The 72,089-nt window shown below is 36.8% G+C and overlaps 5 protein-coding genes across 5 annotated transcripts; 1 reads left to right on the top strand and 4 right to left on the bottom strand.

Moving 5' to 3' along the window:
* Positions 1-1,439: 1,439 nt before the first annotated feature.
* Positions 1,440-1,877, bottom strand: LOC149393173 (uncharacterized). The gene is given in 1 exon segment (XM_089617812.1): positions 1,440-1,877. A coding segment is annotated over 1 exon segment (417 nt). The 5' UTR covers positions 1,857-1,877.
* Positions 1,878-26,821: 24,944 nt separating this feature from the next.
* On the bottom strand, positions 26,822-29,632 carry LOC149393172 (acireductone dioxygenase 2). The gene is made up of 7 exons (XM_089617503.1): positions 29,500-29,632; positions 28,719-28,830; positions 28,540-28,634; positions 28,138-28,252; positions 27,923-28,047; positions 27,228-27,298; positions 26,822-27,138 (listed from the first exon to the last, which is right to left on the bottom strand). The coding sequence occupies exons 1-7, from the start codon at positions 29,515-29,517 to the stop codon at positions 27,075-27,077; spliced, it is 600 nt and encodes a 199-aa protein (XP_089473629.1). The 5' UTR covers positions 29,518-29,632; the 3' UTR covers positions 26,822-27,074.
* Positions 29,633-40,901: 11,269 nt separating this feature from the next.
* Positions 40,902-42,682, bottom strand: LOC149393171 (acireductone dioxygenase 4-like). The gene is made up of 5 exons (XM_089616804.1): positions 42,565-42,682; positions 42,403-42,490; positions 42,191-42,285; positions 41,230-41,469; positions 40,902-41,140 (listed from the first exon to the last, which is right to left on the bottom strand). Exons 1-5 carry the CDS (start codon positions 42,574-42,576, stop codon positions 41,009-41,011), a joined length of 567 nt encoding a protein of 188 aa, XP_089472930.1. The 5' UTR covers positions 42,577-42,682; the 3' UTR covers positions 40,902-41,008.
* A 1,013-nt stretch (positions 42,683-43,695) lies between these two features.
* Positions 43,696-47,964, bottom strand: LOC149393170 (protein TIFY 4B-like). Its single transcript, XM_089616803.1, has 9 exons — positions 47,617-47,964; positions 47,330-47,493; positions 46,964-47,127; positions 46,425-46,515; positions 46,187-46,334; positions 46,053-46,097; positions 45,317-45,374; positions 45,027-45,214; positions 43,696-44,296 (listed from the first exon to the last, which is right to left on the bottom strand). Exons 1-9 carry the CDS (start codon positions 47,735-47,737, stop codon positions 44,280-44,282), a joined length of 996 nt encoding a protein of 331 aa, XP_089472929.1. The 5' UTR covers positions 47,738-47,964; the 3' UTR covers positions 43,696-44,279.
* A 10,638-nt stretch (positions 47,965-58,602) lies between these two features.
* LOC149393169 (uncharacterized) lies at positions 58,603-60,577 on the top strand. The gene is made up of 3 exons (XM_089617927.1): positions 58,603-58,952; positions 59,207-60,290; positions 60,377-60,577. Exons 1-3 carry the CDS (start codon positions 58,603-58,605, stop codon positions 60,575-60,577), a joined length of 1,635 nt encoding a protein of 544 aa, XP_089474053.1.
* Positions 60,578-72,089: the final 11,512 nt, after the last annotated feature.

Below are 72,089 nucleotides of genomic sequence, written 5' to 3'. Positions count from 1 at the left end.
GGAATAATAAAATAGAATCATATTATTTTAAGAATCGGAAGAGCAAAGCCATATGATAGGCAATATTTAGCATGGCCACACAATTTGATCAATGTAACATGTTCAATAGAGCTTCAAGAATCCTTATAAAAGATTAATCACATTTCCACATTTTTAACATAATCCTATAATGTATATATATATATATTATAATTACATAACTTGCTACTAAAAGATATTACAAAATTGTAACTCTAATTTAACAAAGAAAAATTAACTCTGAAAATACGAAAATTTACAAATTTATCACTGCTTAAAATTATCAATTTACCACTGTTTAATCGTGAAATAGAATATAGAGCAAAAGAAAAGGACACGTGAACACAAGAGCACCACGACTTAAAGGATTTCAGGGCTGATAATCATGTAGAACTAATGGAAGGTGCGTGAAGAAGACAATAAAAAAAAGGGACATTGACAAGTGAGAACAATACGAACGAACATGCCATTATTTTAATCAAAATTTCATTAAAAATTAATTTTCTGATTTAGGGGTTCTCTTTTATAAATAAAAAATTCTTTAGATGAGTGTAGAAGAACACCAAAAACACCCGACAACATACAGTTTTCAAAAAGCAGTTCTAATGGGGTCGAAAAGATGGCATGGGGTCCGAATCAAACTTTGAAATAAAACTTTATTATTATTATTATTATTATTATTATTAATTATTTATTTCTTAGGATTTTTATATAATTTCCTATCAATGTTGCTTTCAATGCAAATTATTGCTATAAGGATCCATAAATGCCATTATGTGACTTCCAACACTTTGACCCACTAACAAACGGAAGAACACTCGGGAAGCTGGGTAAACTGTTGGAATATATTTTAATATGAAATATCGATATTGCAAGTAGTTGGTCTTGCGTCTCTTTTATATTAATTTTATTTAGCAAAACCGGCTAAGATGATCCATTCAAAGTACTTAATATTATGTATCTGTATCAATTGGCTAAGATGTGATCCTAAAGGTCGGAAAGAAAAACTTATATTCTGATTAATTTATGGATTTTTAAGTGTAACTTATAAAGTAGGATTATTTCCGGACTTATGCGTTATATCACTTTTAAAGATATTATATTAAATATCTGATGTTTGTGAGTTGCTGCACTTATATACCTATAGTCTAAAAATCATGGGATAAATTCTTAATGTTGATTTTCCGTATCTCCGTCACTACAAAACTGTTAACTTTGGATGTCAATGTCACATGTCAACATCTGGTAATTTTGATAATTAAAAAATAAATAATTAATTTTATTTATTAAAAAAATTAAACTCGAGCGAGCTAAAACCAGTAATATATAGCAATAAGAGTGTTCATTGAAATAGCTAAAACCAGGGAAATACAAAAATCACAACAAGAAAGACGATGAAATCTCAAGCGAGCTCGAGAATCTTAACCGGGCCCAACTTTAGGGATTTCATAGTGCTCGCTCATTTTGGCGAGATACTGGTTGAAGTCCTGAATCTTGTTGCAGTGCGATTTGTTAGCCATTTTCTTCAACTTTTGGCTGTCGATTATCTCTCTCTGTTCAATGTACCATTTCTCTGCCGTTGTGAGATGGTGATCGTATGAAGACCCTTTCTCTTTGTCCCCTAATTTGTTTCCCTTCTCATCCTCGCCATTTATTTATGCCTATATACTTCCTCCAAGTGAGACAAGTTCATCTTCTGAGATCAAGGATTTCTGATCTTGAAGAAGCTTTTTTTGTTTTTTTTTCTTTTTCTTCTTCAATCCACTTCCAGGTTTCACATCCAACACCTTGCCTTTAAGCTTCAACTTCCCACCAACAACATTTTCATATGAAGACATTTTTTTCAGACAAACTCAGAGATCTCCAAAGAAGTAGATTTAAAAAATAATATAAATTAATTATCTATTTTTTAATTATCAAAATTAGCAGATGTTGACACGTATCATTGACATCCAAAGTTAACAGTTTGGTAGTGTCGAAGATACAATAAATCAACATTAAGTATTTATCCGGCGACTTTTAAATAATAGGTATATAAGTGCAAAAATCCACAAACATCAGGTATTTATACCACCATTTTCTCTTTATTTTATCAAGATTGATCATTCAAAACTTGAAGAGAGAGAGAGAGATAGAGAGAGAGAGAGAATAATCGATTAAAAATAATAAAAACTGAAGAAAAAAAATTATCTTCAATCTCCTTACCCAAAAAAAAAAAAAAAATTGAAAAAGAAAGAGGCACCAAAATCTAAAGCAAATTTTTTTTCAAAAAATTAGCAAAATAGCCAACTTAAACATTTGAAATTGCTATATGACCAACGTTTCGTAAATCTTAGGTAAATAGCCACAGTATGACGTGACCCAATCAGAAGATTTTATACTTTCCATGTTTGTCCCTCCTTTTTATTTCTGAATGTTCGTTTAAAATTTAAAATAAAAATCGTTTACTTTCAAACTTTTAAACAAGATTTTGGTTATTTAATTTATTAATTAAATCCCTATTTTTTTGCAACTGAATTTTCCTTGTATAATCAGTTGTAAATAGTTGTAAATAATAGTGTATTCAGCTGTAAATATTTGTAAATAAAAGTGTAATCATTTGTAAAATAAGAGTAACCGCAATAAATATTATAATCGGCAGTTTTTTCTTTTAAATTAAATTTTAATTTCGGCAACTTTGTTTGATTATCAATTTATTTTTTTCGGTAGTAAATGAGATTAATATTTTAGGCAGTTCAGTTTTAATTTGAATTATACGTCAATCTAAAGAATAAATCCCTATTGATTCACATTTAGTTATGGGATTACGTGGATTTAGTCTTTAATAGTATATGATATTTGATTGAATATTGGTATATTACGTATATGCAGTTTATCCATTCAAATCTTTTTATTTAGTCAGTTTAGTTTCAAAATTGAATAATTCGGTCAATTTCAAGAATAAATTCCTATTGGTTAGCATTTAATTATGAAATTACGTGAATTTATAGTACAAAATGTTATAGATTGACACAGCTTTTCAAAAGTTGGTATTATGTTTTTTTTTTCAAAAGTTGTAGTTTTAAAGTAAATAACTCTAAATGAGTGTTAATTATTTGAATCTTTTGAGTATTTAAAATATATTGATTGTTTTCATTGCAAAATAAACAAATATTTACACTATTATGTACAACTATTTACATAAACTTACTACTATTTACAGACGACACAAAACTCTCTAAAGAGACATAATGTGCCTATTCCGAGAAGACCGTAACTAATCTCCACTGTTCGCTCAATGGACGCGTGCCTCTCCTCAATGAGCTTATGCCGGGAATACCGTAACTGACCTCGACCTATCGGATCTCGCAGTCCTCGCCTTCCATCTCGGCCTCGTCAGACCCCGCAATCCTCCGCCTCAGCCGCCTTGGTTTCGTCGGATCCCGCAGTCTTCGCCTCAATCATATGTCGAGAAGACAGCAACCGGCCTCTTCAGATCCTGCACTCTTCATCCTCCACCTCAGCCCTCGGCCTCGTCGGATCCTGTATTCTTCGCTGCCATCAACAAGGGGTACAACATTAACACAAACAGATTTCACATGCATTCAAATTTTTTTGACAAGTTCTACACAATTTTTTTTATTACCTGTGCTTTTTTTTTCTCGACGACCATATAACTTCGTCGTCTTTAAGATTCTCGTCGGCGGTGAGTAATCTTTGTCTTCTTGTTCTTTCACTTTTTTTAAAAATGTAACGAAGTCGAGTGAGATAATTGCGTATGGTAATTGATTTAGTCAGTTTTATTTCCTCAATTTGCCCGATATTTACTGTTCGATTTGGTAGTTTTTTTAATTTAAAATTAAAACAAATTATGTTTAGGCAGAATATGTACGTAGGTGTTTTTATCAATTGATGTTTGTAAATAAAATGAAGTGGTTATTTACTTAAGATTTACGAAACGTTGACTACTTAACAATGTCAAACGTTTAAGTTGATTATATACTTAATGGACCTTTTTTTTCCTTCTGATTTTCTATGTTGTTATATTTCCTTGTCATAGTATTTTTCATGTCAGTCTTGTTTCCTTTCTCTAAGATGAAATCATTAATTTTTATTTGGATGGAGAAATGACCATTTCTCATTTAGACGAAAGGTTGGATGTCAACTCGGTTGATGTGAAATGAGATAAAGGTTCATGTATCTAAACTATGTATGCCACAAAATCATCTCATATTCATTTAATATGTAGTAAATGTAAAAATTTATCTTATTTCCTCCGGTTAAGTTTAGAATTGTACAAAAATTTTATTAAAATAAAGGTAAAACACTTATTGATATAAGTGAATAACATCTTATATAAAACACGGACTTAAGTCTAAACAAATCTAACGTTAAGTACAAGTGTTTTTTTATCTTGTGCATACTTCCGACAAAAAGAATAATATAAAACACATCAAAATTCAAACACTCATATGGCTCTTTGAAAAACTCACAAAGGTTGATGAAGAGATCCAAACAATCACAGAATTCAATGATCATGAAGAGTATGATTTTTGAGCCTATATAGACGAAAATCTAACTAGAAGCCCAAACGGAGATAATGGAAGACGGCTAATCTGTCCTTGTTAAGCCGTTTTTTGGATTTAACACTTGTGGACACATGGCGTGGGCGGACTTTTCCACGTCCCTTGTTTCCGTGAGACGGTGGGTGTGGTGGTGGTTGTTCTTCGTTCAACTTCACGCCAGTAGTCAGCTTGCTCTTCTCTCAACTCTGCACCGAGAGTGAGTTTGTTATTCTCTTTCTCTCAACTCTGTGTCAAGACTGAGTTTGCTCTTCTCTCAACTCTACACCAAAGTGAGTTTGCTCTTCTCTCGACTCTGCTTTGGGAGTGAGCTTGCCGTCGTGGTCTCCTAAGAATTTAGAAAACGTGGACAAGAGGAACGCAGAGAGATTCCCCTCAGAGCGTGCTACGACGCTCAACATTAGTCTTGGTGACATTTATGTGAGTGGAGATGGCCTTGATTCTCTTGATTTTAGTGTGATTGAGATAATTTAGTTGAGTAGAAAAATGAACGTAGTTTTTCCTAGAGAGAGAGATAGAGAGACTTACCTTCAAACGGGTGAAGGCGTAGGCTATTTATAGTGTTGTGGTGTTGGAGTTGGTTTTAGGGTTATTGTTGTGGGTCTCGCCGAAATAAACCCAAAGAAGCCTTTGGTGTATGGCGTGAGCGTGACAAGTTTGATTTTCATGCATGGAGCCTTTGGTTTTGGCGAGAGAATTCACCATAGGGCCAGGACCTTAGCTGATTGGCAAATGGCTTTGTCCGAGAGCGGGAATTCTATAGTGGGTTTTGGCGGATGGTCTGGACAAGTGGGCAAGTTGGGCTTTTTTTTGGGTGTGTGGCCTTTATGCCCAGTAGGAAGCTTTTTATCGGGCGGGAAGCCCTTAAGGCCTTCGTGAGCTTCCCTTAGCGGAAAGCTATCAGGGCGCGACAACCGGTATGGGCGGGAAGCTCAACTAGGCTTCGCAAGAGACTTGGGCGGGAGACCTGACTGCTCAAGAAGACCACTTGGGCACAAGCTTCCGAGGCGGGGACTGGGCTTCTGGAGACTAACCTGGGCGGGAAGCTAGTGACGTCATATGACGGGAAGAGGTCTCTTGGGCGAGTCAAGTGTGGAATTCCTCGACGAGGGCGTTCGCGGATGGCTGGAGAGTTTTAGGCCTTTCGCGGGATTTCTCTAGGAGTTCAAAGAGTGGACCTTGGCTGAATCAACAGCGTTTTTGCTTAGGGGCTAATATATCATTTTATTAACAATCCCCCAGTCTAGTGGGTGACGTGTCAGGCGCTACACTAAAAAAAAAATTTAAGGAGAGGTGTTGTCGATTTCCCTATTTTCCTTTTGTTAGTTGTGCCTCCTCATTAGTTTGGCGAAATTGGCGTGGCTTTCATTCCCCCCCCCCCCCCCCTTTTGTCTCTTTCCTCTTCAATTTTCCCACCTATTCCATTGAGGGCCTTCGTTGAGCGACCACGTAATGGGCCACCTTCGCCCGACATGGTTGGCCTCAAAATCTCACGTGATAATACCCTCGCATTTGACCTCACAAAGTGCAGGCTTTTGAGATGTGTTTAACTCTAAAGCTGGTGCTATTTTTTTATACCTGGGACTTCGGGATTATCTCACGCAAGATCTCCATTCGTCTTCGTCGGCGGGAATGAGCAATGCATCGGATATGGGTTCTTTGGTCGGGGGTTCGGGTTCGTCGACGGTGAGGGGCTCCTCTCAAGTGGCAGCGGGCTGGAAGCGAGTCTTTCCTCCGTGAATCGAGGTTGCGTTGTGGCGTTTGGGGTTCTGGGCGAGGATCCAGGTCTGGCTCACCCGATTTTTGGAGAGGGGGATTTGAGTTCTCGGATCGGCAGAAGGCCTCGTTGCACATTCGAAACGATGGAACTCTTGCTCCAGGTGAAGACCTTTGTGACGTGGAGGCTTCTGATCTGCGCAGGAAGGCCTCGTCTTAGGGCGAGGACCCGACGAGAGGGTTTCAACTCGGAAGAGCATAGTCAAGAACATTGTTTTGAGACATGGTCCCGATGCAGCTGGGGAAATCTCCGCGAGCAAGGGAAATCACCTCGGTAGAGGGCTCTCAAGCGAAAATCATCGATCTGTAGAGTCCTTCCCGGGCAATAGGAGTTCGTTACGTGGCAACCTTCCCGTGGGGGAGACAATGCCAAAACTTGGCGAGAAGACCAGTCTTCGCGGGGAGCTCTTGGTTGAGAACTGTGCGTTACTAGGGGAGGACTCACTTTCCGCCGTTGTTGATTTGGAAGGGAAGAATTCTTTGCCGCTTTTGTGAAGGCTCAGTGTGGCGTGGAGGTTTCATTCGATGAGAAGGGTTTGGGCGATAATTTCAATCTTCCAGGCGATGAGAACTCTTTATCAACACTCGGTTAGAAGGCGGGAACAAGCATAAGCTCTTCTCTGGGAGATAACCTTTCAATGAGCAAGAAGATCCGCGTAGTAGGAAAGGATCCATTCGTCGAGATCAACTCTAGCGGGAAGGTAACCAATCCAGGCAGAAAGTGTTAAGAATATTGTTCACTTAAGATAATAAAATAAACATGAATGGTTACTGAATTTGATAAAAGTTTACTTTATTTTATTAGCATTTATGATAAGTGGGTTGTTTTCTAAAGAGAATCAATAACAACTATCATCCATAGCCTCCGTATTAAACTGAATTACATGTTGGGCATCTAAGTTCGGTCAGTAAGCTAAGACATGTTCGATGATCGATACATGTCTAGATAGTTGTATCCAAAATCATATATGTGGAATACATGTGATGGTTGACCACTTGGTGGGAGCATTCTATTCTTTTGGTAAGTATACGGCCTGGACAGACTTTGGTTGTTGATGTTGTTGTCAATGGTGCCCACAAGAAGAGCTGTAGTCTTTACTTTTGTACATTTGATGTAATAAAGTCTCACGAACACTATTTCTTGTAATTTCTTATTTATTAATAAAAGTTGAAACGTTCATTCTATCTTCCTTGTCTGTTTGAAGTTTTATGATAAAACCTTAGTCTTTAGTCCATAAACAAACTTAACAACTTACGAAGAGACAAATGTAGATTTGCATGAACAAACTCTTCGTAGTTTTCTTAAAACGATATATTCGCAATCTAAGGGTCAAAGGACTATTGACCTCAGTACGATTGTTAGGAGAATTTATGATGTCTGGTTATGGGACATTGAGAATTGGAGACTCTACAGTTCTTCTAGGTATCTTTCGAAGGTGCTGAACTGACCAGTGCACTTCTAGAGACAAGATAAGAACAAACCATTTAACCTCTTATGTCTCGAAGTCACTACGTATGAATTGCATCATGCTTACCTTAATCCTAAAATGAGACATGCCATTTCACAGCTTACGTATTTTCATTTGAGAAAGTCAGAGTTCGGACTCACTATATGATTCTGAACAGGACCTATTGGTTAAGTACTAAGTTGTGAAGATGTCATGAGTAACTTTGTGAAGTTCTCATAGATATGGAATTCATGTACAAGATTGCTGAAATGCAATATATATAACCTCATGCTTTGTTCCTTGGAATGTGAATAAATGAATTGGCTAGTGTCCAAATTGAGTCTTGACTCTTTTGGATGAAATAATGTGACTTGTTAGCTCCTCGCCAATACATTGTTTCTAACTTATTCACAAGCGACAAATGAGTTGAGGAAATAACAGTTAGAAAGGTAAAATGGTAATTTTGTGAATTCCGACTAGCTGATGATATTCATGAAGGGTAAACATAGATAATATTCAGTGGATCCACTCATTATAATTAGGTTGAATTCTTGAGTAGAAAATAAATTCATTTGAATCGAGAGATTTTCAGTGTCAACTCTTTAATGGAGTCAGTTGACATTAAGCTAAACTTGGAAAAGGTTTGTGAACATTTGAGTCCAAGTATTTAGCTCAAGCTTTGTTCATTTGGATCCATGAGGTCACTGTCACTAATCATATCGAGTAGGAATAGTTAAACTAGAAGCTAACTCAAAACAAGAACGAGACAAGTTTTACGAAAATTGTCAAAAGGGTATTTTTTGTCTTTTTGGACATAGCATGAAATGAATGTCAATAAATTTTTTGACATGGTCATATGATGACCTAAATCACTCGGCCGTGATGTGTTCATTGGGCCTTGTGGATTAATTTCATTTCAAAGAATTTTACTTGAAAATTCTTAATGGGCTTTTCTTATGTTGTCATAAACAAGTGAAGAAAATCTAGAAATGCCTTCTAGAAGGTCTTCTTGGCCGCCTAACCCAAAGGAGTAAAAGGGAGATTATTTTGTGCATAAATGTATCAAGATACTTGCCAAAAGAAAAAGAGGAAACAAATTTCCTCTATGAGGAAGGTGGGATTTCGGCCAAGGCTAAAGGGGAAGCAAAAGAGGAAACAAATCCAAGGTTTCTAGAAGCCTTATTTGGCCGTGTGACTCATGTGGAGAAGGATGGAATATTTGCTCATGTATATGTGATATTCTATAGAAGAGGAAACTACCTTATTGAAGGTGAAACCTCTCCTATAAATAGAGCCCTCATTCTTCACATTTCATCATTCCAAAGTTTTAGAGATTGAGAGCTTCTCTCTCTAGAACCTCTTGGTCGACCTCCTCTCTTTCTCTCTCTAGTTCTTTTCGTTTTTGTTTTGGCACCTAGGTCCACATTTGACCTAGTATTTTAGCTCTTCGACTCTAGGACTTGTTCTTGAGTCGTCGTGTTTAAAAGTGCCCACACACTAATTCCTTTCTTTCTCGAGTGATTTATGTGATAGAAACTTTCATGGTTGCTCGAGTTGCCGAGGAAAGAAGAGAGACGTGCTGCGAGGGGAGACAAACGTTGCAACCTTCCAAAAGCTTCTCAACATTCAAGTTTATAAAATACTACTACAAATATAGTTTTCCGATACAGATGACTTTTGGATGCGACTTTTCGCACCTAAAAGTCGCACCCAAAAAGACTTTCGGGTGCGAAAAGTTGGACCCAAAACTCAAACAAGCACTGGAAAATTTTCGCGAATTTTTTTAAAGTTGGGTGCGACTTGTCGCACCCAAAAGTCCGTTAAAATTAAAACTTTTGGGTGCGACTAAGTCGCACCCAATACTTTATCCAAACTATTAGGTGCGACTTAGTCGCACCCAAATGTCCTAAATATTTCCGCGGCCAAATTTTCCCCATATTTTTACAAATGTCATTGGGTACGACTTTGTCGCACCCAAAAGTCCGTGCACAGGTCATTGGGTGCGAATTTGTCGCACCCAAAAGATTCATTGGGTGCGACAAATTCTAGGTCAGGATATAAAAGAAATTTTCTATGCGATTTTCATTCATATAAACCGAGCCTCTCTCTATCTCTCTCTCATATTCCGACCCTCTCTCCGAGTTCTCTCCTACCACCACACCCAGTCCACCGTCTCTCTCCGACCACCACCGACGGGTAACCCTCCCGGCCTCTGCTCCCGCGGTGAGCGACCACCACCGACATGTCCTTCTTCTTCGTCCGAGCTAGCTCTCTGCGCTCGGGCCCGCTTCATCTCTCCCCTCTCTGCGCTCGGGACCCGCTTCATCTCCGCCATCGGCCTCCTCGTGTTCGGCTTCGGCTTCGGCTCGGGCTCGGCGATTTCAAAACTGTAGTTTTTTTTTTTCCTTTTTCTGTTGGTTTTTTTTAGTCTGTAGGTTGATTTCGAAACTCGGTGTGTATGTGTTTTTTTTTCTTTTTGTTTCAGTGGGTTTGGCTATACCCAGGCAGTGACGCCCACGAACTCTCGTGGAACTCTCGGGCTCCGTCCCAGCACCTCCGTGCCCTCATGCCTCTCGCAGCCTCGCCGTGCTCAAGCCCCGCCTACAGGTTAGCCTCTCGCAGCCCTTTTAATTATGTGTTTTTAATTACTTTAGATTAATTGTAATTAGTATAACTAGTCTAGTAGTTAATTAGTTCAGTAATTAAATAGTTTAGTTTTATATGTATATGTGTATTAATAATGTAGTTAGTTTGATAATTGTAAATCTTAAATATGATATAATTATTAAAATTGGTAAATATGATATAATAAGTAAAATTGATAAAATTGTTAATTATGTAACTGAAATTAATTTGATATAATTATAAAAATTGTTAATTATATAATTGAAATTAATTTGATATATTAGTAAAATTGGTAAAATTGTTAATGTAATTGAAATTAATTTGATATAATTATTAAAATTGTTAATCATGTAATTGAAATTAATTTGATATAATTAGTAAATTTGGTAAAATGTTTTATGTAGTTGAAATTAATTTAGTTAGTAATTTTTAAAGTTAATATAATATAATTTAAGTTATTTGTTCAATTGTAAATCATGAAATTGAATTTAGTTGAGTTATTGTATAATTTAGTTTTAGTTTACATATTTTTTATAAATGAGTTGATATTATTGAATTTTTGTTGTAATCGAGCCACGGAGGTTCGATTTAGGGTTTAGTTGATTATTATGATAGTTTTGGATGATTTGTATATGCTTTTTAAATGAGTTTGCAGGTTTTTGGTTTGTTAGAATTATAGGGGAAATTCTGCCGAAATTTTGGTAAAGTTTCCAACCAATTATTCTCAAAACCCTATTTTTTTCAATTCAACTTCAGATAACATAAAATTCATAATTTCACCTTTATAGTTTTTCGTCCCTTAGCAATAACTCTTAAGCCGCACTATTCGGCATCAGCGCCAACATAAGTAATCGATTTCAGTCGTCTTCGTCCCTTAGCAACAACTCTTAATAATTGTTAATTTTCTCTTTCGTTTAGCGAAATCAATGTCCAATCCAAGTAGAGATTGGATCACCGAGAACAATCGGTTGTCCTTGCAGTATAAAATCGGAGTTAATGAATTTATCCGAGCTGCAAGAAGATTTCCGAACGATAATGGCGAATATCGATGTCCATGCAAGCCTTGCAACAACGTGAGATGGCACGACATTGGGGTTGTAAGGCATCATCTGCTAAACAAATGGCTTACCCCAGGCTACACAGAATGGTATCATCATGGCGAGGTCGTGCGTTCCGTCTGTCATCTTGAAGAAGTCCCCATCGGAGAAACAGCCCAGAGAGGAGTATGAGGAATACATGTTGCTGTGGAGGATATAAGAGATCACGAGGATTTCGACGGTGTTATCGAGCCGGCTCCGAGCGAGGTGCGTGCGGATGAGCAAGTGGAAGACTTGTTCGCCGAGTTGGAAGCGGAATTGTACCCTGGATGCAAGGAGTTTTCGTCTTTGTCATTCTTGGTTCAGTTGATGCACCTTAAAGTCACGAACCATTGGACGAACAAGTCGTTCACAGAACTGCTGCAGCTCTTGAGGAAGTCTCATCCAGCCGGTAATCGAATACCGGAGAAGCACTACGAGGCAAAAGCAAAGCTGAAGCGTTTCGGCATGGGATACAAGATGATCGACGCGTGCATTAATGACTGTATCCTATTCTGAAAACATCTCGCGAACGTCGACGTGTGCCCGATATGTAACGAGAGTAGATGGAAGCCAACTGGTAAGAAGATACCACAAAAGATATTGCGATATTTTCCCTTGAAAGATCGATTGAAGCGACTTGTACACATCTCGACACACGGCACTTCAGATGCAGTGGCACGAAAGAGATCGCGTCAGGGAAGCTGGCGTTCTACGACATCCTGCGGATGGTACAGCGTGGAAGAATTTGGACGAGAGATACCCAGGCTTTGCTGCAGAGCCTCGGAACGTGCGGCTTGGGCTAGCTGCGAATGAATTCAACCCGTTTGGGGATATGAACTTATCGTACAGCATGGGGCCTGTAGTACTTACGGCGTACAACTTGCCGCCTTGGTTGTGCATGAAGAAAGAGTACCTGATTCTTACGCTTCTGATCCCGGGGCCTCATTCACCAGGAAAAGATATGGATGTTTTCTTGTAGCCTGTTGTTGAAGAGCTGAAAGAACTGTGGGAGAATGGAGTCCGCGTTCGTGATGGAGCCAAAGATGAAGTGTTTCGGTTGCGTGCCGCGTTACTCTGTACGATAAACGATTTTCCGGCTAGATCGTATTTATCGGGATGGAGCGGCCAAGGGTATCTCGCTTGCCCTACGTGCAACTTTGACACGCCGTCCGTAAAAGTCAGAAACAAGATCGTTTACTACCACCATCGTCGATTCTTGAAAAGGCATCACCGATTGAGGAAAAGCAACGATCACTACAAAGATAAGCACGAGAAACGAAATAAACCCGAGAATTTGACTTTGCAAGACATACTCGCTCAGTTGGCTGGTGTTTCTTGCACGACTACTAGCAAACACGCTGCCTCTGTAGGCAAAAAACGAAAGCGAGCTGAGTGCGAACTGAATTGGACCAAGAAAATCATCTTTTACGAGTTGCCGTACTGGTCTGAGTCGCAGTTGAAAAACAACATGGACGTGATGCACGTAGAGAAGAACGTGTGCGAGAATCTTCTCGGGACGATGCTCAGCTTGGAAAAGAAGAACTATGACACCGAGAAGGCGAGGCTTGATTTGATGGACTTGGGCATCAAGACCACTTTGCACTTGGAACCAAATGGGGGTGGGTATTACAAACCGCGAGTGTCGTACGTTTTGACCCTTGAGCAGAGACAGCGATTCACAGAGTTCTTAAAATCTGTCAAATTTCCCGATGGTCTCGCTGGGAATTTAAAAAAATGTGACAACTGATGGGAAGCTCACAGGTTTGAAGTCGCATGATTGCCACGTGATCTTGCAAAGATTGTTGGCTGTTGGTATTCGCCCTTTTGTGCCACAGCCAATACATGATACGATCACTTAGCTTTGTAACTTTTTCAAGTTGATAAGTTCGAGAACATTAAGAGCCGAAGATCTTGAAAGAGCGCAAGAGTCTATCGTCGAGATCTTATGTAAGCTTGAGATGATATTTCCACCCGCTTTTTTCACGGTCATGGTTCACGTGGCGATTCATCTACCAGAGGAAGCGTTGCACGGCGGCCCGATGCATATGCGGTGGATGTACCCTTTTGAGAGATACCTTGGGACGTTAAAACATTTTGTCAAAAATAGAGCTAGACCAGAAGGCTCTATTGCAGAAGCTTATGTTGTAGAAGAAGCTCTAACGTTCGTTGCAAGGTATCTTGAAGATAAGAAAGTAGTTGATGAAGTTCAAGTGCGAGAGCTCTCCGTTTTTCGATCCGAGATGTGTGTGCCTTATGGGATGATGAACGCGATAGTATTAGACGATGAGCAAAGAGAAAAAGCGGAGTGGTACATCTATACCAACTGTCCTGAAGCGGATCCGTATTTGGTGTAAGTAATCGATCCACATGCTTCTCTAAGTTATTTCATTGTTATATTTTTTTAAGCAATGTTTTAAACAACAACGAGCATTTGGATTTCCTGAACGAATCTGGAGTTCGCGATATTGAAGCGGAGCATAGAAAGGGATTCAAAGATTGGTTTGCGAACAAAGTAATAACACAATATTGTAGTTTTTTTATAAACACACAAGTGCTAACCAATGCTTTGTTTCGTAATAACCAGATTTTTGAAATGAAAGCTAGTGGCTCTAACGTGTCTGACGAGATCTACTCGCTTTCTATCGGTTCCCTTCAAGTCGCTTATCAATATCCCAACTGCTTTGTTAACGGCGTGAAGTTCATTACTCATCATCGCGATAATCAACGAGTCACTCAAAATAGCGGTGTATGTGTTCCTGTGGATGATTTCACTTACTACGGTCGGATGGAAGATGTCATGGTGCTGAATTATAGGTACGACTGTCGTGTTGTATTATTCAAATGTATATGGTACGGTGACAAGCACGATTCTCGGTGACTAGTGCACAACGATAAGACTATTGGAGAAACGAGTGCTTTTACCGCGAAACAGTGGTTTACAGAGGAGCCGTACATACTCGCGATTCAGGCGAAACAAGTCTTTTATATCAAAGATCTTGTTTTAGGTGGTAACTGGGAAATCGTTCAGGAATGCAATCATCAAGGGATTTGGGACGTTCCTGAATTTGACCTCACCACCTCAGCCTCGATTCCGTTGACAATAGAATTGTCAAACATCGATCGTCTGAATCATCGACACAAAATCGAAGATGCTGAGCTAGTAAATATCATTAGCGATGGTGAGGAAGACGATGATGATCATGAGGAACGCATCGTTTTTTAGGGAGAAGATGTTGATGTTGATGTTGATATAGGCAGTGATGACGATGAATGAGTATTATCTATGTAACCACGGTTTTCCTCCGCCATATGTGAGGTCTTTTAATAAAAAAAAATCTGTGGTGTCACCCACGTTTTTGTATGATGTTGTTCCCTTTTGTTTTGTGACGTATGTTGTTCACAAATGTTGTTTTATTTTATACGATGTCAATTTACAAATGTTGTTTTCATTTTATAGGATGTCGACCGCTACAAGTTCTGGTGGAGATTCGCCACAGAGACCGGGTTCTCAAAGTCCACCACAGGAACCTGATTCCCAAGGTCCTAAGAAATCAAGGGGGCCAACAACCGGCTCGACGTCGGCGCGAGCAGCACATGGTGTACCTGGTGCGTAGGTGGTCAAGTGGGACCCAATAAACCAAACCTTCTATAAAGATATAAGGAAAGAAAATAAAAAGATTGGACTATTTAACAACTGCCTCGGTGCTTTGGTGAAAGCATATATCCCGCCTACGACTCGTGATTGGAGTGAAGTGACGCCCCAGACGTTGGCTGCTATTTTGAGCGCACTTCATTCTGAGTTCAGATTTGTGTACACGGATCCTGATACCGGCGATGATCTGCCTGCGGATTACTTTCAGAATACGATTGATCAGGCTATCATTCGGAATGCCAAGATCAGGCAACGCAACCAGAAGTCCAAGCTATCAGAGAAGTTCAGATTGGAGTTTTGCAGGAGCAAAGAAAACGCTAAGGCGGAAACACCACCAGGATATAAGAAAGAGGATTTGGAGGCGGTGGTAGACGAGTTCGCAACTGACGATTGGAAGGTACGTAATGTATGATTGTAATAAATCACAATATGTTTATCAGATTGAATAATGACACAATTAATTATTTGCAGAAAAAGTCTAATCGCAACAAGGAGAATTCGAAGAAGAAGAAGATGAGGTCGACTCAAGGATCTCTTTCTTTCTTGGCTTATCGTCATTTGAACGTAAGTTATTCTAATTTTGAAGAGTAAGGATGATGGGACTTTGGGCTCCCCGTTAGAGACGTGGGAGCAAAAGCACCATAATAGAAAATGTGAATGGACGACAGATTGGGCGAGACGAGCACATGTAAGTCATATGTGATAATTACGATTATGTTACTTACATAATAATTAATTTTTGATAATTTTTTTATGTGTAAAGGCGCGGATAGTTACTCTAGTGGCGGATCTTCGGCGACAAGCAGAAGAGCAAGGCGTAGTATTTAACCAGGACGACGCAGAGGAGCACGCGATGCTAGACATTCTTGGGAACCGTCAACATTGGTGTGTTGGAATAGGTCCAGCAGTCCCGAGATCATCTTGGGCTATTGCTCAAGCTCAGGACAAAAGCTCGTCGTCAGGTTCGTCATCGCGGCGCATTCGAGATCAAGTGGTTGGCGAGCTCCAGGCTCAGTTAGCGGCACAACAAGTCGCTATGGAGGAGATGAGGCGACCCTCGCAACAGCAGATGGAGGAGATGCAGCAACAAATGTGTTGGAATTGATCTAGGATTTAAGAAAAAGTTTAACGCTTCGGTAAGCGGCGGAATTTTAAAAATTTTCTTTTAACTAGTAAAACGTTTTTAGTAACCTAGACAAAGAGCAAGCACATGTAAATAAAAACTATTGTAAGCATAAAAGATTACTAACCTTTTAGAAGCTTGAACGTTGAGAAGCTTTTGGAAAGTTGCAACGTTCGTCTCCCTCGCAGCACGTCTCTCTTTCTTTCCTCGCCAACTAGAGCAACCACGAAAGTTTCTATCACATGAATCACTCGAGAAAAAAGGAATTAGTGAGTGGGCACTTTAAACACGACGACTCAAGAACAAGTCTTAGAGTCGAAGAGCTAAAACACTAGGTTAAATGTGGACCTAGGTGCCAAAACAAAAACGAAATTGACTAGAGAGAGAGAGATAGGAGTCGGCGGCCACAATGTCTAGAGAGAGAGTCTCTCAATCTCTAACTTATGTGGGATGATTCAAATGAGAAGAATAAGGCCCCTATTTATAGGAGAGGTTTTACCTTCAATAAGGTAGTTTCCTCTTCTATAGAATATCACATATTCATGAGGAAATATTCCTTATTTTCTTTTCTCATTTGGGCGTGTGAGTCTTGGCTTCTAGAACCAAATTTGTTTCCTATTTTGCATTCTTTGGCCGCCCATGTCATTTCCTCCTAGAGGAAATTTGTTTCCTCTTTTTCTTTTGGCAAGTATCTTCATACATTAATGCACAAAATAAACTCTCTTTCACACTAAAGGCTGCACGAAATTTAGTCTCCCATTTCCTTGGGTTGGACGGCCAAAAGGCTTCTAGAAAGCCTTTCTAGATTTTAATTTACTTGTTCATGATAACATAAGAAAAACACATTACGGAATTTTCAAGTAAAATTCTATAAAATGAAATTAATTCACAAGGCCCAATGATCGTATCATGGCCGAGTGTTATTAGTCATCATATGACCATGTCAAAAAAATTTATTGACATTCATTTCATGCCATGTTTAAAAAGACAAAATTACCCTTTTGACAATTTTCGTAAAACTTGTCTCGTTCTTTTTTTGACTTAGCTTCTAGTTTAACTATTCCTACTCGATGTGATTTGTGACAGTGACCTCATGGATCCAAATGAACAAAGCTTGAGCTAAACACTTGGACTCAAAAGTTCACAAACTTTTTCCAAGTTTAGCTTAATGTCAACTGACTCCACTAAAGAGTTGACACTAAAAATCTCTCGGTTCAAATGAATTTATTTTCTACTCAAGAATTCAACCAAATTATGATGAGCGGATCCACTGAATATTATCTATGTTTACCCTTCATGAATATCATCAGCTAGTCGGGATTTACCAAATTATCATTTTACCCTTCTAGCTGTTATTTCCTCAACTCATTTGTCGCTTGTGAATAAGTCATAAACAATGTATTGATGAGGAGCTAACAAGTCACATTGTTTCATCCAAAAGAGTCAAGACTCAATTTGGACACTGGCCAGTTCATTTATTCACACTCCAAGGAAGAAAGCCTGAGGTGATATACATTGCATTTCAGCAATCTTGTACATGAATTCCATATCTATGAGAACTTCACAAAGTTACTCATGACATCTTCACAATTTAGTACTTCACCAATAGGTCCTGTTCGAAATCACATAGTGAGTCCGAACTCTGACTTTCTCAAATGAGAATACGTAAGCTGTGAAATGGCATGTCTCATTTCAGGATTAAGGTAAGCACGATGCAATTCATACGTAGTGACTTCGAGACATAAGAGGTTAAATAGTTTGTTCTTATTTTGTCTCTAGAAGTGCACTGGTCAATTCAGTACCTTCGGAAGGTACCTAGAAGAACTATAGAGTCTTCAACTCTCAATGCCCCATAACCAGACATCATAGATTCTCCTAACAATCGTACTGAGGTCAATAGTCCTTTGACCCTTAGATTGCGAATATATCGTTTTAAGCAAACTACGAAGAGTTTGTTCATGCAAATCTACATTTGTCTCTTCGTAAGTTGTTAAGTTTGTTTATGGACTAAAGACTGATGTTTTATCATAAAGCTTCAAACAGACAAGGAAGAATGAATGAACGTTTTAACTTTTTATTAATGAATAAGCGATTACAAGCAAGAGTCTTCGTGAGACTTTATTTCATCAAATGTACAAAATAAAGACTACAACTCTTCTTGTGGGCACCATTGACAACAAAATGTTCGTGTTCACGTAGCAGTTTTCACCCTTGTCTCAGATGTCACCCGGCACGATGCCGCAGACGCCTCAGATGTCGCCCGGCATGTTGCCACGGATGCCTCAGACGACGCCGTCGCCTCAAATGCACCCGTCGCCTCAGATGCACCCTATGCATAAGACAACGCCGCCATCAGTTTCAATGGCAGATGCTCAGACGACGCTGCCAGCTTCAGTAGAGTTCAAGCGAGAGCGTACGAGCGGCAGTGTACGATGAGGTAGCAGCAGTTCCGGAGGAAGATTTGGCGGAAGAGGGAGTAAAACATTCAAGGAGTGGTTTACAAACCGAAGAAAGGGAAAGGGAAAGGGAAAAGATAAAGAAAAAGATTGAACATTTTTTTAATTATTTGTCGTACATTATAATTATTATTGTAATCGAAGAACAAACGGTTAATTTTTATTATTATTATGAATATTAATTAATGAATTTTCTAATTAATAAACTATTTAGTACATATTATTTTATTACAATCATAGAATTTATAAGCATAACAAAAAAAAAACAAATTAAAAAAAAATACTATCGGGTGCGACTATCTGCACCCGAAAATGAAGCGGCTAGACCTTTGGGTGCGAATAGTCGCACCCAAATGTCAATATTCCCCGCCAAATTATGGCGGGAAGACCATTGGGTGCGACTTTTCGCACCTAATAGTTTGGCGGGAAGACCATTGGGTGCGACTAGTCGCACCCAAAGGTTTGGCGGGTAGGCCTTTGGGTGCAAAAAGTCGTATCCAATGGCCTTCCCGCGGACTTTTTCGCATCACTTTTCTGACTTATGGATGCGAATGTGGGTGCGAAAAGCCGCACCTAAAAGTCATGATCATCGGGTGCGACTTTTCGCACCCACGACCTTTAGGTGTGGACTTTCGGGTGCAGAAAAGTCGCACCTAAAGCCGCACCTAAAGGTATCATTGGGTGCGACTTTTGACTTTTAGGTGCGAAAAAAGTCGCACCCAATGCTGTTTTTTTACTAGTGAAAAGGTTAGTAAATTTATATTGCTCATAATAGTTTTTATTTACGTGTATTCGCTCTTTGTCTAGGTTAGTAAAATCGTTTTACTTGTCAAAAGAAAATTTTTAAACTTCTGCCGCTTACCCGAAGCGTTAAACTTTTTCTTAAACCCTAGATCAATTCCAACAGATGTGTCGTACTGTTACGATACACTAACCAGGGTCGCTATGATGGTCACATGAGACGTAATCTAAATCCTGGAGTGATCACGGACAACTAAGTTATATTATTGGGTTCTTTGACTCATTCGTTAATGTCTACTATCACCCCAAAATACTTATGTCTTGGGAATTCAGGATATGATCTGAGCAGAAAGTGATTCGCAGATACGGAATACAGCCTTCCTGAAATAAGGTCAATGTTCACTCACCTAAGGGTTGAATCCAGAACCAATTGATTATGTACACTTTCTTAGTAAGTACGTACAAAATAATCATTCGCTGGAGAAGCAACAGTGTTTAGGACTCATATGTATCAAAAAGGATGTAACGGACTAATTGATCTTTCTCGACACGAGTTGAACCTGGATGATTAAGTTCATGTACTGACTATATCAGTAGACGTTCTTACGATGAGTAAAATATAATTCTAGTAATAAAAAGAGTGCAGCCTTGGGTTATTATGTGGAGTATCCACAAGATCGACGAATCGATTAAATTAGAGATATGACTGTTTCATCTATTTAATCGAATTTATAGGAGCTTCTGTTACTAGGTCCGTAGTCCCCGATTCGGCTCTGATAAAGATGGATAAGAACTCTCTAGTAATAATGAATATTTCTTATTATTATTACAATCTCATCTGTAAATTGTCTAGCAGCATTCATTCGGAAATTTGTCTATTTTCCGAATTTAATAATTATTGTGGAATTAATTATTTATTATTGGATCGAGTAAATAATTACTTAAATTTTAAGTTGTGCTTTATAAACACTATAAAATTCGAAAATTCCTTGGCCCATGACCTTATGGTAGGCGCCTACTATGAGTATTAATTACCCAAAATTCTCTCTTTAATTAGCTGCTAGATTTGTGGAAAAGAAATCAGATAACTGAATAAATAAGAGAGTGAATAATAATGGTTGAGATATTATCTCTCCATTAAATAAGGAAATAAGATATTGTCATTTATTCTCTCTCATAATTAATTTTCTAATGTTTATGAGAATAATAATGGTACAGATATTCTCTCCATTAAATAAAGAAATAAGATATTGTCCTCATTATTCTCAAATATCTAGATACCTTAAACAAATGAGATAAATAAGGAAATAGAATATCCTAGATTATCTAATGGATGAGAGAAAAAGTAGGATTTGTGGTCAAGATTCAATGGTTAGCGCTTAACTACAAAATAAGAAAGGATAAAGGAGAATAAAATATCTCTAGGAGCTTCTTAGAATATCTCTATTATACCACTATAAATAGGGGTCAAGGACACAATAGATACACAAGAGCATAAGCAAAATTCGCCCATCACATCCTAGAGGTAGTCGAATTCTTCTCTCTCCCTCTCCCTCGGAATTCGTGATTCCAATCCCCAAAACATTACACGACATGAATCTCTATATCAGAGTCGTTGTAAGATAACGAGTGAGCCCACACTTTCTTCTTATTCCATCCGGAGATTACGTTTTGGAAAATTAAGGTATCATCTATAGAGATCCAAACGACAAGAGTCCTGTCGTCATTTCCGAAGTGAAGATCGGAGCTAAAGCTAGAAGATCGAGTTATTGGAGCTCATAACGAGATCTTGAAGAACTCAATTGAAGTGTCAGTAGCAGTTGCCAAACATGTAAGTAATCTGAAAACTCGTCTTTAACTGATTGCTTGAATCGCTCTCTCGAATCTAGCTCTATTCTATTCGAATCTGCAAATCTAGATCTAGTTTATATAATTGTATAAATAAATTAGCCTATTAGCGTAATTATTTATTTTCCGCAACGATAATAGGGATGTCTAATTCCCAACAAGTTTTTCCTAGAGAGAGAGACTTACCTTCAATCTTGTGAAGGCATAGGGTATTTATAGTGTTATGGCGTTCGAGCGTTGGAGTTTGTTTTAGGGTTATTGTTGTGGGTCTCGCTGAAATAAACCAAAGAAACCTTTGGTGTATGGCCTGAGCTTGACAAGCTTGATTTGCACTCGTGGAGCCTTTGGTTTGGGCAGGAGAATTCATAGGGCCATGACCTTAGCTGATTGGCGGATGGCTTTATGCGAGAGCGGGGTAGTTCCCATTAGTGGGTTTTGGTGGATGGCCTCAACTGGGAGATTTGGGCTTTATTTGGGTGAGTGAACCTTATGCCAGGCGGGAAGCTTTTTATCAGACAGGAAGCCCCTAAGTCCTTCGTAAGCTTCCCTTGGCTGAAGGCTTATATGGGTGCGGCAACCGGTCTGGGCAGGAAGCCTAACTGGGATTGGCAAGCGACTTCAGTGGTAGGCCTAACTTTTCGAGAAGACCACTTGGGCGGATAGCTTCCAAGGCGGGGACTTGGCTTCTGGCGAGTAACCTACTTAGGCGGGAAGCTAGTGATGTCATTGGGTGGGAAGAGGTCCCTTAGGCGAGTTGAGCGTGGGGTTAGTCCACGAGGACTTTGGCGGATGGCTGGAGAGTTTTGGGATTTTCGCGGGCTTTCTCCAAGAGTTCAAAGAGTTGGAGTTTTTACTTTGGAGGCCAATTTTGCTCGTCGAAATTTGTCCTTTTCCTTTCTGATATTACCGATTAACCGTATTCAATCCAAAATAAAACATTTTCAACACAACATCAACATAACCAAATATAAACCCGGATAACATCACCCGAAAAACGTTGTTGTCTGAAGTTTATTGTCCGGAAAGCACGAGACCAATAGATGAAGAGGCCCGGGGACAAGGGGAAGCTGCAGCGAGAGAGACGATCGCCAAAGAACGAAGCGAGTACTCCGAGAGAGATTTCGGCAAGGCTGACAACGTGCATCCAAAGCAACGTTGAAGGGGAGCAAAACAAAAAAGATGAAGGCTCAACAACAACAACTGAGTGAAAGAAAATGTAAACTGAAATTAATATGGTCTCTCTCCCCAAAAACGAGATCTATCGATCTTAGGGAGAGTGAGGCGGCTACGAAGGTTTAGGCTTATACGAAGGGTTTATTGTAGTGGTAATCGTACCAATATTATCTTACTGTTGTTATATATCTTAGATTATTACTTTCATTTATTGTTTTATATTCTAGCTAGAATTGAGCATCCCATTAGATACTCGAATTGAGAATTTTAACACGGTTTAGGTAAGAATATGGACTAAATTTTGAATTGAATTGAGGTTTGCATTGATAATTTTATAAATTAAGACTATTTTAGTATACTTAATACATATTACAATTTCAAAATTATACAAGTTGCAGTGTTGTAACGGTAAATAATCATAATTGATGTTATGGTATCGTTCGGTGCACCTCTGTAGAAAGTGCTGAGCATAAAAGCTTGAAGATCGAACAAAAAGATAAACGTATTAGGTTAGATAAGGCCCGAGAATCACCGAGCAGAACTGGGAAGATCGAAGAAGCTGATGATTACATGAATTTTACTCGCATAAATATTTAAACTTGAAAATATATCTATATAACTAACTGTCTCCGGCAGGTAATGAGAGGTTATTACACCAAATTCACACTACAATTCATGTGTGACTGGCGTCAAGACATTATGATTAGTAAAATTTAGCACTATGAAAGGAAAAATCACAGAAGACGAGTAAGACGCTTTCATTCACGTTCATTCGATCATTGATTTTTTAACCTATCATCAACAGCCTCAATTTAACCTATCATCAACAGCTATTTAGATTCGTCTATTTTAAAGATAATTGGGCCTGAATCCTACTCTGAACGAATTTTTGTAAATAATTCATCTATTTTTGTCTTTCTATAAGTAGCTGGTTCTCGTCAAAATAAATATTATAACGAATTTTGGTCATAACAGTGAAAAATAAATCTCATAAATCACTCAAAACCGTCGAATCTACACATCATGCCATTAGTGGGTGGTACTATGAGTCTTTTACATTAAACATATCAATGAACGACAATCTATTGAAATCATTATTTTTCTTTCTAGGAAAAGTGTTTCAATATTTGAGACCTTGCATTGAATATTATCTAAATACAACTTTAAGTATGTATATGTACAGTAAAAAAATATTTAAGTGATTTATCTTCTCTGTGAATCATATTCTAACAAACTTAAAGCTTTTCTTAGAAATATGATTATTGTTCAACCTACTCGTGATCTTATATGTTTGTTTACGAGTTCATGTTGAAAACGGTATATAGGGTATAAAAAAAATTATTATAACTAATTATGGCATAAAACAAAAAAAATTATTATTTCTCAAAAGTCGATTTTAAGAAAAACTTAAACATGATACATATAAGATTAGGATAGTGAGCTAATCCTTTCAATTCTAGATTTTCACTTGATGATTCTGAATCTTTTTCTCTCCAACACATCTCCTTGTTGATATAGAAGAGCTATACCACAAGACGAATCTTCAACACTACTCTAGAAAGCGTGTATACTATGCGTGCGGGTATAAGTGAATTCTAATGACTCAAATCAGATTTCAAGCCGCTAGAACTACTTGGAATATCTTGGTTTGATTCCTAAGTATATAAGGCCAAGTTTCACAGAGAGAGAGAGAGAGAGAGAGAGTTTCAAAAATAAAGAGAATTTCTCTTGTGTTTCAAGGGTGTTGGTCGAGTGGACGTGAAAGGTTATTTAACTCGTGTGAAACAAGTCATGAAGCCACTAAAAACGTGGTCCGTGACTTCCACAACTCAAGGCACATTCTCTCACACTTCTTTGATGTTTGTCACGGCCACTAAACCACTTATTTGACCAAAGGAGATGGACCAACAAGGTTTTGACACATGTTAATTCATTTCCTTTTTCTTTTTAAGAAAAATAACAAAATGACATGTGTAAATGGCCAAGCCATCTTGCCTAAATTGATGGCCACAATCATACTCCATGTCATTAATTTGACAACTAATGATAATTTTCAATTTCATTAATTTTCTTAAATTAGTCTAACATTAATAGGAAAAGACATGTGGAAAATAAAAGATTAATTTAGCCTTAAACCAAAATTAGTGCCACACCCATAAATCATGTTTATAACTTATGGTATTAAATTTTGGGTAAACTAGCAATGTAGCCATTTTGAAACATGGTTTTTGGAATCTAGCCAACGTTTGGTAAATTTTGCAATCTAGCCATTTACTGAAATTTACGGATATAAAATACCTAATTTACCCTTTTTCTTATACTTACTTGATCAAAACACTAGTCCACGTTTGACCGGTTTGAATTGTATACAGCCAATTAATTTCATATTTTTTCGCAATTTAATTGGATATTTAGCTAATTTAATAGGATATTTGGTGATGTAATTAAAAGAGAAAATTTAATGCAATAAATGCACAAAAAATTTACCATAATTAACAGAAATTAACAAATCAGCGGAGATTAACAAAAATTTACAAACATTTACACTGTATTTGCTTACACGGCTATAATTTCAGCAATTTAATTTCAGCCTTTTGAATTCATAATAGAAGATTCGGTGATGTAATTAAAAGGGAAAGGAAATATATTTATTTGATTGAATAAAGTCAAACAAGATAATGAATACACGTAATTATGATAAAATTTCGTTCAAAATTAGAAAATAAATTTGGAAAACAAAAATACAATATTAAATGCGTATTAAAGGAAAGGAAAGAAATCGGCTCTACCTGCAAACATGTAAATTTACCATAATTAACAGAAATTAACAAAGCAACGGAGATTAACAAAAATTTACGAACATTTACATTGTATTTGTTTACACGGCTATAATGTTCATTAAAGAAAAAAACGCTCAATAACCAACTTTGCCAAATATATATATATATATTTTTTTTAAAATTCGAAATATAAACCGAATATAACAAATTTGGCTACAAAACCAAGTTTCAAAACGTGGGCTAGTATTTTTTAAACCAAACCAAGGCTAATATAGTAAATACCATCTTACATAAATATGACACGTCATCAAATTTGGCTAGATTCGAAAATTAAACGAAACGTTGGCTAAATTACAATTGCAACGTTTGATGTGGCTTAGATCGACTCATTTTTCTTAAATTTTTCTAGCATCATATGATAAACGTCAAAATCCAATTTTGACAATTTAGCAAGAATTAAGTGAAAAACTAGTTTCACTCACAGTGACATTTTCAAGTCCATTTCACCAGCTCTACTTAATTCAAAATTGAATCTTATTTCAATACTAAATTCAACTAGTATACTTTTGAAACCATATCGTAGAGACCTTATGGGTCCATATGAGTAAAGCTTAAGGATGATCTATTTGAGAAATAATTTCTCTAACTTTTCTAAATGTTCAATCCTAGTGTCAATTGACTCCACTGAAAATTTGACATTGAAAATCTATTTATAAATTGCCATTTGACACTTATAGTTATTGTTTCTTTAAACTCATTTGTTGATTGTGAATAAGCACAAGCGTTCTTAGTGAGATGAGCAATTATCTCATAATGCTGGATTCAATGAGCATGCTCAATTGAATATGGGCCCAGTTAATTTATTCACACTCTCGTCATCATAACATTAGGTGACATATATTGCATTTAAGTAATCTTGTACATGAATTTCATACTTATGAGGCATATGATCCTCTTATAACTAATCATCTCACTAACTTTCCAAGTCAAATGTTCTTATAGAAATACCTTGATCAAAAGCTCATCAAATGAGAATGACTATTCACGAGTGATCATGTCACATTTCAGGATTTAGGTAACCAAGTATGTATTCATACGTAGTGTTTCTAAGACTAAAAGAGTTAAATGGCTTTAGCATATATTCTTAGAATGCAGTGGTCTTATTCAATATCTGTATAAGATATCTAAGAAGAACTATATGGTCCCCAACCATCTATGTCTTATAACTAGAGATCATTAGCTCTCCTAACAATTAATAGTAGGATCAATTGTCTTTTTGATATTTAGATTGTGAATGCCTGTTTAGAAATAACTATAAAAATAGCTCGACTTAAATTGTCCTAACTCATATTTATGACAAAGAATATACATTTCTGGTTAATTGATTTACTCAGAGATTAAATTGAGTTGCTTTTAAGAATGACTTATAACTCATGAAGAGAATCCATAATTCAACATATTATTATTCTTGTGGACATAAATGCCAACGGTCGTTTGGGTTTACTACAAATTGACCAACAATAAGCAAACCTCAATTAAATAACAGCCATAAACTGTGTTTATAGAAACAAATCATGGTGTTCACAATTTATTAGACAAAAAGGAGACGAAGATCTTTATTGATTCAACACTTTTATTGTTGCTAAGTAGAGCACATCATATGACGAACACAAACAAGAACCACAGGCACAGCCAAATATCATCCATATACCCATTTCAGACAATACAAGAAGCTATATGTCATTATCATTCAGTGTATTTTGCTTTAGATTTATTAGGCAAGCCCAGGTATTTCACGCGGCGGCATTGAAGGTCTCGCCAACTTCCTTCTGTAAAAAACTTTCAATGTACTCCTTCCTGCAAAATTAAATTAACAAATAAAAAACCGTGAACACTTGTATTAGGTTCAGTTCGTGACCTAAAGTGAAACCAAAAGCTCACGATACCTTGCCGGAAGGTGATCATGTGGACGGTTGAACGGAGTCCAAATGGGGTCCCCAACGAATAGCCGCATTGCCTGTACAATGAATTTTCCGACATTTTATCATTAAATAAACATCCCAAAGTAGTTGTATTGAACATATCTTCTAACAAAATAACCAAGGTTTCTTATTTTACAGTGCAACAGCTGAGTCTGATAATTTTATTCTAGAGTTTGAATGCCGTACATGTTTGTACCTGTTACATTTGGCTAGTCGTCTTACAAATATTAACCTAGCGAAAACCTAAAATTTTATTAGCTAACCTAAAATTTTAATAGCTAGAAAGATATAATGTCTATAAAACAATTGGGTAATAACTAAAAAGTGGGATTCTTGTCGTCGAGTAAGTTTTCCGTACCCCACTAAGTATACCTGGGAAATTTTATGCCAAAATCGAATAATCTGAATTAGACAGTTTAATCTGTAGATAAGTCTAGATATAAATGTCTAAAAACTGTGCTTTTTCACTTTCCTTGTGACCCAACTAATGATTTGTGATCAATGTTTCTCCTTCCCTTGAAAGATAATCAGAATTTAAATTAAATCAACAGTCAGTCTCTAATCTAGTTCGAAACAGTAACGAGTCATTATGAAAAGATTAAAAATAAGAGACAAAAAAGCTGTAATGACCGTTAATTCAGGTAACATAAAAACAGTACCTTGATATAGTTGTCTGTGTCAAGTGTGAAACGGTGATAAATGCCAGCTGGCAACACGATCATGCCTCCTTTCTTCACAGCCACCCGGATCCACCGTTCATTGCCATCTCTCACGTCAAAATAACCTTCGACAAAGAAGAAGCACAGAATCAATAAGCAGTAGAAAATAAAATAATATAAAATAAAATAAAATGTGACAGGATGCCAGAATCTACCGCTTCCTGCCACACAGTAGCGGATCTCCTCGTCAGTGTGAAGGTGCTCCTCGAAAAAGTTCTTGATCTTCTCTTCATAGTTTGGAAGCTTTTCAGGGCAAACCTCGCAGAAATCCTAAGACAGAGAGAAAAGAAAGAAAAAAAATCATCAAAAGACGATCTACTTTCCACTTAAAAGTCTAGTAACGTCAATAATACTTAAATCTATGTCATCTCTAAGAACCAAATTTAAAGCAATCCTAAATGCAAAACTCTCTTCTTTTCTAAAATTTTATGAAGCAGAAAAGTACAATTTGTGATACAAGGTCAAACCACGCAAAATTTTCATGGCGAAAAAGGACAATAAGAATTAAAATATTTATAAAATAAAAATTAAAGAATATATTAGGCGGTGTGACAGACCGTGTAAGAGTACCCACGGTCTTCACGAATCTTCTTCAGATCTGGATCTGTTTCATAGTTATCAGCATCGAGTCTCCAACTAAGCACTCCAAGCTCTGATCATCACAAGACCAATGCTATTGATAAATCTCCAGACACTAATTGATAGTCACAACACGGTAACGAAAAAAGAAACTTACCAGCCAGTTGTTTCAAAGACACGAATTCCTTGGGCTCTCGGTGATGAGGAAGCCTTTGGTCTTCCTCGCTATCGTCCATGTACCAAGCTTGAATCACTTCCTCACGAGGATCCTGAAGAAGAGAAGTTCAAAAAAAAAAAAACAGGAAAAAAAAAAAACCCAAATTCCGTTCTCTATCCAGGCACAAGAGAAACATATAATCTATCAACCACACTTATACTTAGTCAAGAACTAATTAAAAGCTCGACAACTTATCATCGCCGCTAAAAATTCTAACCCAATATTCTGTCATATCACGAAACAATCCGATTAATTAATTCAGTAGTTTCAAAACCCTAAACACAACGTAAAATGGGAGATGAACAAAACCAAGACAGGCGAATTATGGATTTTCCCAGCTCAAACCTAACTGAGTAACATAGATACAAACGGGAATTTTTTTGTTGTTTATTGATTGATTCCCTAACTAGATGCTCGTTTAATAAACACCACGAACAATCCAACCCAACCTTGATTCCCAAACCTAAACAAACCATTTTTCCATAACCCCACATTTGGTTTCGATCATGCTCTTAATCTCTTATAAATTCATAATCTATAATACATAGAATTCCGTCCGACGAGCTAATTACTCGCTCCATAACTCATTGATAACACATAGTTGTGTGTGAATTCCAATTCTCAATCAGACTACACGAATTTAAAAATCGACAGGCAAAGCAAGAGTAAAAGGAACTCGAGAATATGCTGTTATGTTGTCGAAAAATCGGATTACGAATACCTTCTCTGGGACAACCATGGCGGAGAAGAGAAATTTTCGTGGATTTGAGAGTTTTCTGTTCCTCGGTAGCTTTGAGCTAACGCTTTGTCTTCTTTTTTGTTTGATAATGAAAAACTGTATATATTTTCATTTCGGGTTCATTAGGTAACTAGCCAAATTTGGCTTTGTAATTACTAAATAACTAACGTTTCCAAAATCTTAACTAAATAATCACTTTTATATATTTATAGACCTAAATTTTAAGTAAATAATCACTTCCATTTATTGGCTGTGTTTGGCATAACTTTGTTTTTTAAAAAAGTGATTATAAAATGAATTAATGACATTTTTAGTCTCTGAACTATGTCGAGTGTAACAACTTGGTCCTTCGGCGAAAAAAGCTGTAGCGTCGATACCTGGTGAATGTGAGGAAATCACGTTTGATCCTTCTGTCAAATTTATCGTCTATTTAGACAGAACGATGCTGACGTGGCTTGATCGAGTAGGGTAGTTACCATTTTGTCCATGTTTTAATGGTTTCCTCTTCTTGTAAATCATATGGCCGTGTAATCCCAAATCGAGAAAATTAAATCGAGAAAATCAAATCCCAAATCGAGAAAATCAAATCCCTTGATAAAACCCTAAAATCCCAAATCGTTTAATTCCATAATCAAGAAGAAATGAACAAATTTCTTCAGAACTGGGCTTGAAGACAACCGCGTCAAGCTTGGAGTGTCATGGAATCCTCTCTGTCTTCTTCGTCAAGGAAATCTCGCGTAGAGGTCGATGGGTCGCGGCGACGACCTCCGGCATGTTTCTGCAGTGCTACTGGGGTCGAACGCACGTCGTGGACGACTGAAAACCCGGGACGAAGATTTTATGGATGCCCCGGGTATAAGGTGAGGTTTTCATTTTAGGGATTTTCAATTTTTTTCTTTCTGTGTTTGTGAAATTGCCGACTCTAAATATTTTGAAAATTACCAGCATAAAACAGAGCCAGGCTGTGGATTTCATGAATGGCTAGACCCTCCAATGTGCGCAAGATCAACAACGATTATTCCCGGACTGTTGAAGAGAATTAATGCATTTGAGAGGACGAAGTCGGACTTGGTAACAGAAGAATTTCACGACCACCAAAGCTGTGGAGTGAATTTCACGAAAGATCTAAAACAGATTAAGATGTTGGCCATGGTTATATTATTGTTTGTGTTTGTACTTTTGTTTAAGTAAATTGTGATGCAGATTTTGTGATCAAAGTTGTTTTGTAACTGATAATGAACGTGTAATGTTGTCTGGTATTCTGGATTCAAATGCTCAAGTAATGCCAGTTGGTTTATTTCCCAGTTTTAGTAGGTTTGTGATGCAGGTTTTGTGATCAAAGTTGTTTTGTAACTGATAATGAACGTGTAATGTTGTCTGGTATTCTGGATTCAAATGCTCAAGTAATGCCAGTTGGTTTATTTCTCAGTTTTAGTAGGTTATATTTTCAGTTGATTTAAGCTATCAATTCTTGATACAGATTCTTGGAAAAAATTATTGTTAAACCAAAGTACATAATCAACAGACAAACTAAGCTATCAAATAACATAATTTAGAGTCAATAAGATGTCAATCTATTTTAATCATTAATATACCAACCAAGTACATAAACCAGTCATAACCCAAAAGTAGAATATGTTTTAACCAAGTACATAAACCATTCATAAACATCATTTCATTTCATCAAAAGAAACTAAAAGAAACCTTAATACAGACATAAACGATCTGCAACCCAAAAAATCTCGGCCTCATGAGATACTTGTTTTGAATAAACCATCTACTTGAATAAACCTCGCGGCGTCATGAGATCCTGTCTTATGTTGTGAGTCCTAAATCTCGGGCTTCTCTGTACAATAAAAAGACACATGGAATGAGAACAAAAAAAAAATTAAGAATATCAAAATTCAGTAGTACCCTCACCCTCAATGGCTGTGTAGCTTGACTCAAAGGCGGTGACGGTCGTGGTGGCTGTGTAGCTTGGGAAGGCTGTGATGGCGGTGGCTGAGGTTGAGAAGGCTGTGATGATGGTCTCGGGCTTCTCTGTACAATAAAAAGACACATGGAATGAGAACAAAAAAAAATTAAGAATATCAAAATTCAGTAGTACCCTCACCCTCAATGATGGTGGTTGAGCTTGAGAAGGCTGGGATGATGGTGGCTGAGCTTGAGAAGGCTGGGATGATGGTGGTGCTATTCCATGCCTCTGTCAAAGTTATTACAGAAATGTACATAGTCAATAATAAATCAATACTAAATCATAATGAATTCAAGTATAATAGGCATTACAGAAATTGATGTACCCTTGATTCTTCTTGTCGCCTGAAACATGTTTTCACATTATGGCCCTCTTTCCCACATTTTGAGCACCGTGACATGATATATTTTCTTGTCATCCTTGTACCTCCCTTTGGAACTACCTCGTCATGAGAGAGTCGCCTAAGCTTCTTTGGTCTTCCGGGTTTGGCTCGGTCCGGTGGCATGGACATAGGGGTCTTTCTTGTTCGTGGCCATTGTTCTAGGGGATTAATAGGACATATCCCTTGAACATATGTTTGTTCATAACAAGGCTTCTTGTACCACATTGACACATATTTCAAAGGATCATCGTGTTTGTGCCAAATGCAGCTTATAGCATGAGCACACGGAATTCCTACAAAAAATAAGTGTTAATCATGTGTTGAACCAAGTCATGAATATGAGTAAGACATATGAGTAAATTAATACCTGAAAGATTCCATCTGTTACATGAGCATGAGTGGCGTGCTAAATTCACTGCGTACATTGACCCGTACATGTTCGAGACTTGGTAATCGGATCCTCCGGCCCAATATGGTATGTTCTGTGCACTAAGGACCTTATTGTTCTCCAATATCTTGTAAATCCGAGGCCCAATTTCTCCAGTCCACTTATCTCCAGCCAATCTCTGTTTCGTGAACCTTTGGAGTAGATACATTCGAATCCGCTCCAACATCGACAAAATTGGTTTCTGTCGAGCCATTAGCACTGATCTAGTCCCATTGAAACTCTCACACAGATTATTGAGTAAGATGTCGCACTTTGGTCCTGGCCGGAAATGGCTCCTTGCCCAATGTTGAGGGCGTTTTTCAATGAGCCAATTGTAAGCACTCTCATCTTCGGCCTTGATTAACTCTAACTCAGCCTCAAAGCGTGAAGTTGAGTACGCCATAGCAGCGGCCATCATCTTGGTCTTCATAAACTGGCCTTTAAAAACCTGTCATTATAATTCCAAACTACAGTGTAAATTATACATCTTGAAATTTCTTGCAGAGCTTGCACTGTCATTTTCATATTATAAGCAAAATTTAACAAAAATAAATAAATTACAGTGTAAATTATACATTTTAAACAGGTGATCGAAGTGTATAACAAATGATTAGAGAACAAATGCATGTTTGTTGTATGAAAAATAGATATTCAATTAACATAAAGTTTATGCCATAAACCATGAAAATTATCAGTTTCTTGTCACATCAGAATCTTGTCTCGCCATCTTTTGACTATAAACAAAATGAAAGTCTTAAACCAGCACCAACATTATTACCACTCGTAGTAGGTTTTGCTTTTCATTTAATTTTTAAAAATTAAGCAGTCGTCATTCAACGCTTAATTGCAACAAATAGACGCATTATTAACATGTAAAAAATGGGACCCAGATAAAAGTACTACAAAAAATGAGAAAATGCCTTAGTGAAATTTCCCTGAAGATGGCGGGCACAGTGTCGATGCTCACCTTGAACCGATCCCTTTTCCCAGAGGTCATTCAACGCTTCTTGTAATCCCTTTTGTTTATCCGATATGAAAGTCCAATGGTGTCCATTGTCTATCTTCACGTCCTCTTTTAAAAAGTTTAAAAACCAACTCCAAGTAGCTCTTCCTTCTGATTCAACAACCGCGTACGCGATAGGGAACATTGAATTGTTCGCATCAATACCTATTGCTGAGAGTAACTGACCGGTGTGGTGACCTTTGATATGGCAGCCATCGACACCGATCACAGGTCGACAATGAGCGAATCCTAACTTGCAAGCTTGAAAGCAAATGTACATCCTTTTAAACACCGGCTTACCATCAGGACCAGATTCTGCTTCAATTTCAACAGTGGATCCCGGGTTTGACCGCTTCAACTCCGCTGCGTAGTCCCACAATGCCGCGTACTGCTCTTTATTACAGCCTTCAATGGCCTTTGTCGCAAGCCTTTTTGCTCTATACGCCTTCATCTTGTTACATTCAAGGACATAATCCTTTTGAACCCGATTCATGAAGTCCGGGGCGGACCATGATTCACTGTCTTTGAAAGATTGCATATACTTCTTCGCAAGCCATGCCGAGGTAGCAAATCTGTTTTTGTTGACCCTTGGACACGTGAGTTCAGCGACGTATGTTTTAATGATGAAAACACCATTCCTAGTCCCCAAGTTTGATGCGTAACAAACCCATTTGCAGCCTTTGTCATGACACTCAGCTCGTACCCGTCTGCTGTCATTTTTTTTGAAATAAATGTCCTTACCCTGGCGAATAGCGTATTCTTTCACTGCTTCCTTGAAGACTTTCGAGCTATTGAAGGACAATCCTAATTTCAGGGTCACATTACCCATATCACCTTCCTCTCTAAACTCTTGAAATCGTGGCAGTTTCCTCTTCGGGTTTCGCTTGTTCCAGGACGTGTCATCTTCTTTTTCACACTCTTCTTCTGACTCTGTGTCGAACCCTCCAAAGTCAGCGTCAATATCGTCTTCACTCTCACTGTCCGGATCAAAATGCTCATCGACAATACGCTTTCCTTTGTCCCGTAGCCCAGCTAGCCCAAGATCCACTGCTGCTCCATCAACTTGAATGTCCTCCTCGCTCAACTCGAACCCGAACTCAGCCTCACCGGGTTGTTTTGTAGCTTCTTCATCTGTGTCTATGCCGCTCATCTGATCATCATTAACCTCATTGTTAGCGTCAACCTCAAGCGTTGTCTGTTCTTCTTCCACGGCAGGTATTAGCTCATCACCGGCACGTAATAGCTCCTCATTCTCAGTCATGTCAAGTGGGTGAGAACAGAACAAGTGTACCTCCCACTGTGTCTTCAATATCTCAGCCATATCTTCAATCAAGCACTCATCATTTTCAACAAAATTCATCCAATTGCTCGTACCTGACTTCAAGAAATATGTTGGAGCAGATGAGTAACCCAGGTCATTCAAAATCCCATTCAATTCAAAGATAGACATCTTGTCTAAATCTGTGAATTCTTGAGGACTTATGCCACCTCCAACGTATCTGGTTCCATCAGTATCAAATACCATTGACCCACCATGGTGGACTTGTAACGTAAAGCTGTTGACCAACTCCTCTGTCAATATACAAAACAATCAGAGGACAAAAATCAGTCCAGTACTTGACAAAAATAAACAAGAATATTCAATAAACAAATAATATGCATCAGGGGACAATAAAACACCAGTGGTCCCATACAAAACAAAGGAGGAATAAATAAACAAGTGGTCCCAGAAAATAACCGACCAAAAACAAGTTATTCGCGTGGTCCCAGTCATCCCCAAATAATATCCGACCATAAACAACTTATTCGCGTGGTCCCAGACAAATCTCGACCAAAAAATATGGCTAAACCCCATTCCAACGACAACAAAAAAAACTGGTCCCCGTGGTATCCAAAAATCATTTTCATGTTTCTAAAACTAACCAAAAACTTTTGAGAGTTCATTCTCACCGTAACACCCCGACTGCACTGGGGTTGTATTTCGACTCGACTTTGCTCCTCCATTAAATGCCACCGCCGGCATCTTCGTCGCCGGCGACTTCGTCTTCGCCATTAGGGTTTTCACAGCCGCCAATTAAGATTTTCGTTGTCGTTCAATTTCTTTGTCGTTCAATTTGAATATTTCGGGAAAAATGTGTCGAATAGGTTCCATTTACTCGCTTGAAATATAAAATTACTTAACTACCCTACTCGATCAAGCCACGTCAGCATCGTTCTGTCTAAATAGACGATAAATTTGACAGAAGGATCAAACGTGATTTCCTCACATTCACCAGGTATCGACGCTACAGCTTTTTTCGCCGAAGGACCAAGTTGTTACACTCGACATAGTTCAGGGACTAAAAATGTCATTAATTCTTATAAAATAGCTGTACGAAAAAACTGTTGTTTTAAAAAACAGATGAATGTTTGGTAAAGTATTGTAAAATAGCTGTAGCTGTTAACAAAAGCTGATTTAGTATTTGGTAAAATATATATTAATATTTATAAGTGATAATTATTTATATAAAATGTAATTAATAATAATAATAAGATATATTTTGTTATATAAAAAATATATCAAAGTGGGTGTCTATAGAATGTAAAAAATAAATTATAAATTTTGGTGACGTCAAAAAAATTATTTGATAAAAGCATATAAAGATAATTAGAATTAAAAATTAGTGTAAGAGAAAAAAAAAAGTTATGAGAGAGAAATTACAAACCAAAAACTAAAGCTACGTATAAAAATTACAAATTGTAGCTTTTGGTTTTTTAGTTAAAATATTCAAAAACACTTTTTAGCTTTTAGAAAAAGCAATTTTACCAAACACTTAAATATGATTTAACTTTTAGAAAAAACTAAAATCAAGCTTAATAAGCTAAACCAAACATAGCCATTATATCACATCATTTTAATGCTTATTTATCTAAGATTTACGAAACGCTGGCTACATAACAATTTCAAACTTTCAAACGTTTTAGTTAGCTACTTACCTAATTTTTTGTTTTTATTTTGGCTAAATGAAACGTAGTTCCGTGATTATGTTTAGTCTGAGCAAGGAAAATCTGGTTGAGAAAAGACGTAAATGCCCAGTGTTTGTATAAGAGAAATTTTATTTTCTAGACTTCAAATTATGAAAAATATCAAGATTAGACATCTTAGTTGAAATATCCAAAATTTGATTTTTTTTTTTATCTAAATTCGGACAAAAATGCCCTTTTAGCCAATTTAACCTCAAAAATTTTGATAATTTCCGATGAAATCCGATGGATTTCATCAGAATTTATCGGAATGCATCAAAAATTAGATGAGTTCCAATATTTTGGACTAATTTTACAAATATATATATATATATATATATATATATATATATATGTATATATATTTATAAGTCACTCTATGATAAAGCGGTGTTATATCTTTGTAAAACATAGAATATAAAATTATAATTGACATCACTTTTTTAAACAGTGACTTCAAATAATCACTTCTGAATAAAAATTCAATACAAACATTAACTAAAAATCATTATTTCTCCAAATAAAAAATCTTTAAACATCTCTATTTTTTAAAACATCTTTAAATAAATATTATAATTTTAAATTATTAATCTCATGAAAATAGTAAAGTAGACACATTTTTATCAATAAAGTAGACACATTTTTTATTCATAAAATAGACACACTTTTATTATTTTTATTATTTTCATTAAATTAGTAATTTGAAACTAATAATACTTTAAACATTTTTAGGTTTACCCAAAATGAATGTAGATGTTTAAAGATATTTTATTTAGAGAAATAAAAATTTTAGTTAATGTATATATTGAATTTTTATTCAGAATTGACTATTTAAAGTCACTTTTTAAAAAAATGACGTCAATTATACATTTCTAGTCTATGTTTTACAAAGATTTAACGTCGTTTTATTATAGAATGACGTTTAAAACCTGGTTTTTTTTTTGTAAAATTAGCCCAACCCATCAGAACTCATCTAATTTGGTTAAACTAATAAGACTTTAAACATTTTTAGGTTTACCCAAAATGAATGTAGATGTTTAAAGATATTTTATTTAGAGAAATAAAAATTTTAGTTAATGTATATATTGAATTTTTATTCAGAATTGACTATTTAAAGTCACTTTTTAAAAAAATGACGTCAATTATACATTTTTAATCTATGTTTTACAAAGATTTAACATCGTTTTATTATAGAATGACGTTTAAAACCTGGTTTTTTTTTTTTTTTTGTAAAATTAGCCCAACTCATCAGAACTCATCTAATTTGGTTAACTTGGTTAAAAAGACATTTTTGTTCGAATTTGGTTCAAAAATCTAATTTTTTATATTTTTCAATTAAGATGTCTAATCTTGATATTTTTCTAATTTTTGTGGTCTACAAAATAAAATTTCACTAGTAAATATCCACAAAGTTAGGGTGTTCTTGTAACTTTGTCGCTTGTTGCTTCATTTAATCTTTTTTTGTCTTTTTCTTTTCTTTTTCTTTTTTTTCTAAAGATATGTAGTTTAATATATGTCGCTTTGTGTCTGTCAATTTTATCTAAGTAAAATATATCTTATCTTTTACAGAATTTGTTAAGATACACAAACCTTATCAAGCAAAATTACTGTTGGTGTAATATAGAAGAGTGTTGGAATTAATAAAGGGATCAGATTGGATGGAGTGTAACAAAAAAAGGACAGAATTTCAATGTTTAAAAATTTACTAAATCAAAGGGAAGAAATGAGGAACAGATTCATTTAACTGCATATCTAAAATTCTTTTAATATTTCATTTATCTCTTATTTATTTTTAAACCCTTAACTTATTTGTTGTATTCAACTAGATCATTTTAATTTGAAATTGTTCTATATTTGCATTAGTCCATAAATAATTTAAATATAAATACATATATACTAAAGCAAATATTTATTAAATAAATAAAAATACAACAAAACACATTCATTAAAAAAAGTGCAACAATACAAATGAAAAAAAAAATCATAACTATATATCGGAATTAGAATACGGTTCCTACAAATGATCATTTAATGCATTTCGAAGTGCAAGTTTGCATCTTTATCTCTCACTTGATTATAACGATTGATAAACTGTTGAAATCGTGTATCGCTTCATCCACCACCGTGAGTTTGATGGTTTTCTTTTTGTCTCTATTTAATAATAGTTACAATAATTATTTATTGTAGTTGGACCAGGCCAAAATATTGTTTACACAAGATCCAAACTAAAAAGTTGGAAGTTCGATCATGTGTGGAACATAATAAAAAAATTTGAGAAGTTCCAAGATGGATGTTCAAGTGCCAAACAAACATTTCGAGGTTCTTGAGGTTCATGTTGTCCGACGGAGTCAGAAAATCCAACTCCCGAATCTACTAGACAACCATCTCCTTTTGAGCAACCGATGGGAACGAAGAAAGTAAAACTAAAAATGAAATTAGATGGCAATATGATACCCACCATCACTATCAGTGTTATTGAAGAAGGAAATAAAAAAAAACTTCTTAACCAAATGAGAAAGACTAGTGAAATGAGGCAACAACACTTGGAAATTAAAGCCAATGATCATGAATTGAGAGAAATAAAGGAAGAGATAAAAAAAATTGTTTCAAGATTTAAATTCAATACAAGATCCCAATATTCATGCATATGTCGAGGGTGAACAAGCACGAATTCTACAAAAGAGAGCCGAAAAACAACAATCTCAAACAACAACTCCTACTTTTTCTGACTCATTGTCCTAATACTTTACTAATCTCGGGGGATCTGGGACTAAGCTTCTAGACTACTAGATTTATGTTTTGTTATTGTATGTACTCATTGTGTTATTTTCTATTATTATCTATCTATTGTATTTTTTTTTCATTGGGTATCTTAATTTTTTAATTTTCCTTGTAATATATGTTTAATCTATTTTAATGTCATTTTATTTTATTTTTTTTTCAGCCCGTTATTTCCAGATTTATTTTTTATCTTTTTTATCTTGAGGGCAAAAATAAAATATTTTTATCATTTCATGTGCATTTATATAAATAAATGAAATTATGAATCTAAAACATAATAAGTTAAATATTTTTGCAGTAATGAATAGTTGTTACGCTATAGCGTACTATTCATGTCCCCTTAAAAAATGCAATTTGCAATAAGTTTTACAGTTCGGTTTGAGCTCTTTTAGTGCATAATTGAAATATGCATTACAGTTGGAGATGGTCTAATGAAGATAAAGTCTTCAAAACAATATTAATAAGTTAGATTTAATTTCATCAATTGATATGTGGTATACGTCGGTTAAATATAATTAATTGGAACAAATATTAAAAATTAAAAAATAACATCTTGTAAGCCATTTTTTTTCAAGTATATTTTTATCTAGAAAGACGGTGTCAATGGAAATAAATATATAAATAAACTTTTTTTATGGGGTATAAATAAACTATTATTGGTTTTATTAAGAGAATTGTTAACAACTAAACCACTTAAAACATATTAATTTTATTATAACCAACGTTTAGTTAATAATTGATAATTAGCCAAATTGATGATGTGGCGAGTGAAACCACTTATTTTGTACCGAATATACCCTTATTAGTTAATTAATAAAATTGATTTTCGTATTAAAAAATTATCATTATTCTTAAATTCCTTAATTATAAGATCTGGATTTTATGATTTCAATAAACTTAAACAAAAAAAATAAAAATAAACCGTTATACGAAGGACCAAACTTGCAGGTTCGTGGATACGATCGTGAGGTGTGATCTGTGATAAGTAGTGTACGATCGATCTGTGTGTATATGTTTGGTGTTCCCTTCTTTGTTTTCCGCCGTTACTATGTCAGTTATTGCAAAGTTATAACTGGTAATAACAATTAATATTTGGAAATTATTGGTAATATGTTATCTTCTCTAGGTATTTTTTTCTGCGTTTTTTATGATTTGCATGAAAACTGATTTTGTTGTCTAGTTTAATGGGTAGTTATTATTATTATTTATTTATTTTTATTTCAAATAATAATTTTGTGTAAATGGGTTGGAATTTTTGTAAGGTTAATTTTGTCTTTTTCGTTGGATAATAATGTTGGGTGGCTAAGTAACAAAAATTATCTAAAAGGTGGCTAAAATGCAATTTCAAATTTTATAATGGCCAAAAATTTAGATCGCCCTTTTATTAATTTTGTGTGGTAGTCATTAATGAATTTTATAGTCATCCTCAATAGTCTATTCCATGCAAGCCGTTTTCTATTTAGAAGACCAATCAACGAAGGAAAAAACAAAATATATATATATATATATATATATATATATATATATATAAATATATGCAAAGGCTATTTTGGGCCTGGGGTCCAATGCCTCCCACTCAACTTTTGAAAATTACAATTTTTACCCTAAAACTAGAGTTTTTATATTTTTATCCAAATTGATATCATTTTTATAAATTTTCCCTCCTGAATTTTTTTTTCAAATTTGCCCCTCCTCTTTATTGGAATTACTAGCTCCGCCACTGGTTGGATGACGGTTTACATGGACAGCGAACGTTAGGAACTCAAAAAAAATAAACTCAAAGTCTCCTAAACCACTCAAAGAAGGCATGATGTAGAAAAACCAAAATGATTTATTTTCTAAAGAAGAAAAACCAAAGAAAGCACAAGCATTACACAATCCAAGTCATTACTATTAATTGTAAAATACAGACTGGTCAAATCAATGAGCTTTTAAAGCGAACCCAAGGTTCTGAGTAGTCAAATTCTTGACGTAGTCCTTCCTCACCGGGTGATCTTCCTGGGGCCGATTGTGAGCCGTCCACACAGGCTCGCCGATGAACAACCTCATCAACTAAAAATAATTGTCAACATCTAGGCTTTGACCATATAAAACAGGCTTAAGAAACCATAATGAAGAAAAAGGGTTTGTTTTTTTCTTACCTTGACGGAGTTATTGGTGTCGAGTGTGAAGCGGTGGTAAATTCCGGCGGGGAGAACGATGAGGTCGCCGGGCTTGAGGGAGATTCGAATCCAACGGTCCTCGTTGTCCCTCACGTCGAAGTAACCGCTTCCTTCGAGGCAGTACCGGATTTCTTCGTCCTCGTGTATGTGTTCCGTGTAGAAGTTCTTGAGCTTCTCTTCGAAGTTGTTCAATTTCTCAGTGGATATATCAAGAATGTCCTATCGTGAGAAAAATAAAAATACTTGCATCACTTTAGTCACTCGATTGAAATTTCTCATTTCAGTTGAAACGTTAACCAAACTTTCAAGGGTATAGTTTTTCATGGACTTTAATCAGAAATTATTGATTTTAAAAAGGCTAACTTATATTCTTGAGCATGACCCCCTAAACTTTAGGGGTTTTGGCATTTTTTTATAAGCGGTCTCTAAACTTTGAAAATTTGGTAACCCGTGGCCTTTTTACCTAATCGTTTTCAATTTTTCCGACCAAAGAACCGAGAAAAAGTTGAGACCTATCTGCCAAATTTGTAAATAGGATCACGAATGCAAATTAACTTTTTATTTTTGTTAATGTAAACTTTCAAAAACCCAAGAATTTATATTTGTATTTTGCATCACCCGGGAAATAAATTAAGAAAAATTATATAAAATTATCAATATGAACTAATTAATTAGCAAAATAGTCAAAGCTTTAAGATTTTAGTGAAATAGCCAAAAACTACGTTGTCAAAATTTATTTTAACCATGAGATTACGTTCAAAAAATTGAATCGTAGAGTTAAAAATATTATTGGAACCCAATGTTTGGACATGTTGGTTTTTCCACTAATTTTAGACAAACCTAGTTATTTTACAAATCTATTAGTTTGAATTGGCTACACAGAATATCACCCATAAAATTCATTTAGGAAAACAATAAATAAATAAAAAAGAGGTAATACCATGTAATTGTAACCCCTGGTTTCTCTGATTCTGCGGAGCTCTTCATCGTTCTCGTAGTCCTTGTTGTTCAGATGCCAATACAGAACTCCCAATTCTGTAACATGACTCAAACAAAGGACTTTGATATCTTCATATTGATTCTAATACTATCAATATAATTGCTATTATAAACTATATTGAAATACAGAAATAGATATATACCCATTCATACCTTCCAAACGATCGAGCGGAACGAGTTCAGTGGGGTTGGGACGATGAGGAAGTGACTTGTCTTCTTTAGAATCGTCCATGTACCAAGCCTAACCCATTTCAGAAATTCAATTTAAAAACCAAAGTAATCTCTATCAACAAAAACTTGAAAGAAAGAACTTACCTCTACTCCCATGGCTGCCAAAAGCTCCGAAGACAAGACACGACAATTGATATTTACACAAGCGACTCAAAACGATTGGCTGTCTAATATTTATACAGTGATTTTTTTTTCGACGCTGGAATATTTGGACCCTCACGCCCATTTGTTGCCACGTGTACGATTAGTGTATTTTCTTCTCACTTCTTTTTTTTTCCCCTTTTTTTTTGTGGTGGGGCTTTTACTTTGAGCTCAAACCCCAGAAATCTCTAGAAAGAAACCAACTTTAACATCAGATTTAAAAAAAAAAAAAAAAAAAAAAAAAAGGAAAATATCTGTAGTATCCTTCGTGTTTAATCAAAATGCGATATTTATCCCATCTATTTCTAGAAATATCAGATATATCCCTTCAGTTTAATATAAATGACATATATCTCCCTTAAAAAATGTTATATTACAAATATCACCCTTTTCGTTTATTTTTTACAAAAAAAAAAATTGAACTCCCAAAAATACCCTTAATAGAATAAATATTTATTTACTGTTTTATTAAAAAAAAATCAAAATCTCTCTTTATAAAAAAAAAAAACCATTAACTTTTTATAAAGAAATTTTTTAATTTAATTTTTTTGTATATAGAATAGAAAATAAAAAACTATTTCATTAAGGGTATTTTGGAGAGTTCAAATTATTTTTTTGTAAAAAATAAACGAAAAAAGATGATATTTGTAATTTAACAGTTTTAGGGGATGTATATGTCATTTATATTAAACTGAAGAGATATGTCTGATATTTCTAGAAATAGAGGGGATAAATCTCGCAAAAGATACTCATGATATTTTCCCAAAAAAAAAACCACTTTGACACCAATAAAAAAAATATAATAAAATAAAATCACTTCTGATATGACGATCAATCTCAACCATAGGTCATACATCGATCTGATAAGCCACTGCTTAATTAAATGATTTTGACAGATATGTCTGGCAACATAATACTAGTAAAGTTAGAAAAAAAAAAACCACCAATAATCTCAAGTTTGTTACCCACCACAAACATATATATGATCATGGGTCAATCAAAATGTCAAACAATCATGTTATCCAAAAACTGTGCCACTAAAGAAAAAAAAATGGAAAAAGGAGAGCAGTGACGAACAATAAGAGGAGAAAAAAGGAATTCAAATTAACAAGCTTGTGGAAAAAGACACCAAATTAGATAATATACAACATAGTTGTTTCAGACCCTACAACATATTTATTATTATTAGACATAGCCAATAATAACTAGACTAATTCGTAGCTCGAAAGACAATCCCGTGGCACGAGTCGTGACAGACGATAAGCATAATACAGTTACAAATCAGAACTTTCCGAGGAAAATGGTTGCTTCCAAGTTCATCTGATCTCTCTCTCTATCTCTCTCTCTCTCTCTCTCTCTCTCTCTCTCTCTCTCTACCCTAAAAAAGTTCAGAAACAAAATAATTACCTACAATGATCATATGCTCCTAGAGAGACAAAAATTGATCACAAGGGCCTAAAACTCGTACCGCGCTCCTAGAAGAGAATTCTCACATACAAAAGTCAGCAGTAATCTTCGAGGTAGAACAAGCATGGTCACACGAGCCAATTGACAGGGTATTTTTTCCCCTCCCCCACCGCCTTGTCAAAGGCATGATAATGAAAAGAAAATCAAAATGGGTTCTCTATCGAGTTTCCGGTTGCAAGAGTCTCGAATGTTCAACAGTCCAAGTTATCTGAAAAACACAAACAATCATTACAAATTACAATTGCAAATGAACACAACTTTATCCAATTTCAACTCGGAAAGACATAATTCCATCAAGTATACTCAAATTGCCTGATAACGAGACCGGAAAAATATTTATTAGCTCGGATTTAGGATACACAGTGAGATATCAGTAATGATTATTACTGTTTGGATTATTAAGGGAATTCTCAACTGTAAAGGTTTATTACATATCCGTGGCTATCAAACTTTCTGGGGAATGTGATAAATTGAGTATGTTAATAAGTTAATATAGCCATGAAATAGGTTAGAATAAGGGATTAGCGTACCTCTCACATCAAGTTTGTTCTCAATTCATAGCCCCATATGTGTTCTAAGCTATCCCGGGTCCGAATATATTACAATCCATTTATTCAGAATTTCAGAAACAGCAAAATGGAATGCCATGCAAACTAGTCAAGGTTTCTAAATAAATTCATACAGTGACATTCTGATACCACATTACTAATGATATAATTGATGCGCTCGGTTCACAATTCAAGAGGTGTGAACCAATATCTCCAATACCACTACACTCCAAGGCTACAGAAAATAAAAATAACTAATTCAGTAATTCAATTTCTTCTAATAACCCTAACGACCCACCTTAATGATTTTCTTATACGAAAATATTAAAGAAATAATTTACGCTTGCGGTCTAACAGAATCAATCCAAGTAAAAGACTTTGACAGCTTACGCTTTTCATTGAGATCGATCTTCGGATGATTCTCGACAGTGCTACCAGGCTGCGTAGGAGAGCCTGTGCTGCTTCGACTTGAATTCCCATTTGGGGTGTGATGGGACTTCTCGTGGTGGTGGCGATGTATGTAGACATCGAGACTAGACGAATTGAATCCCGGGCTTTTCTTGGTCTTATGCCTTCCCCTAAGGAAGTTAAATTAAATAAAACCAAAAGTTGAGTGAATTATTATTATTGTTAATATTTACTCATCAGTGAAAAATGGAAATTTTGTTACTTTGAGATACCTGTTACTTCGCTTCTCGAGGTATCTGTCCAACGACGCTTTTCTGCTTGCCTGTCCATCTGCATCTTAAGAATCAGAATCAACTTTGCAATGCCATTTCATCATATACCGAAGACTGCAAAAGCTCCTTCAAACAGTTAGGCCTCTAAATCTAAACACAATACAGCATATCTAGTTATTTTCCTTTACAGTGTATTTACATGTAGACAAATAACTCTGAAATATGAAGTATCCCATAAGATACGCTTTTAAAAGTGTACTTTACATTACTTAGGGGATTCAATTAGAAATTAATCCTTGGGAAGCCGTCAACCCGTTTGCAACCCGAAATATTGATACAAGAGAAAAAAGGAAAATGGAAGGTAATAAGAGGGAAATCAAAATTCTATGTTGTGTTTAGAAGTGTCATGGAAAATGAGAGGAAAAGTGGGAAAAATAAAAAATAAAAAAAATAAAAAATAAAAATAAAATGAACACAAATGCAGCCCCACATGTAGAAATTTGGATGGATTTCAATTTCCACCCAGTTTTTCAATGAAAATGGAATCCACTCGTTAGTTATACATTTTCCCTTCCCTTCAATTTTCCAAACAACACAAGGAAAATAGGAGGGGTTTCATTTTTCTTTCCATCCTATTTTCCGTGTTCCAAAGACACCCTAAACAAACGAGCTCAAGCATTTATTTATCGTGAACTTTTTCCTGTGAGAAATAAAAGAAAAGCGCACTAAAAAGTACCGTTTTCTTTCTCATTTCCATGCTGCCCATAATCAGATATCTTCTCTGCAAAGTGAAAACATAAAATAGAACAGGTCATTCGCTCATCAATAGTGCCAAGAACTCGAGAAACACCCTCGTCCACAGAGAGATACCTGTTTGCATAGGTTGCACTGTCGTAGCACTAGGAGAGTAGAGACCGGCTTTGTCATTCGCAGCGTGTAAATTCCATGGAAAGCATTTAGGCGTTATGGGCCCGCTGATCGGGGACGGGCCCGCCGCGAGATGCATGATTGCCCGGGCCTGCAAAATCATTTGCGGCTGATGTTGGAACGGAAGGCTCATCTCAAAACTTTTAGGGGGTTATCTCCGCAAGAGGGTCATTATTTTTACCTTCTCGGGCGGAATTGCTTCGTAAACGTTCACTTTACCGCAGTAGAAGATCGTCATTTGCCCAAACACTCCATCGGTCCCACACAGGTTTCTGAAACCAAAAAAATTGAACTACTCATGCCTAAGAGATATTCAGAAGCAAAGAAGAAGCGACAAAAATCGTCTTTTACATACAATGTTCTTCCTACCACATAAATTAGCAAAAGACTTTTGAACTTCAGAAATTAAGAGAACGCTTAATTGAAGGGAAGATGACCTAGAGACCTTTTAAACTGATAAAGACTTTTGCATCTTTTATTAAAATGCCTAGAAGAGAGAAACGGCTAAGACATACAAAGAGTTTCAGATCTTAGCCAAGACCTAAACAATCGAAACAAGAACGGGAATTTTTTACACACATTACCTACTCTACAGCTAAAAATAGAATTTATGAAACGAATCCATTGTTGAAAAGCCAATCACTTTTTAGAAAAATTACATTTTCCCTAAAATGAAATGAAAGATTCTCAATTAAAAAAAACTTAAAGTAAGAACCATACTTTGGACTTGATCTCTCATCCACATCGGCAATGTGTCTCTCTTCGGTCTCCGCCGCAGATTTTGCTTGTTCCTTCCCAGGGCACGGCCCCGAATCCTCTGCCGATACCGAAATCTGCAATTCAGCGCTCGCCTCTTTTGCAGAATCTGCCGAATTAGAAGTAACCTAAAACACCCAAGAACAGAGAAAATGAATAAATCCTAAAAATTAGCAATCCATGCTCATACAGCAAAAATGCAGGTCATCCAGTCAACAACGTTTCAATGCAAAGTCAAACCCTCGTTGAACCAATGACACGAACTTTACTCGTCAAATCAACTCAAAACCCTCGACGAATCACCCAGGAAGAAGAAGAACAGAGACATACACTGATTGCGGCGACACGTGGCGGGTTCTGATTGTTCGGCGGCGGCGAAGCGACGATCTTCCTGAGAGCACCAACTCCAGAATCTTCGCTGGGCTCCAAAAGCGCTTTCAGAGAAATCACTTGTTGGATCGCCTGAGATTTGTTCCACGACGGCCTTCTCATCCCTGTACGAACACGTGTAAGCAATTCACAACCCCCAAAATTCCCACATTTAAAAAAAAAAGTAAATAAAAAAAATAAACAACTCAATATAATAATTAAATCAATAAAAAAATTAAAAAAAAAACCTTTTTCTTTGAGGTATTTGCGACAATCCTCACGGGTGAGCTGAGAAATGTCATCCTCAGTGAGCTGGTTCAAAGGCTTGTCCAGTATGGAGCGAAACGCCGTCGTTCCACCCAAACTCATCGCCGCCGAAAAACTCTAGAAAGAGAACGAGAAGGTGGAATCTAGAGAGCAAAAAGACCAAACTCTCCTCCTACAACATCGAAGCAGAGCTTAGTACCACCACAGTCTCTACTCTGATCTCCGAGTGCCGAATCGTAATTTGTGGAGTCCTCCGAGGGCACAACTATAATTTGAGGAGAGAGAGAGAGATGAGAGAGAAAGAGAGGGTTTTTGGTTTTCTGGTTTCTTTCTTCAACTATTTTGGAAGGTAGGGGGTAACCTTTTAGCAGCGCATTGCACCCTAGACTGCCACGTAAGCTCCTTTGGAATTATTATGGACCTTAATCTACGCTTAATTATTCTTACGTTTTCTTAATTATTTTATAAACTGCCACAACTTGTTGCGACTAATTTATTACATACGTTAGATAAGGTAAGAAAACAAGCGCGCAGTTTTTCTTGCCGTTGCTGAGTATTTTTCAGTATTAAGAACACAAATTCTTTTTTTTTTTATGTAAAGAATTTTGTCTCACTGAACACGACTTGCATATTATTATAGAGTTCAAACTAATGAAATTAAACGTAGAGAATCAGTAAAAAAAATATTAATAATAAATTACGAGTCTTTCATTAATAAATAAAAAATTATGAGCATTACAATGATTACTCTCTCTCTCTCTCTCTCTCTCTCTCTCTCTCTCTCTCTCTCTCATATTGTAGTCTAAATGCCAAAACATATTGAAATTGGGATGTTTCCTTATTGCTGAAACAAAACATCCAAGTTCTTACTTCATGTTATAGATTAGTTTTCATTCTAGGAAAAACGTCAACCCTACTTGATAAACGATAGGGGTCCAAGGACAAGACCCAAACCCAAAATAAAGATCACGAGATGGGCCAATAAAGTCAAGATCCCCGGTAACATAAACCAAGCTACAAAAGAAGTCATCGGCCTTAAGATCATCGGGCAACTCCTTACGTCAAGGCCTCGACAACAATGTCAAGCCTTCCTCACGACCTCTTCTCGCATGGGCATCAAGTGCCCGCCGCGCCAGCCTCATTGCCCGTGGACCAAGTGCCCCACGGGCCAAGGCCTTGTCCCGCGAGCCAACCTCTTCACATGGCCTTGTTCCGTGAACCAACCACTTCTCTCAAGCACTAGGGCGAGATCCCATTCTCTCTCAACCCAAGCTCCCCGCCTCATCCTTGGCAAGCTCCCTTCTTGACCCAAGCGTCCTGGACCATGCATTCTCGCCTAAGGAGCCTCCAAGCTCACCCAAGGCCTCAAAGGCCTTATAAATATCTCATCACTTTGAGGTAAGTCATTATTGACTAAAGCAAAGTCGTGCTGAAATACTATTTCTCTCACTCTTTACATCATCTTCCTTTAGTCAAAAGACAAAACAGACTCTCGCATGTCGAGGGCAATCCTTCCACATCCTCTTACCTCATTTTTGCTTGTCTCGTTTAGATGATGGAGACAAAAAAATCAACTTTATGATAAAGAGAAGGTCAAGAGCTGTTACCATCGCCCTCACCTAGATCGTCATTCCTAAGGTTCTTTGGAGAGTGTGGCACTTTGGGTCTAACTGCCACAGTCTTCTCGCGTCCAACAGAAAGCGATCCATCTGTCGTATTATGATTTTGATGGCTCTTTAGTGATTGTGGCAGTTTAGGTCCTTCCATCATCACCATTGTCCTCTTGAGACCACCAAAAATGCATCACCGACAACCTCAAAATGACGCATGTGAAAAGTCTCCAATTTGAGAAAACAAAAAATCACGAAATTGAGGTTAAAAACTTTAAACAAACTTAATTTGTATCACTACTACAAATATAGTTTTTCGGTGCGGATGACTTTTGGGTGCGACTTTTCGCACCTAAAAGTCGCACCAAAAATTACTTTCGGGTGCGACTTTTCGCACCCAAAAGTCACTGAAGTAACCAAAACCTTTCGCTGATTTTTTTTAAATTTGGGTGCGAAAATTCGCACCCAAAAGTTCATCATACCTTTGAATGCAACAAAGTCGCACCCAAAAGTCCAAAATATTTTGTCTAAAAATTAGCGGGATTTTGTTCCCTCTTATTTCACTTCTAAAAAATTATCTTCTTGCGAAAAGAAAAGAAAGAAAGAAAGCAAGGAAAGAAAGAAAGAAAAGAAAGAAGAGAGAAATGGAAAGAGAGAGCCGAGAGAAGGAGAGAGAGGAAGAGAGCGACGGGGGTGAGCTCACAGAGGAGGAGGAAGCTCGACCAACAGCAAGCCATCGAGACCCGAAACCATCTCGAACACGCGCGTCTCAGCCGAGAAGACGAGGACGCCGTGAGCCGCCGAGGACGCCGGACCGCGGAAAACGAGGCTGAGAGCACCGGAGGGTTGATTTCACAGCCATAAATGTGAGAATTTGTTTCCCCCAAATTTGAATCCGAGATTAGGGTTCTTAGTTTGTTTTGGGATTTTTGAATTTCTTGGATGATTTCGGGAATTGATTGAGTTTTGATGATTGATTGAGCTTGATTGTGATTTTGTTACTCGGATTCATGGATTAAAAACATTGTTTGGAGTTTTTCTTGAGATTTTGGCTGAATTTCAACAAGTTAGGGTTTTTCTCTTGAAGGAGATCTGATGATTCTTGGATTGGGATTGTGTTACAATCTGTGTTGGTGATGGATTATTTTCGGATTTGTGGATGATTTGGTTTCGGTTTTGGATTTGGCCATGTGTGTATTCTCTGGCCGTGTGGCTGTGGATAATTGTCGCCATTTTTTTTTTTTTTTTGGTGACTTTATAGGTGCGACTTTAGGTGCGGAAAGTCGCACCTAAATGTTGCACCCGAAAGTCAAGACTTTTGGGTGCGACTTTTCGCACCCAAGACTTTTAGGTGCGGACTTTCGGGTGCGGAAAAGTCGCACCCAAAGTACAAACCTAAAGGTATCATTGGGTGCGACTTTTGACTTCTAGGTGCGAAAAAAGTCGCACCCAATGCTATTTTTTGTACTAGTGTATGTTGAGATGAGATTTTGAACACTTTATTTAGTTAGTTCAAAAACAAATTTTAAATGTGATAGTGGACCTTTGAAATTGACGTGTGTATATATATATATATATATAATCTTTGACTTCTCTTCATTCTTTTTTCTTGGTCTTGATTCCTTCTTCTCTTCTCTATGTCATCGTCTTTGTATTTTTCTTTATCTTTTTCAGTCTTTTGAGTGTTTTTTAGAGCTTGAGAGCTTTGAGAACGTTAAGATCTTTGAGAAGTCTATTGAATTGGATCTCTATCCAAAATGGTGAAAATAAGGGGTATTTATAGGATTTTGAGTGTGCAAAGTCATTGGCATGTGGGGCCTACTTGGTCGGAGGGATTCTCCAATTTTGGGAATTCTGGCAGAGGGGTCCTCCGATTTTGGAGATTTTGACGGAGGGATCTTCCGATTTTGTGGGTTCAAGCGAATGAATCCTCTTGTTTCGAGGGTCTTGGCGGAAAGATCTTCTGGTTTTTGACAAGCCAGGGGAGAGATCCTCTGAGTTCGGGACTATCGGTGGAGAGATCCTCCGATTTTAGGAGTCTTGGCAGAAGGATCTTACTATTTTGTGTTGTTTTTGCCTTTGAATTGTCGTTTTTCCCATATGAAAAATGACGCCATAACAATATTATAGTTACAACAAGTTTATAAACCACATGTTATAACTTTTTTTAAGGTTCACCTGTTATAATTGGTGTACTTGACATTGCCGGTGAGATACTGGAGGAAGGTGGAGATAACGTCAAGTCCTCATGGCCTTTATGGGTTGGGCGACACACGTGCTACAATGGCAATTACAATGGGAAGCAAGGCTGTAAGGTAGAGCGGATCTAGAAAGATAGCCTCAGTTTGGATTGTTCTCTGCATTGGAGGTTATAAATTTAGATTTTTGTTTGTTATGTAATTATATGGGGTGGTGTATAAAGTATAAACTATATAACAACATCTCTATCATATTTTATTATTGTGGTTGAACTTATGAATTATTATTATCATCACTTATCATTATTATTAATGTACAAACATGTGTTTGGAAAACTCAATCTTACGCTTTCCCATCCAAATTTGGGATTGGTGTTCTTTTTCCTTGGTCCTCTTTTTATATCCCAAAACCAATCTTATCCTCTATCACTTATTTTTTTTGCTTTTTGAAAATCAATATATCAGCATTTATCATTCTTAACGTGTCAAAAATTATGTCAATTTATGTAATGTATCTGTACATAACATACCAACAATATGTCTTTAAAACGATGTGGGTATTATTTGAAAACGATCGAGCATGCTAGTTAATAAAATTTGGTGTTGGGTTAGTGATATTTGGTGTGATATGAGTTAATGTTTTATCGTTCAGCTTTCGATTCAGTTTATCCAGCTTAAAGCTTAATTATGAGTATAAAGTTTGGATGGTTTGTGGACCAACCTTTTATACGAAAAGAAAAGAAAAGAAAAGATAAAAATAGTATTGACATGAGTAATCTATTTCCACTATTTTTCTTTGCATAAAAAAGATCTTATGCCTGTACAAGTAAAGTTTTAGTCTATTATTAAAATATTCTTATTTTTAAACCTTATCGTTTCTCACAATTTTTCATTCTCTTTTCACTTTTCTTCTCTTTGCTCCTTTCCCAAGAACCACCTCAAGTCATATTGGAAGAGAAGTCCCTTGACCGCTCCCACATTGTCTCCCTCATGAACTCTACCCCGTTCAATATCCAATCCTAGATAAAGACGATGGGGATACCATCATTTGTTATGGCCGATGATGACTTCGTGACCCACCGCGATAGCATAGGATTTTGGGCAAGTATCCGGCGACGACAACTAAATCCACCATCTAATTTTCATTACGTACTCTTCTTGTTGTTCTATTTTTTCCTCTCTCCTTGATGGTGTTCAAGTAGGTCTATTTCCGGGATGACGAGATCAAAATTTGCAACAAATATGAGAGCTTAGAAGAAGTGATTATGGGGTCGTACTAAGAAGCCGCAATTGTGTATCAGCTTCGAAAGGGTCTCATCATGTCCGCTACGACCCCATCTCCGCCAAGAGCGGCAACTCATCTCACTAGCCCTCGCCAGGGGCAAGGAATCACCTGAGATCTATTCTCACCCTTGGCAAGGATAGGCGAGTCTAGACCTCACTCTTGGCAAAGAGTTTTCGATGAGAAAAGATGCTCGAGCGTGGTGAGTCCCATGACTTACTTGGAATTCAACATGACTTAGTAAACTAAAAGAATACTACATGTTTGTCATTCACTCTTTAGTGTAGCTTGAATCATTAGGTTCGTAGTCTTTGACACTACTACAATACCACTTTCAAAAGCAAATAAATTTAAGAAGCGACATTTTGCTTTTAGTAACGATTTGTCGCATTTACACCGTTTACCGAGAATCATACAAAAAATAAGCAACAATTTGTTTTTTTTTATCATATAGAAGCACCTAATCACTTCTAAATATTAAAAAAAAAATAGAAGCTACTAGTCTTCTAATATCGCTAGCCAATTAATAGAACAAAAATTTGGCCATATAAGCCTCTAAAACGTTGGTTATTGTGTTTTAGCAAACATTTAGTTAATTTTTGGTTAATGGCCAATCAGCCTACGTGGCATAAATTTTAACGAATATTTGTACTGAAATGCCCTTATTAATTGCGCTTTCAAATGTAAATTGAGACAGTTTAATTCGAAATTTGAAATGTACGCAAATGGAAAGTACATTTAGGTTAAACTCTTTTGGAAAACAGTTATTGCTTTCCAGATTTCATAGATTATGTATAGCGGTTTTTTAGAGAAGTTGTATATACTCGTGCATGGCAGATTAGATTACTAGTTATTTCGCAATATTTAGCAGTTATTATCTAAATTTTTAACATTATATTCGAATATACTGTAATTTGACGATAATGGTAATTTTCACGTTATCTGTTGTTAATTGATTTGTCAGCTTATTTACAATACAAATAACATGTAAATGAATTTTGTCTTTATTGTCCATTAACATGTAATGGTAACGTATTGACTGTAAATTGATAAACAATTTATTCTCTCCATATTGCTGTAAAATAAGAACAACTATTAAATTCATTGTTATGCTTTGTAAATTGCCAATTTACAATACATACATATCATTTTACTTAACAATTATTAGTTGAAACGTGAAATGAAGTGAGTATATGGTATGTGTAAACATTAACAGAGAAAGCTAGTCATTAACTAAGCAATTTCAATTTGTCATTAACTGGCCGATCTTCTTCTCCTCCGCCCGATCCTGCGGCGTCCTCGTCGCCCTCACCTCCGTCGCCGGAAACACACGCGCCGCCGCCTGCGACATGGTCGTCCACCTCCCCGTCCAGCGCGAGAGAAGATCTCGTCGTTGTACATCGAGAGAAGAGCGAGCGCCGACGAAGGAACGCCGGGGGACGGAGACCAGTCGCACGAATCGGGGGCGGCGATTGTCGGTCCGAGTCGTCGGGCGCCGTCGCCCGGAGAGGCGCGGGAGAGACAACCCTCCTCGTCGCAAGGCGTCACCGGGGCGGAGCAGACCCGGCCGTCGAACCAGTCTCCGTCGCGCAGATCTGGAGAGTGATCTGGTGCGCTCGCAGATCTGGAGAGTGAACCCGGCCGTCGAACCAGTCTCCGTCGCCCGATCTGGTGCGCTCGCTCGTGGTCGCTCGGTTCTGCACTTCCCAGCCTTCGCCGGACACGATCTCCTTTGCTCGCGCCACCGATTGCTCCGACGCGGCTTGCTCCCAACCTTCGCCGGTCATCGGTTCCGTTGCGCGCACTCCCGGCGCGACTCTCTGTTTCTCTCAGTTTCTCTCTGCTAAGATTCATTTTTTATTTTTTTATTTTGGAAACAATCGGATTGATGGTTTCAATTAATAGTAATTTAATGACATTAATAATGTTTTATTTTTAGCAGGTTAATGGGCGGGAACGGTTGGGAGGTTATTTTGGTATTTTTATCTATGTAAATAAATTGCCGTGGCTATTAACAAAAAATTAACTAAACGTTGGCCAAATCCAAAATCTCTATAGCCGAGTGGCTTATATAGCTATATAACCCTTAATAGAAAGTGACTAATCGTTACTAAAAATTAGGCCGAAATCCATATAAAATTTCTTCTTTCTCATTGCTTTGTTCTCAAACTCGCAAATTCGCTCCTAAAAATGATCAAAAAGCCAACCCACAACCTCTCTCTCTCTCTCTCTCTCTCTCTCTCTCTCTCTCTCTCTCTCTCTCTCTCTCTCTCTCTTTCTCGCCACAATCGCACCACCGCTCGCGGCATGTTCTCTGCCAAGCCGTGACGCTCTCCTCTACCCGCTGGACCTCTGATGTCCATGTATTCCTTCTCTCTTAGTCTCTCTCTCTCTCTATCTCTGTTTTGTTCTCACTCTTGCTCCCTCTCTCCCATCGGACCTACACATTCCTACCATTCCCTCCCCTTGTTGGAAATAACACTGAGAGCTTAGAAAAATATTTGACATAACAAAGAATGACAAAATAAAAAAATAAAAAAAATCACATTTCTTGAACAACATTATAAGAAATCTATGCAATGAGCATGACAACTATATAAAGCAATAACAAAAAATTGTACCAAACTCTTACAGTATGCTTGAACGTTGTACAAGTTTTAGAATTCTGATCTCCAACGTATCACCATATATATATATATATATATATATATATATATATTAGCTAAATAAGCCATCAAACCTTCACGAATTGAGAAATAGTCAACCTTTGGTTAATTTTCTGTAAATAGCCAATTTGATTACGTGGCATTCAATTCAACGTTTGTGATTTACATGTTGCCTTTTTTCCATTCTCGGCTGGGAATTAATTTTGGCAATTATTTTTTAAAATTTTGAATTGCACAGTCTGAAGATGAGTGACCTATGATTAATTGAGTGTATTTATTTTGCATAGTTGACTTTACTATTATAGTAAGATTTTATTCTCAATTTGAAGTGCATTTAGTTGTGCGATGGCTTATTTTGGGATACTATTTTTATTACCAAAATGAAGTGCAAATTGATTACGTGATAATATATTTTAGGATACTTGTTTATTGACTAGAATATACATGGAAATTTTTATTTATTTTGTGTGTTTTAATGTTGGACGAAATTAAAAAAAAAACATTTGTTATTTACGTGCATTTACAAAAATACATTTGTTATTTACATTCTTTTACATGTTATTTACTGTCGTGATTTACATGTTTGCCCTTTTTTCCATTTCTCGGCTGGGAATGAAATTTGGCAATTTTTTCGAATTTTGAATTGTACGGTCTGAAGATGCGTGACTTGTGTTTAATTGAGTGTAATTATTTTGCAAAGTTGACTTTACTGTTATAGTGCAGATTTTATTTCCAAATTGAAGTGCATTTAGTTTGCATGATAATATATTTTAGGATACTTTTTTTTTCCCAAATTGAAGTGCAAATTGATTGCATGATAATATATTTGGATACTATTTTTATTGGCTAGAATATATACGGAATTTTATTGTTATTTTATGTGTGTTAATGTCAGACGAAATTCAAAATAAACATTTGTTATTTACGTGCATTTACAATAAATATACTGTAAATATGCTTTGTATTTACAATGAATATACTGTAAATATGCTTTGTATTTACACGAATATACTGTAAATATGCTTTGTATTTTTAATTTTTTCCTCGTTTTCCTCTCTTTTTTTCTCTCGGCTTCCAATCTTTTTTTTTGGTAAACAAAATGAAGAAAAGTGGCGTGTTCAAATGGGTATAATTGGTTAATGACCAGCCTTCCCTCGATTTCCGGGATTTAAAATCAATATCGAATAAAATCATCCCTCAATTTGTGCGAGTAGTTATGACCGAATATTTGTTTTCCATTTAAATTAATAGGCTGAAAATAGTGGGCGGGAATTTTGCTTGGGTTATTTGAGGTCATTCACGTCTTTTAACATGCTGTAAATAGATTGTTGTGGCTATTAACAAAAAATTAATAAAGGTTGACTAAAACCAAAACCTCACTAACCACGTGGCTATATACCTATATAACTCATATATATATATATATATATATATATATATATATATATATATTACTTGAAAGGCAAGAGTAACCACAAATCTACAAACGAACACAATAAATGGTGTCTATTTCTTTGTTGGCAGAAATAAATTAAATAATGCAAAGAGATAGTTTTGGTCTAGTGCCCTGGAGAGAGCACTAAGTATTAATTAATGTGTTTTGGTCGAGACTATATATCTCCATAGTCAACTTAAGGACGTTTTAGGTGTCCTTTTTGATCCATCATGAATGGAAATAATTCCTCTCTCACCGTCACTCGCCAATAAGATTAAACTAAACAAATTTTTTTCTCTTATTAAAAATCAACAAATAAACATGTCCATTTTAATATTTTGACTGGAACCTCTTTGTCACATAAGGCACATGATCAAGGTTGAGTTTGTCCGATATAGTCAACAATCAATCACATTTCATTTATCATTTATTAATTAATTATATATAGACTAATAGAAAAAATTACATTTATAAAAGGGAGTTTTCCAAAACTAGGAGTAAATAAAGGGCAAATGACTTTTTTGGACGTTTTTTTTAAAAGGTCAGCAATAGGACCTCTTCATTTATTTCTATTTATGTAATTACCATTATACCCTTATTTATTTATTTATTTTTTTTTTTTAAGAATCCTAAAAACTAAACTCTACTCTCAATCTCTCCTTTCTTTTATTTCATTTCGGCTTCATCTTCTCCACTGCACTTGTTTCATCTCCTCCATTGTCTCCGTCGCATCTAATCCATTGGCGTCGTGTCCCATTATCGTCGGGGTGTCTGGATCTCAGCCGGCGTCCGTCCTCTCTCTCAAACTTGACGGCCATCCCTCCTCTCTCTCTTAGTTCGCGCCGTCCGTCGTCTTCCAAGGCCACCCACCTTCGCCGCCGTCTCTCTCTGCCCTTTCCGGCGCAGCAAGCTCCCACATTGACATTCTTTTCGCTCTTTATTCCGGTAAGCTCCCTCATACATAGCCATTTCGTTACAGTGTTTGTGACCAACGTTGTCACGAAAGATTCAGCATGACTCAATATTTCGTGACAATATAGTCACAGACCGAAATTATTTCGTGACTGTCACGAAACTAAATTATTTCGTGACTATGGAGCTTCAGCATGACTCCATATTTCGTGACAATATAGTCACAAAACAAAATTATTTTGTGACACTATTGTCACGAAATTAAATTATTTCGTGACACTCATAGTCACGAAAGCTTCAGCATGACTCCATATTTCGTGACAATATAGTCACAAAACGAAATTATTTCGTGACACTATTGTCACGAAATTAAATTATTTCGTGACACTATTGTCACGAAATTAAATTATTTCGTGTCACTATTGTCACGAAACTAAAGTCTGCAATGACAAACATGAACGATATTATATAATATGGATTCAAGTGCTTACTATATATCTGCGCATATAATAAAGTTTTATGAGAAAATAATTTAATGTGACTTTATCTCCACTATTTGCAGTTATGAAAGACATTCATACCTTCGTCAAGCATAGCGGTAGATGGGTGAAACATGAACGATACGAGGCTGGCCCTGGGTGTGCAGTGGGAATCTTAATACCGGCAAAAGCAACGTACGAGGTGTTTATGCAGCTATTGTATGCCACGCTCAGTCGCTCACCTAAAAATCAAGTCCTCCGTGTTTCTTATGAGACAGAAGGGTCGGTACCCCCAGTAAGTATTGACTCCGACCTAAGTTTGAAATGTTACTTGCATCTTCGGAAGGAGAAACCGGACAGATCCAAATTTAGTTTGGTAGTAGATATGGAGCCATTGAAGCAAGAGCCGTTGGTTTCGGACTCAGGCGTTGGTTCAACTCCGAACACCGGTCAACCAGCACAAGCGGACATTCAGGCTAGTTCTCCTAAGTCGGAGGCTAGTTCTCCTAAGTCGGAGGCTAGTTCTCCCGAGATTCCCGACCCGAATCAGAGTCATTCAGGCACACCATGGCAGACCCCTCCGCGCTCAGGCACTCCAAAACGGTTTAGTACGCCTTGCTCTAGAACGAGGAGGACGAGTCAATGCGCTACGCCTTCCACGTATAACCAAAATATGCATCCTGACCTTGATGTGTCAGATATTCACTCTCCGCTGAGACTAGTCAAAGGAGGATTGTACGCCAACAAAGCAACTCTAAAGAAACATTTATGCATGTTAGCAATCACCAAACATTTTACGTTCAAGACGAAGACTTCTAACAAACGGTATATCCATGTTGTTTGTCGAGATGACTCATGCGCGTGGTCTGTTCGTGGAGTAAAAAAGACTACATCCGAGATCTTTGAAGTGAGGATGTGACTTATTACTTATTTCTACATTGATATTATCGTGGTGACCCGAAATTAACATTGCTCTTACATTCTTGCAGGTATGATTCTGAGCACACGTGTGCTACACAATTCAGACAAGGAGAACATCCTCAGGCTACGTCCACATTTGTAGGCAAGACTATGAAACATAGGTACATCGATCCCTCATGTTCACCATGCAAACCCAAAGACGTCATGTCCTACATGCAACAAGATTTTGGAGTGGACATGTCCTACAAAAAAGCATGGAGGTCAAGACAGGCGGCACTATCATCATTGTTTGGCACCGATGATGCATCGTATAGATCTCTGCCTAAATTCATGTACATGTGGTCGACTAACAATCCAGGTTCGTCATTCGACCTTGTCACAACTCCTCGATCCCACCGTTTCAAATACTTCTTCATGTCGTTTAGTGCTTGGAAAAGGGGGTGGAAGTATCTACGGCCCGTAGTTATCATCGACGACACTTTTTTGAAGAGTTACTATAAAGGCACACTGTTTTCAGCATGTGGTATGGATGCGAATGAACAAGTTTACCCCCTCGCATTCGGCGCTGGTGATTCAGAATCTACTGAATCCTGGGTTTACTTCTTGACAAGGTTAAAGGAAGCAATCGGGGAGAGGTCACATCAGGTCATAGTGTCTGACAGGAACGCGGGAATCATTAACAGTGTGAAAAAGGTTTTCACTAACTCAGACCATGGTTATTGCATGTTTCATCTTTTGAAGAACGTGAAGAACCAAATCAAAGGTCTATCAAAAGAGGTGAATTGGACGTTCTATGCTGCAGCAAAGGCATACACGTATGCAGAGTTTGAAAAGTATATGCTTATGATAGATGAGGAAGATCCAAGAGTCCGAGCTTATCTTCAGAACGACGTAGGCTACGAAAAATGGGCTCGTAGTTTCTACACGGAGAAGAGGTACTCAATAATGACATCAAACAATGCCGAGTCGCTAAATGCAATGAATGTCAAACCGAGAGAGTTCCCTATTGCCAAGCTATTTGATTTTCTCCGGGAGAGAATGAGTAAATGGTTTTACGAACGTAGAGAAAAAGCGTTGGGAACGTTGACGATCCTTTGCGTTGACGCGAATAAAAAACTTGAAGAATACCACGCTAAATCTACTGGACTGGGGGTACGTGATAGGCATTCAATTTTTAATTTTTTTATAATATGTTTTTTATTATAACCCGTAAAAAAATGGTATTGGGTGCGGAACAGGTGCGTCCATCATCGGTGTACGAGTTTGAAGTCGTTGATAGAGAGGGGCAAAAGTGGGCTGTAAATTTGAGACATAAGACATGTAGTTGCCGTGTCTTTCAAACTGACAACTTTATCTGTCCCCACGGCATTGCGGCTTGCGGTTTTCGAAACTTCGCAGTTGAGAAGTACATATCAAATTACTACACCACCGAATATTAGAGAAGTTGTTATGCAGGTGTAATTCATCCAATTGGCAGCGAGGAGTCGTGGAATTTACCAGAGGAAGTCACGCAAAAAATAGTAAATCCACCTCATGTTGCGGCTCGTGCCGCCGGAAGACCGAAAAAGAAAAGAATACCCTCTCAATGGGAAGGGGATGAGGATAGAAGGAATAAATGCAGTCGGTGTGGTGGAGTAGGACATAATCGAGCCACATGTCGCAACGCGATCCCGACCCACCATAGCCGACCCCGAACATGAGCTCGATTGTTCCTTTTTTTAAAACTTTTTATTTGATGTACCAATTTGGATTTGTACTTTACTTTATTTCTCACTTAGTTTGTTATGTTTGTTATGGATTTTTAAATTTCTCATTCGTGACGTTTTAGTCCCATTAAACAATTTCTCACTGACAGAGAAGTCACGAAATAACAATTCTTCGTGACATAGAAGTCACGACATCAAATTTTTTCGTGACAGAGACGTCACGAAATCATCATTTTTCATGACATGGAAATCACGACATTCAATTGTTTCGTGACAGAGAAGTCACGATATCATCATTTTTCATGACATAGAAGTCACGACATCCAATGTTTTCGTGACAGTGAAGTCACGAAATCATCATTTTTCATGACATGGAAATCACGACATTCAATTGTTTCGTGACAGAGAAGTCACGATATCATCATTTTTCTTGACATAGAAGTCACGGAGTTCGTGCCATTTTCGTGAACCATGATATCTTTCGCTGTTTTGACCGAGTTGGTATTTGGGATATGGATATTTAATAGCAATAAATGGCATTCATAGCAATTAAATTACTGAACAACCAACTTTGGAAGTTAGGTAAGAATATTTATTTTAGCATTTACTTACCACAAAAGTTAGGTAAGGAATCCTCATATTTATCCGACCTTTGATATTTACCTCATATCAAACTGATAATATTGTTCGAAAGAGTCTAACGGTGAAATGGACGCTAAAGATCCAACGACGAAGGGAAGCGATTCGAGTAAAAAACTTTCGACGCTGAATGAGACGTCGGAGATGCCTTCAGGAAGTGCAAACTCGACCGCGAGATATTACATGATTCCATCTCCGCGCCATCCCAGGAAATTAAAGAAGCGTGATGACATGAGCGAAGCTGAATACAACGAGTATGTAGAGATGCATGCAGGTGAGGATTACAAATCTCCGGTTTTGATGGCTAACTCCGTTCTTCAAGAAATATTCGGCGAGAATTGGGAGGAATTTTTGAAATCAAAGGGAGCTATTGTCGAAGACCATAAAGATTTGCCGGCTTGCCAAAGGGGGGTGGATGGAAAGAAATAAAATGTAGTTCGAGATGAGGTACTCAATATTTACAATGTTTTAATGTTTAGACTATATCACATGTTTTAAAATTATTTTTATAATTCTCGTCCTCCTATGTTCATATGTTTTTAAGACTTTTTCGTGATGTACTAATGTTGGGTATGGACTTTTTTTTCCAATTTCGTGACTGGTATGTCACGAAAATGTACCGTTTCGTGACTTGAAGTCCCCATGTTTCGTGACGGGAACGTCACGAAATCCCCATGTTTCGTGACAGGAACGTCACGAAGTCCCCATGTTTCGTGACAGGAACGTCACGAAATCCCCATGTTTCGTGACAGGAACGTCACGAAGTCCTCCTTTTTCGTGAGAGGAACGTCATGACATCCCCATTTTTCGTGAGAGGAACGTCATGACATCCTAGACTCTTAAATGAGTTGTTTTGGGAGGAATACCAACGCTATTAATCAAAACATTCCAACATTAAGGAGAAATTAGAGTTGAAAACGACATGTCGGACGACATGACGTTCAACCTCATTCACCTATGTTCATATGTTTATTAGAGTACTTTAAATTCTGTCCCTTTGAGATGATGAAATGAAATGGGACAAATGAATGTATGTCAACAACACTTAACGATACAAAACGCATTAGTTCGTCAAGATGTTCTAGGTAAGTAGAACTCACTTACCATTTATCCTTCTCATATTTTCTTGATATTCTAGGTAGGATGTCCATTTCTTTTTCAAATTTTAACATTTTAATATTCATAACAACCATTGATCCCCTACGACGGATTTAATGAAAAGAAGAAGAGATTTCTCATTAAATTCCATCAAAGGGAACAATTTCGTGACTTGTATATCACGAAAACGTACCGTTTCGTGACTTGAAGACTTCATTTTCGTGACAGGAACGTCAAGAAATCCCCATGTTTCGTGCCAGTAACGTCACGAAATCCCCATGTTTCGTGACGGGAACGTCACGAAATCCCCATGTTTCGTGACAGGAACGTCACGAAATCCCCTAGAGGAAGCCGCATAGCAATCGTCTAGGCTTTCGGGAGAGTCGTGATAGGTGGAGCACTAAATTTAAATTTATACAATTAAAAGCTGGAGTTCAGGTTAGACTCGTTATACTCATTGTGACAGGAACGTCACGAAATCCCACTTTCGTGACATTATATTAATTTTCGTGACAGAGAAGTAACGAAGTGCCCATTGTTCGTGACAGAGAAGTAACGAAATCCCCATTTTTCATATAAATCATATGAATTGTATTTCATATAATCACATCCAAAAGAGTATAGAGTTACATATTTAATAATTTACTGGCCCCTATACGTACTTATAAAACATAGACCATGTCTTCGTGACGACCTTGTCACACAAATTCTACAAAGGAGATTTAAGAGTCACACCGCCATCACAAAGACATTCCAAAACAATACACTTCACCCTATTTAAAAAATTTGGATCACTAATCGCTTCTCCTACTTTCAATTCTCTTCGTCTGACTCAACATTGTTTGCGATCTTTAATGCCCCGTGCTTGTACAACTCGGTTGCCATCTTCTTTCTGTACATGGAAATATTGTCTTGATGCAAACTACTCACCGGAATCCCATGGATCATAAATTCGGCGGCCTTTACGCAAAACATGCCACAGTCTCCCCTGTTCATGGTTGCTTACTAGTATTAAATATACATCAAAATAGAACATGATAAACAATTATGAGAAGAGATCTTACCCATTGGATTGTTGTGGCATAGGCGCTATTACTATTTTAAATGGCTCCGAGTTGCCATCTCCCAAACCGACGACGGCCAACACAATGGGGATAAAATCCGCCATCATCTGTATGCTATCACGAACATTGCGTGCATACTTCGAGTCCATAGAGTCGTATATTGTTAGCGCTCTACGGCTTAGGGAAATTACGACAAGGAGCCAGTGGTCCGGCACATGGACAGGGACGTAGATAGTGTTAACATCTGCCCATGGAGTGTTTGCAAAACCTGTTTTTTTCGGCAGTTATGTAGTCAAGCACGACTAAATGGTCCGTCCAATCAAACACGTCCTTGTTCTTCGCTTTGGACCAAGCATCATGGCATCGGGTGAGCATTGGTAGAAAGTACGAGTTGGTTGTCGTAAACGGCTTTCGGACATTTCCATACTTCCCCTTCTTTCTCAAGTAGTAGAAAATGACGTCCATATGCTGCAACATAAAAAATTCACAGAAATCAGTGACATATAAGTGTTCACTTCGTGATAATATTGTCACCAGATTCTTATCTTCATGTGGTGACAATGTTGTCACGTACTAAATATTAACAACAAATAAATGCAGTTGACTATTGAGTATGTAGAATAACAAGCGAAATCCAAGTGAACATCCAGGTTAAGAAATTCATTGTCACGACATATAGAATTTATTACATGAAGTTCAAAAAACCAAATAAAAAACAGGTCACAACAAAGCTAGAAAAATAATGGTTTTATCTATTTACATTCACACAAACAAAAAACAATCCGAAGTGCAGTGGTGTTTGTCATCCCTGGCTCTAAAAAACCTGGTTGAGCGGACGTACCTCTCCCGTAAGCCACTCAACCGGGGTCCACAAAGAGTAAAACCACGTCTTCGATGTAATCTCAACCACCGTAAAATGGAACGAGGGAGATAAATCTTCTTCTGGTGACTTGTACTTCGGACTGCTGAAAAATCACAAGTATTAGATCTCATTTTTATTTAAAATTACCAGACAATATATGTAAGAAGGAGAAAGATACTTACGCATTTTTGTGATTCGATTTAAGACCAACTTTAATCCATTTAGCCATTGCTGCAATATCTCCCACAGAAATCTCGTCTTTAGGGTAGGAGAATGGATAGACTGACGGTGGCCGAAGTGGTCGTGTGAACCTCGTAAACACAGCCGGCGCGGGTGTCGGTGTGAAGACCGCTGGCGCCCTCCTATGGCGAGTAGGCTTTTCATCTGATGATGAAATCATTATGAGCTTTCCAGGCATCTTCAAAAACGAGGAACAGACCTCATCAGCCGCCTCTGGACGTCGCATAGGCGTTTTAGACTCCTGGGTCTCTTCAGCTCGGGTCTGGTCCTCGCCGGCTTGGGTCTGGTCCTCGCCGCCATCAGCGTGCGTTTGGTTCCTGTCTACTTCTTTTGGCCCTTCATCTTCAGGACCTCTCCCACCGTCTTCGTCATCTTCACTATCATCTTTTTTCTTCTGCAGATCATCTTCTTTACATTGGCCTCCAATAGATGGCTGATCTTCATCATTTTTCTCGGCTTCTTTGTTCTCCAACTCATTTGATTTGTCCACAACTACTTCTTCCTTCTCCTCTTCTTTGTCATTCTCCTCTTCTTTGTCCTTCTCCTCTCCCTTGTTCTCTTCTTTGTCCTTCTCATCTTCTTTGTCCTTCACTTCTTCTTTGTCCTTTTCCTCTTCCTTGTTCTCTTCTTCTTCTCCTTGCTTCTCCGTCCCCTCCTCCTCATATTTCTGGAGGTTGACAAAATCATCATCCTGAGATTGTTGCTTGTCCAGAACCTCTTTCAAGGTTTCTGAAATGGATCGCATTTCAGTGGAAAACTGCTTCTTCCACTCAAGAAACTCAATTCTGAAATGTTTCAGATCCTTTTCCATTGCGGACATGCGTATCTGCAATGTACAAATAATTTTGTATGAGAATAGAATCACGAAATTAAGTATTTTCGTGACATACAAGTCACGAAATCAATTATATTCGTGACATACTTTCGTGACATAGATGTCACGACATCACGTATACTCGTGCCATGAAAGTCACGAAATCAAATATTTTTCGTGACTGTTATGTCACCAAAATATTGGAATTCGTGACTTACATGTCACGAATTCGTGACTTACTTGATTTCGTGACTTTACTGTCACGAATTTACTTTACTTAAGAAACCATTACCTCAATTGATGATGATGCTGTGGTAACAATGTCTTCTTTTTTCTTATTCCCCCTCTTCTCAGAGGGGCTCACAACAGTCCTCGCAGTTTTCGCAGACTCTACCTCACCACCGATCGGCTTGAATTCGATCTGGAAGAGGTCCGAAGTTAATCAAAATTTAATTAAATGTACATATTCTTATCAATCATATTCATACCTCTTGGAATCGAATCTTTTGTAGTTGGGACTCCAAGACCTTCCCTGATTTAGTAGCCCAACGCCTCATCAGCGGCGTTGCGTCGGCAACGAGTATTGAGGCGAACTCCAGCTCCACGAATCGTGGGATGCACTCGTAACCCCATATCTGGAGTGGGAGCACGAAACCCGGCAGGTGGAGTTTTGGGTTCTTACCCTCCTTGATGGTCTTGGCCTTGCTCACAAAGCCCACGATAGAACCTAGAAAGAAGTTCCAGGCGACGTCTCCCCATGGGTAGTTGTTGAAAACAACCGGGGTCATCCACCATCTTGATGTAGCTATCGCAGGGGAGGTTGACGGTCTTCTCGGCCGCCAAGAGAACATTGTACAGAAAGTGGAGGAGGAGTAGTCTCACCCTCCTCTCATCTGGCCATTCGTGGCTACTCTCAAGGACTGCACCAATGTTGGCCCTTTTCCGGCAAAGAGCACCATTACAGAAGGTGACATTGTATAGCCCTCCCTCAACCACATTAGCGTACCGTGGTTGTTCTGCGTAGTTTTCGCTGAATCTTAACCCTGTGACCAGGGAAAAGTGCTCTTTGGTGAACTCGCGAGGTCTTCCACCAATCTCCATGACCAGAGAATCGTTAGATGCACCGGCCTCATCATAATAACCAGATCTCAACACCAAATGACTTATTATTCTGGACGATTTTGTTATCAAGGGCATGTCTAAAAACTGCCCAAAACACGTCTTTTTGAATAAGTCTTTTTGGTTGGCAGTCATGCCGGTCTCCTTTTCGAAATCGTCCAAGTTCCCATGGAAGTTGAACGAGTAGCCTGACTCTATTTCATCTTCTTTTATCCTTCGTATGAAACCCTAAAAATTACAACATTAAACACATAAAAGTTAAAACATTAAACACATATGAGTTGGAACATTAAACACATAAACATTGTGGTTTTCGTGACAATTGTGTCACGACATTTATGGGTTTCGTGACTCTTGTGTCACGAAACTTCTGCGTTTCGTGATAATTGTGTCACGACATTTTTAGGGTTTCGTGACACCTATGTCACGAAATTTATGGGGTTCGCTACAATTGTGTCACGAATTTCAGGGTATCGTGACATAGTTGTCACGATACCCAGAAATTCGTGATATAGTTGTCACGATACCCAGAAATTTCGTCACATAGGTGTCACGAAACCCATATATTTCGTGACACAATTGTCACAGAAATCCATAAATTTCATGACACAATTATCACGATACCCAGAAATGTGTGACACAAAACAATTCACAGAACCTACATCTAATATGAACAAGCCTAGAAAAATCTAATTTTCTTACAAAATACACACATAATCCCCAATAACATAAAAAATGAACACTTTTGTCAAACTAACAGTTACATGAAACACACAATAAACATGCAAACCCATGAATCAACACAAAATCCACACATAATCAACACAAAATTAACATGCAAGTAAAAAAAACTCACCTTCTGATGTCTCTCGGATGTACAAGGAACAGAGGAGTCAGAATTTGAAGGCGACTCAAGAACCACCTTCCTCTTCTTCTTCGGCGGCGCAAGAACCTTCTTCCATTTCTTCGCCGGGGAGTTTTGCATTGGTGACTCCGAGCCAAAAGTCACGCGTGGACTCCGACGCGGGGATGCATGCGTCACTGGAGGTGGAGTTTCAGCCGATGATTGAGGAAGACTCCTCTTTTTAGGGTTAGGTTTTGGAACTTTTGGGGGGCGTTTGGTCGGCGACTTGTTCTTTATCTTCATTTCTTGGGCGAAGAATGGACGAGAGTGACGAAGTGAGTGAGATTATGGAGTTTGAAAAACAAATCGAGACGGTTTGGTTAAGGAAGTTGGACGGTTTTTTTTTTTTTGTCGCTCGCTCTCACTCTCTCTCTCTCTCTTCTGGTTAAACTCGGTCAATGAAGAAATGAAGAGGAAGGTGACGTGGAGGCAAGGTAAATGAGGAAGGTGACGTGGAGGCAAGGTAAGAAATCCGGTCATTAATAAAATAGTAACATTTTTTATTTAAATTTTAATATTCACGGGGGTAAAAGGGTAATTACATAAATCAAAATTAATTACCAAGTCCTATTTGTGACCTTTTTGAAAAAAAGTCCAAAAAAGTAAAAAGCCTTTGATTTACTCCTATTTAGAGAAATTTCCCTTTATAAAATCAATTATTAACGTACGATAAACCATTGTTAATACACATGGACACAATTGTAGGGGCATAATTCAACACAAAAACATTAGGACATTGGATGCCCAATTTCTAAAGAAAAATCAATTAAATAAGTCATTATTTAATCCCCGACGGAACATCAGAAAATGAAATTATTTGAGCCCGGCCCAAATGACCTGGCAAATCCAACCCACCTACCTCTGTAGCAAGCCCTAACGAAGTCGAAGTCAAAGAGATCTCGCCTGCAAATTTGGAAGGTTGACGAATTCCCACGAGCCGTTTCAAATAAGGAAGCGACGTGACAACAGACGAGGCAATGAAGGAGAAAGTCGAATGCACGTGTCTCCGAAGATCTCGCACCTCGCCCAAATATAAATCTCTTCGACCCGATGAGATTTGTTTTTCCTTTGAATCTTGATATCTATAGCTTTCTATTTTCACGAGTTCGCTGCTTGACTTCGTTGACAGTCGAACTCATTTCCATTTGTACTTGCTTCGGATCAATAAATAAACAGTTCGCTTTCTTTGCATGCTTACTTGATAAATTCGATAAATTATTTTACTTGTTTCTAATACGACGTTTTTTCGGGATCCATATCAATGAATCGAAACAAGCACATACAATTATTTAATTTATGTCTTATTTGCGATTGTTGAGGCTCGAAAACGACAGCAACAACAATCTAAATTATATTTATTACATGTATCAACATATCCAAAACTTTAGTGAAAACTAGTTTTTTAGTAACTAGTTTTTTTAGTTCGCTTTCTCAAAATTAACTAAATACGACATTTGAACTTGATTCTGTTTTAGCTAATTCATCATATCTTAATTATTTTGGTTAGATACAGAGACTTTGTGGACTCGTATGAAAAAAGTTTAAGATTAAATCAATGGACTCAATTAAAGCTTTAATATATCTTAGAAAAGTTATAGAATCCTAACTCTATTAATATGTTTCACAACATAATATCATGAGTTTTCTTAACAATCATAGTTAAGATTTAATTGACCACTTGATCCTAAAATTTTGAATATTAATTTAAACAACTTAAGAAGAGTGTTATGCAAGTCTATACTCTACTTTTCATATGTTGCGAGTTTTTTTTTTTAGGAAAGACTTATTAATCATAAACAGATGTCAATTGCAAACGAATAAGAATTAATACTTCAATTTATTGATATATGAATTCGGCAATTATATAAACATGTTTTTGAGAAAAACCTTATTACAATAAGATAAATCACATCAGTTATATCCACTTATTGGCTCAATTAGAGGTCGTGACAAATCGGCCCTTTCATAGCCACAATTTTTTTGTCCAATTAAGAAACGGCGAAAAAGATCTTTTAGCCCACGTGAAAGTATATAGAGAAATTGTCTCATTTGCCACCAATTTCATAACATTTTTCCACTTTCCACCGAAAGACTAATTTGACCTAAAATACCACAATCTATGTCAACAATGTTGACATCTATTTTTGTCATTCACTATTAGATGTCAATATTGTTGTTGACATAGATGTCAACATTGTTGACATAGATTGTGGCATTTTGGGCCAAATTAGTCTTTTGGTGGAAAGTGGGAAAATGTTATGAAATTGGTGGCAAATGAGGCAATTTCTCAAGTGTATAATCTGGCTCTAAATCGAACCATGTATGTTCTTAAAAGTTGATCGAAAAATGATATTCACATGGATGATTTTTCAATAGTCCCAGATTAAATAAATGCCAATGATCGAAGAAAATAGAAATATAAATTTATGGAAAATGAAAAAAAAAACTATGTTGACGCAAAAGTCGATGACCAGTGAAAAATACCGAAGAAAAATGTGTTGCATGAAAAAAAACCAAAACAATTAGGAAACTAACCCAGTTATACTTTCGGGATTGTTGTTTTACCAACTTTCAGTAAATATTAGGTAAATAACTACAAACATAATGTGGCATCATGTTCGTTTTTTCTTTGTTCATGGATTGCCCTTTCATTTGAATTTCATTTCTGAATGGAAATTCGGAATCCAAAGAATATGATCATAGGCCCAACTTAGGATGAGGGTTAAACCCACAGACCCGGACTTGAAAAGGGTCTAGACTAGACTTCAAAAATACAAAACCAAAATCATATAATAAAATAATAAATAAATATTTTTCAATAAAAAAATACACTTTTTATCAAAATAATAAAAGTTTAGTTATTAAAAATTATAGCATCACTTAAATAATTAATTAATGTGTCAAAACACTTTTCATACATAAAATTAGTGATGCTCATGAAAAATGTCAAATCAAACTGCACTCTTTTTTAAATTGCTCTATCAAAACCTGATGAAGTTTGGATTATAACCAATCCAAACCGCAATTATTTCGGGTTGGTTTGAGTTTTTATAGTCGCGAGATTGGATTGAACCAAACCAACCCGATGGTGTTAATCTTTTAATTTTTTTGAAGATAGTAAATATTTTATATGTACTATTGTTAAAAAAAATATTTTTAATAATATTATAATTAAATAAAAATACAAAGTATTATACTTTATTAGTTGCGAATACATGAAAATTTGGTAATTAAAAATATGCGTAATTTTTATTTTAATATGTAAACTTTCTAAAGATAAATAAAATTTTGATTTTATTTGGCATAACGTATTGGATATAGATTTTCATTCGAGTTATAAAGTCATCTGTTAATAATTATAATCCGAAAAACAATCAACCCAAATCAATCCGATTATTTTTGGGTTGGATTAGTTTGATTTTATCTTTCAATCGGGTTAGTTTGAATTTTAAAACTAAAAAATTAGTTGTAGTGGTGCGGGTTAATAGCACATGAAAAAACCGACTAACTCGACCCGATTAACCCCTATATAAAACATAAAATTTGAAAAAAAAACATATATATTTTTTAATTTAAAATGGTTGAGCGCCAATCGGGCCAAAATAGAAAATCGATTGAGATTTTTTGAAGGTCTGGGTTGGGTCAAGCTTGAGGGCATATATCCCCGGTATAACCTAGGTCATTTAACTTGGCAGGGTCAGCCTAGCCAATTTTCAAAAAGGTTAAGCATGCCCAAAACTTTTAAAACAAGAACACAAGTAATAAATAAAAGAAAAAATTGTACAAAATAACTATTTGAAATTTATTGATTAGCAAAATAACCAAAGTTTCAAATTTTTAACAAAGTAACCAAAGTTACGTTGTCAAATATTTTTTGACACCAAGATTAAATATGTTGACAATTATTACAAGCGATTTATCACTTTTAAAAATATTAATCTTAAGATTAATTTTGTTTTTGAAACCCAATTGCTTCACATTTTGGCTATTCTTTTAATTTTAGGCGAACTTTGGCTATTTTGCAAATTCTTTACTTTAAATCGGTTATCTAGCCAATTCACCCCAAAGAGAATGAGAAATTTCTCTGATGGGTGAGAGAAAGAAAAAAAATATAGCCTATAGTTCGTCATTGAGATTTAAGAATAGTTCCAACTACTTAATTTTATAGTAATTACATTTTTTTATTTATCTTTATTATTATTAGTTTGGAGCTTTACATTGACGTTTTTGCATATTATTAGTTCTGTAAAAATTTTAGTTTGATTTATTTTACGATTATCACAAACAATCCATATGATCTAGATTGATGATTATCATCAAACACAACAATCCACATTATATAACTCTGAATGCACGGATGTTAGCATGGCTTTGGCTGAACTGGCAGCTCTTGAGGACTCTTGTGAAGCGCCCAAACCAGGCTCGTGGACTCTGTTTGAGTCCATAGATGGACTTGTGGAGGTGACAGACCTTGCTTTCATGATCACCTTCAAATCCCGGGGGCA

This window comes from Urtica dioica, chromosome 6, assembly GCF_054948205.1.
Source record: "Urtica dioica subsp. dioica isolate 48M chromosome 6, U.dioica_male_clone48M_v1_H2, whole genome shotgun sequence".
NCBI lineage: Eukaryota > Viridiplantae > Streptophyta > Magnoliopsida > Rosales > Urticaceae > Urtica > Urtica dioica.
This window is presented reverse-complemented; position numbering and strand designations above follow the sequence as displayed.

Bases quoted from the DNA above. Each gene is read 5' to 3' on its own strand.
- LOC149393170 (XM_089616803.1), bottom strand. From the start codon at position 47,737: ATGAGTTTGGGTGGAACGACGGCGTTTCGCTCCATACTGGACAAGCCT. The intron at 46,098-46,186 runs GTATCTCTCTGT...TTCACTTTGCAG, and splicing joins AGTGCAACCTATGCAAACAG to AGAAGATATCTGATTATGGG. The intron at 45,375-46,052 runs GTACTTTTTAGT...CTTAAGATGCAG, and splicing joins TGGAAATGAGAAAGAAAACG to ATGGACAGGCAAGCAGAAAA.
- LOC149393169 (XM_089617927.1), top strand. From the start codon at position 58,603: ATGGAGCCATTGAAGCAAGAGCCGTTGGTTTCGGACTCAGGCGTTGGT. The intron at 58,953-59,206 runs GTACGCCAACAA...ACATTCTTGCAG, and splicing joins AGACTAGTCAAAGGAGGATT to GTATGATTCTGAGCACACGT. The intron at 60,291-60,376 runs GTACGTGATAGG...GGTGCGGAACAG, and splicing joins CTAAATCTACTGGACTGGGG to GTGCGTCCATCATCGGTGTA.
- LOC149393171 (XM_089616804.1), bottom strand. The intron at 42,286-42,402 runs GTATGAATGGGT...GTCATGTTACAG, and splicing joins TCCGCTCGATCGTTTGGAAG to AATTGGGAGTTCTGTATTGG. The intron at 41,470-42,190 runs GTATTACCTCTT...TTCTCACGATAG, and splicing joins CCAGGGGTTACAATTACATG to GACATTCTTGATATATCCAC.
- LOC149393172 (XM_089617503.1), bottom strand. The intron at 27,299-27,922 runs GTACTGTTTTTA...TTCATTGTACAG, and splicing joins ACACAGACAACTATATCAAG to GCAATGCGGCTATTCGTTGG. The intron at 27,139-27,227 runs GTATCGTGAGCT...TTAATTTTGCAG, and splicing joins CATGATCACCTTCCGGCAAG to GAAGGAGTACATTGAAAGTT.